General features: G+C 43.6%; 6 protein-coding genes and 1 long non-coding RNA gene across 8 annotated transcripts; 5 read left to right on the top strand and 2 right to left on the bottom strand.

The window, feature by feature from the left end:
• Nucleotides 3,240–5,061, top strand: LOC110435315. Its single transcript, XM_021460759.1, has 2 exons — nt 3,240–3,488; nt 4,768–5,061. The coding sequence occupies exons 1-2, from the start codon at nt 3,294–3,296 to the stop codon at nt 4,963–4,965; spliced, it is 393 nt and encodes a 130-aa protein (XP_021316434.1). The 5' UTR covers nt 3,240–3,293; the 3' UTR covers nt 4,966–5,061.
• On the bottom strand, nt 9,719–11,122 carry LOC110435689. The gene is made up of 2 exons (XR_002453525.1): nt 10,547–11,122; nt 9,719–10,164 (listed from the first exon to the last, which is right to left on the bottom strand). It is a non-coding gene; the product is annotated as an uncharacterized LOC110435689 (long non-coding RNA).
• On the bottom strand, nt 14,913–18,923 carry LOC110435688. 2 transcript variants are annotated; one of them, XM_021461609.1, is made up of 5 exons: nt 18,654–18,923; nt 17,210–17,320; nt 16,693–17,103; nt 16,399–16,607; nt 14,913–15,500 (listed from the first exon to the last, which is right to left on the bottom strand). In XM_021461609.1, the coding sequence occupies exons 1-5, from the start codon at nt 18,717–18,719 to the stop codon at nt 15,374–15,376; spliced, it is 924 nt and encodes a 307-aa protein (XP_021317284.1). In that variant the 5' UTR covers nt 18,720–18,923; the 3' UTR covers nt 14,913–15,373. The 2 variants fall into 2 exon arrangements, with proteins under 2 accessions (XP_021317284.1, XP_021317283.1); XM_021461608.1 differs by having other exon boundaries at nt 16,693–17,106; nt 18,654–18,921.
• Nucleotides 33,225–33,722, top strand: LOC8073981 (proline-rich receptor-like protein kinase PERK4). Its single transcript, XM_002450412.2, has one exon. The coding sequence runs from the start codon at nt 33,225–33,227 to the stop codon at nt 33,720–33,722; it is 498 nt and encodes a 165-aa protein (XP_002450457.2).
• LOC110435854 (translation initiation factor IF-2-like) lies at nt 48,240–49,328 on the top strand. Its single transcript, XM_021461934.1, has 2 exons — nt 48,240–48,254; nt 48,969–49,328. Exons 1-2 carry the CDS (start codon nt 48,240–48,242, stop codon nt 49,326–49,328), a joined length of 375 nt encoding a protein of 124 aa, XP_021317609.1.
• On the top strand, nt 49,546–51,366 carry LOC110435462. The gene is made up of 2 exons (XM_021461015.1): nt 49,546–49,908; nt 50,361–51,366. The coding sequence occupies exon 2, from the start codon at nt 50,364–50,366 to the stop codon at nt 51,117–51,119; it is 756 nt and encodes a 251-aa protein (XP_021316690.1). The 5' UTR covers nt 49,546–49,908; nt 50,361–50,363; the 3' UTR covers nt 51,120–51,366.
• On the top strand, nt 51,427–52,713 carry LOC110435463 (proline-rich protein 2-like). The gene is made up of 2 exons (XM_021461016.1): nt 51,427–52,019; nt 52,103–52,713. Exons 1-2 carry the CDS (start codon nt 51,816–51,818, stop codon nt 52,370–52,372), a joined length of 474 nt encoding a protein of 157 aa, XP_021316691.1. The 5' UTR covers nt 51,427–51,815; the 3' UTR covers nt 52,373–52,713.

The following is a 71,684-nucleotide window of genomic DNA, read 5'->3' as shown; positions in this document are numbered from 1 at the left end:
GTAGGGTATTCCGATCCCTGTTTCCGCGTCCGATGTGGTCTGTCTTCAGTGGAGGTTTTCTGACAAGGCACCGGATGCACCAGAGTGAGTCCGGTGCTCAGCGTCTGATGTTAGTGCGTTTTGCAAACCTCCCTGCGCATGAGTCCGGTGCTCCGAGTCCGGTGAGGTCGCATGTTTGCAGAACTCTCTGCGCATGTGACCAGTGAGTACGAGACGCGTCCGGTGCTCACTCGTCGCATCTGGTGGTTTGCATGTAGCCGTTAGAGATCGATGCGTGAAGTTTCAAAAGACGACATATGTGGCCGTCATCTAGGCACCGGACGCAGGGTTGGTGCGTCCGGTGGTACCCTGCTGAGCGTCCGGTGCTCCCGATATCAGTCCAGTGAAAGTGGCCAACGACTCTTTTGTTGAGGGGGCTTATAAATATAAGGTGGCCGGCTTTGGGAGGTTAACCTATTGCACATTTGATTACTTGATGCATACACTGAGCTATAGAACACTCCCTCCACTCATCTCCTTACATGATTGCTAATCCTAGTGAGATTGAGTGAGATTCAAGTGCATTGCATTGAGAGTTGCATCTAGTGGCACTTGATTCTTGAGTTTGCTGTGGATTTCTTGTTACTCTTGGGTGTTTCCCGACGCCCTAGACAACTTGGAGCAGCGTTGGTGTTGAGCTCGTGATTGGAGATTGTTTCGAGCCTCACCAAGTGATTTATGAGGGGTTCTTGAGCCGTCCCCGCAGGAGATCGCAATTGGCTAGTCTAGTGGATTGCTCGTGGCTTGGAGGATCCCCATCTTGTGAGTGGATGTGCGGCACCCGCTAAGGGTTTGGCGTTGGATTGCCAATTAGCTCGTGATCCATCAAGTGGGTATATCTCCACAACGAGGACTAGCTTGCCGGGAAGTAATTAAACCTCGGTAAAAATCTTATGTCATCTCTTGTTGAGTATTCTCTTGTGATTGATTGATTGCTTATATATATCTACTCTACAACGTCGGTATAACAATCACTCTCCACTTCTTTACATACATGCTTATCTTGCTAGTTGTTTAGCTTATATAGCTTAGTTCTTGTTTAGAGTAGAATTGTTGTGTAGCCTTCTCTTGTTGTTGTGGTTTAGTGTTTAGCCTTATACTAGCTTGTATAGGTGGCTTGCATAGCTTAGTTGAGCTAGTGCTAGAATTGCTTCGCCATTTGTTTTACTAACACACTTGTTTAGTAAAGTTTGTAGAAAATTTAAATAGGCTATTCACCCCCCTCTAGCCATTTGGACCTTTCAAGTGGTATCGGAGCCGAGGCACCGTTTATTTGAGGCTTAACAACCTTTGGTGAAGAAATGACTCTTAGTTTGCATATCAACAACACCAAGAAGGCACCTTACTTTGATGGCACAAATTATGCATATTGGAAGGTCAAGATGACCGCCCATCTCAAGTCAATCAATAGAGAGGTTTAGAAGATGATCGAAACTAAGTTTGAGGTTGCAAATGAGACTGCACCAACACCGGTAGAAGAGAAGAAGCTACAATGCAATGATATTGCCATTAGTGCTCTTCATGAAGCTCTTGATGACAAGACCTTTGAGCAAATCAAGAACATTGAGATTGCTCATGATGCATGGGCAAAGCTAGAAGAAACATTTGAGGGCACCAAGGGAACCAAGACCGCTAAAGCATACATCCTCCAAGAAAAGTTTTCAAGCTTCAAGATACAGGAGGATGAAAGTGTGCCAGAGATGTTTCACCGGTTGCAAGTCATTGTGAATGAGCTCAAGGCGCTTGGGGAAGAAGTGAAGGATAGCCAATTCTCTATGAAGTTCTTGAGAAGCTTGCCCAAGAGATTTGACACACTGATCACTGTGCTAGTCAAGACAACACTTAGTGAATTAACTCCCCAACAAGTGTTCCAAGAAGTGATGACCGATGATGCTTATAGAGAAGATGATGAGAAGGATGAGTTGATTAAGAAAAAGAAGGATGGTGAGAAGAAGGATGGAAAAGTGTGGCATTCAAGGCCTCCTCATCCAAGGGCAAAGTTAAGATAGAATCATCAAGTGAAGAAGAAGCAAGCTCTTGTGATAGTGATGAAGATGAGGAGATGGCTCTTCTTGTCAATAGATTTGGCAAGTTTATGAAGAAGAAGGGCTATCAGGCAAGAAGGAAGAAGATCTTCTCCAAGAAGAATGACCACTCCATGAGGTGCTTTAGATGCCATAGTAAGGATCATCTCATCGCCAAGTGTCCCTATGATAGTGATGATGAAGATGCTATCAAGAAGGAAAGAAAGAAGCAAAAGAAGAAGCAAGAGAAGAAGGAAGGCTCAAACAAGAAGAAGGGTGATGCCCATGTTGCAACTTGGGATAGTGATGACTCCTCAAGTGATGATGAGAGCACCAAGAAGAAGGGGCATGCTAGCATTGCAATTCAAGAAAAGGGCTCCATCTTCGACACTCCATCATGCTTCATGGCTAAGGCCACTAAGGTATCATCTGATGATGAGAGTGACCATGCTAGTGATAGTGATGATGATGAACCAACTAAAGATGAACTAATCACTATGCTAGAAGATTGCACTCATCACTATAAAGAAACTAGAAAGAAGTGCAAGGCCTTGCTCAAGGATAAGAAAACCCCTATGCAAGAACTTGATGAGCTTAGAGCATCTTATGAGAGTCTAAAGGAAGACCATAAGAAGCTTTAAAAGGCTCACACTAAGCTTGAAGAAGCTCATTCCTCTCTAGTTAACAAATATGAAAATGAGCCAACTAAAATTGAGAAAGCTAAAACTTGCAACATAGGCCTAACATGTGATATCTTAAGTAAGCCTATTATTGTTGCTTCTACTAAGCCTTCATGTAGCACATCTATATCATCCTCGTGCAAAGAAAAATTACCTACCCCAGATTATGGCTAAACTAGATTTTGTAGTCATGCTTATTTTTTTTTTGTCTCTTAAGCTCTTTTTTTCTGTCCTCTGCAGCTTGTAACTCGAATTTGTTGAACTTTCTGTTGTGCCTGTTTTTTTTCCTAAAAAATTTGAAAGTAGGGGCGTAAGCCTCTCCTGATCGTTTAAAAAAAAAAAAGAAAAAACTACATGTATTATATGTAATAAAAATAGAAGGAGTATATCCGATTGGATTCTTCGACTCAAACACGGAAGGGTTAAATAGTTCGGGATTTATTAGGGCGGCCGCGCGGCACGGGCCGTATACCTACGTGTTTTCTAATCTCGATTGCCACCACCGCGCCGACCACGTCCGTGTCTTCTTCCCCATCGGAACAGGTCACCTATGCCGCCGCCGCCGCCGCCTTCGGGAGGCTGCGGCTGCCATTGCAGTTGTTGCAGTAGCGCTAGCGACGGCGCGGCCCCATGGGAGGCGCCGCTGGGCGCGTTGGCAGACCTCGACGAGAACGGACGGCCCGCGGAACCCCTGCAGCGGCTCGGCGAAAATACCGCCAACAGGCTGGTCAAGTTGATCATCCGGGTACGTACTGTACACTGCGATGATCCAGCATATACACATACACAAGCATGTGCGTAGTTCATTGAATCGAACGTGTACGTCCAAATCATACCTACACACAGTCAGTAATTATTATACTTGCAGAAAATTATTACGTGTTTCATCTGTACATTATACATGAGTTAGCATTTGTACTGCTGTTCTGTTTATATTTTTTTTTCTTGTCTTGGTAAATGCTTCTTCTGTTGATATTGTGGTGAAACAACTGAAAAATTGGTTACAGTATCCGTGGCACTCTTTATATGTTTTGAATGACTTTGCATTGGTAATTTGTTGTTGGCTAGCCTGATGAAGACACAATCTGCGCTGCTTCACACAAATTGGTTCCTTTATTTTGTTTGATCGTTTATTCTTTTTCTTATATATGATATGATTATTACTTAGAATCAGTACAGAAGCATGCATGCCAATGGCCAGACCATATATCTATGTGCCTTTTACTTTTGTGTTAGGTCTTTTGTGAAGAAAGAATTCTAGCCAAATTTTAAACAATAAAAATTAGATGAATTAGACAATAATTTATTCGTTATTTCTAATCGTTCATGCATGTTTCTATTTTTGTTCTTTTATTTGCGCTGTATATTCTTCAAGTTGTAGGTATATATGTTGTATAGCTAAGCTTTTATTGGTATTTTTGAGTGTCCAATAGTTTGCAAAAAAAAATATAGTGATTGAGTGATTCATCAGTGGAGATTGATTATTCTTTGGCTTTGTATTGCTATCTTATTAAGGAAAAGGTGAGTCTAGCACAATTAGGTGGGAGGGGAAGGTGCGATCATGCATGCCAATTATATCTAGATTCAAGTTATCTCTGACTTGAATGGTGGATCTTGTGTTACTACCTTATACATATCATGAAGAAGAGATATTATCCTTAGTAACTTTCAATCCCACTCACTACACTACTAGGGTGCTCCACTGATTACTCCAACGGTCTATTTTTCCTTTTCTTTAGAAAAGAGAAAATGATATTTTGATTTTTGAACGGTTTTAGTGGCAACAAAAATATGTTTGTACGAATTGTTGGGAGGCCAATGGAAATTCTATGCCAATGATCTTAATTTTGAAGGAAAACGAAGTATGAACATGTTTCCTGTAATGCGTAACTCCTTTTGTTTCTATGCTATTTTGTCCAAATTATTCATTCCTCCATTATTTTTTTCCTTGACATGTTCTTTTATGTGGTTTATTATGATCATGTAGTGTATTCACGCTAACTGAAAGTTTGTGCATCTTGTAGGGACTGTTGATCTTACTATGGGTTCATGTGTATGATTCCATGAGAAGATACGCAATCAATCACATTGGTGAAGATACATGGTTTGGTACGTTTGCTGTGATCGTTGTTGCCGTACCAATAACCGAATTCTTTTGCATTGTCGACAAGATCGTGATCCCACCGCGGTCTTTTGCATTGTGGGGCTTTCCCCCAGAATAATCTCATGGTGGTGGGCTTGTGACGCTCTCAAAATTATACTATATTATTTATATGCTCATTATATAGGCATATTATAAACACGTGTATTTATATTGATGATGATTTTTTGCCCCTACTTTTGTGGCATTGAGTATAAATAATCAGTTTTAAGTTCAGTGTAATAATACACTAGTTGAACTTCCACTACCACATAACCCTCATTTCTGCTGGTACCTAACTCATAATCACCATCAATTTCACACTTTGGTGGTAAAAGTGAGTAACGTTATCACCGTAGGTGAAAATCGAGTAAAAGTAAAATAAAGATCTAAGGCTCCCGCCGGCTGCCTTGTCGTTGACCCCTAGAGATGGCCATCGGGCTGGGCTGGCCCGGCCCGGCACGGGCCAGGCACGGGCCACTGCGTGCCGTGCCGACTCGGCCTGCGTGCTTGGCCTTCGGCCCAAGCACGGGTCCATGGGCTGACTTCGTGCAGTGCCAGCCCACGTAGCTCGGCGGGCCAGGCCGGCTCATAGTCCGGTTTTGTAAAAAAAATCAAAATGACCATATAATGATAATGATCACTTCACCAGCATAATGCCACAGTCAATTTTCTACAACTCTCAACTTCTCAGATTCACAATCTCAGTCTTAGATCATAAAAAATGACATCAAAAGACATGTAACATAAAAATAAGTTGTTTGTGCAATGCCCGCGGAGGTGGAACCGGACCGTTTCCGGGCCGACCCCTAAAAGTCGGGCCGATCCGTGCCAGCCCGCGGGCTCACAGGTCGGCCCAAGCACGGCTGCACCACCGAGCCGTGCTGGCCCAGGCCCACGAGTTATCGGGCCAGGCCATGGTCGGACCAGGCCAAAAAGTCGTGTCGTGTCGTGGGCCGGGCCATCGGGCCTCAGGCTGCATGGCTTTCTATATTGATCCCCACACTTTATTAGCTACCTGCGCTCGGAGAGAGGCAGTCCACCACCATGCCGACCATTGCCGCCCCTATCGGCTGCCTACCATCGTAGAGAGGAGGAGCAGGCCTTGGCTAAGGGCATCCTCAATGAGCAGGGCAAATCACTACCTTGCGTGGCATGGTGTAGAAATAAAGAAAGGGCAAAAAAACCAGCAATAGAGGTGGGTCGGTCAGAGGCAATACAAAGGTGTGTGCGAGCCTTGCTAGTTGAACTCACTAGCGACAAGATTTCGTGCGCGCTCTCTCTTCTCCACATAGGTCTCCTAGCTAGCTCGGAGTCCCTTGTTGGGGATGCCATAACATTAGGAGATGAGGGCCCTACCATTGCACCACGATCTCGATGCCCTTGGCCATCACATCTTTGGTTCCCGCTCGCAGATTCAAGCACTGTGGGATTCGCTCTATTTGTTGGGTCCAACATCACTCCATGGGGCTACCCATGTTGACTACACTGTTACCCTAGGTTTATGCCACTTGCGCCACTAGAGGAAGAGAGACACACGTGGGAGGGCAGGGCAAAAATGAGAGAGAGAGAGAGAATGGGAGCGATGAGAGGCGAGGGGACAAGTGTGACAGAAAGTGGAGATTGCGGTTAGAGTTTCTTCTATGTGTTTATTATGTAGCTCTGGTATATTTTTACCACTTACTTGTATAATGAACTAGTGGTAAAATTTATTTTTCACTATCGGTTTGTAACACATGTTACAATGTGGTAGTGAAAACCTCTCCAATTTGTAATCTCCGCTTACGTCATAAGCCGTGGTGTGCCTCAGCCTGGGCACAGAAAACCGAAAACCGAAACCGAAATAACCGAAACCGAAAAAATCGGTTCCTGTTCGGTTCCTGGTTCTGAGGAACCGAATTTAGCTAGTTAATTCGGTTCCTGGGCTCGGTCAACCGAGAGAACCGAAAATTTCAGCCCATGACACAATAACAGCTCAAATAGAAAGTAGCCCAACCCAAAAACCTGAAACCCTAGTCACTTTACTTACTTACCAGTTACCTTCGACTCCCATCCAGTCCTCCATGAGTCCACGACACCATCCGCCGCCCAGGTGCCCACTCCAGTCTCCAGGCACCAGGCGCCGCCCACCAACGCTCCTCCACTCAAGGCAGCAGCCCCCGCCGCCCGCCGCCCCCACCCGGCCAGGCGGCCACCCCGGGAGTCCATGACCACCGTGGCACCGGCCGTGCCTTGAGGCTTGAGCCACGCACGGCCAGGCGCACCGCGCACATCTGCCAGGCGCCTGCGCTAGCCGTCAGCCAAGCGACCTCGTCTGCTAGGCGCCACTGCGCCAGCCCCAATGCGCCAGTCTCCAGCCACGCGAGCCCGTGTCCGTGGCTCCATGCAGCACTCGTCCTCGCTCCTCGGTCCTCGTCCAGTCGTCCTCAATATGTGTATGTGTGTGTTGTGCTCACGTGCTGCTGCCCATGGAGGCAGGGAGGCAGGGAGTGTTGGACCTGGACGTTTGGCCCCTGTACTCCTAGAGGGTGGAGTTAGTGTTGGTTGTTGACTGTTGTTGAATTGTTGGCGAATTGTTGCTTGTTTTCCTTTCATTTTGAGAGAACAATAACATATATGTGTTGTGCTGTTGTTTATGCTGTATTGCTCTTTAAATTGCCCTTGTTGACTGCATGAAAATCAGGCAAAATACTGTCAAAATTTGCAATTGTGAATGAGATGTTTATTGCATTTTGAATTTTTTCGGTTCCTTCGGTTACAACCGAAACCGAATTGAATTACCCGAAACCGATTTTCTTCGGTTTCAAGGAATGATCGGTTCCTGTTGAAACCAAATTTGTTGGATAACCCCGATCAATTTCGGTTAACGGAACACCCTAAGGTGTGCCTCAGCGATTCTTCGGTCCGAACGTTGGGACCTGAACGTTCTGCCGATGAATTCCCGCGTGATTGCGAGGATGGCCCACAACGCAGCGAGCCCACAACTAACCACCCGCTGATGCTTTTTGGTTTCGTATGTAGGCTGCATTCGTTTCGTACGTAGGCTGGACAGTTTGTGTCCATGTTTCATTTTTTTTCTTTTCTTTTCTTGTTTCATTTCTTTTTCCTTTTTTCATTTCTTTTTTGTTTTCTTTTTCTGTTATTTTTTCTGTTATTTTTTCTTTTCTTTTCTTCTTTCGTTTCTTTTTCTTCTTATTTCATTTTTTATGTCTTATTCTTCTCTTTATTTTATTTTTATATTTTATCTTCCATTTATTTATTTTTATTTTAGTCTATAATTTTTTTGTTTTCCTTCTATTTCTAGTTATTTTTATTTTTCTACTATTTTATTTTTATCTACTATATGAATTAATTTACTAGTTTTTTGTTTTTTATGTTTTCCATTTTATATGTTACGTGACTACATGAGATACATGTCATGTTATTCATGCTTTTTATGTGATTTCTTCTTTGTTATTTATTCTAATGAATAACTTTAATATTTTATTTTTTATATTATTCTAGACATATGTGTATGTTCACGTAGTGTGTGTATATATATGTATACATAGATGATGTTCTATGTATATACACGTGATGTTCATATAGTATATATGTAATGTTCTTTTACGTATTTTTTGATGTTCACATTGTGTTATTTTTTGTGATATTCACATAATATAGATATGATGTTTTAGATGTATTTTTATGATGTTCACATAGTATATATGTGATTTTTTTATTTTTTTTTATAATATCCATACTTTATACATGTGATGTTTTGTGATGTTTTTGTGTTCACGTGTTATACATATGATGTTCTATGAATTATTTATAATGTTCGCGTAGTATATATGTTATGTTCTCGTAGTATACATGTGATGTTCTGTGTTATATTTTGTGATATTCACATAGTATTTATGCAATGTTCTAGATATTTTTTTTAATATTCACATGGTATACATGTGATATTCCAATGTATTTTTGTGATGTTTATGTGGTATACATGTATGTTGTATGATATATTTTTGGAAGCATGTATAGTATAATTTCAATATTCCATAATTATTTTTAGTATTCATATGTACTTTATGAAAATAGTGTGCGTTATATTTCTCTGATTTGATCTGGTTTAATAACAAAAATATTTTTATTTTTATCACAAATATTAATATGTTGTTGTGGTAGGAGATTTACATCTTAATTCATGGGCCTCGGTTCAAACCCTTGCACCCCCTCACTATTTTATGAATTTATTTTTCTTTATTAGTTGGAGAAAGAAAATCACGTGGGAAAAAGTGGTGTGTGGTTACGAGCGTGCCCGAAAGCTACGAGTGCGGCGCATGATTACAGTCCGACGTGAACAGCTCTGCATGTTTCTGTCTACGTGTGATTCGAGTTAGGCCTTGTTAACGAGCCCACGAGGGAGGGAGAAAATAGCAGAGAAATGAACATGCGTGTGTTCTGCGGGGTTTGATACTGTGACCTCTTGGTTTCGTCCTCTTCGTGTTGCGCATGGGTCTCCGATCCTTGTGATAAGTCTCAATGCATAGTTTAGTTTTATACTACATGACCGAGCCATATGAGTTTCATGAGGATAATTTCATGGGGATGAAACTCCTCTCTCATCTAATGAAACTTCTTCATTTAATGACTCTGACACTCCCATGAAACATGCATCGAGACTGGCCTAAGAACCCGCCTTTTAACAAATAACTAAGCATAGTTAAATAAACAATAAGTTCCTCCTAATTACTTCTAGCCGGTAATTTAATGAACCTTGACATGAACATACATAAATCATATGTTAGTTCTTGGAGCTGATTATATGTATATAATATAGGCCCAGATCAATATGGCTTCACAAAATATCTCCCACTTCTAGTTGCATGGTAGTAGTATTTTTCACTGCTGCTACTATTCCACCAAGTTGGTACTTGTTTTATAAAACTGAGTACTTACCATACCCTTCTAGAAGAAGGCCAGCCAATCCAGTAGTAACAGCTGGGCAAGCACACTATGCAAACTGCAGAACCTTGACCAAGACTAGGAAGTTGAGGTAAATATCTACCGCAGCCTGCAGCGAGGGATGGAGAAGAGTAGTAGTAGCAGTAGTATAACAGGAGGACCCAGCAAGAACAAAAGAGCACCCCTTCTAATCCTAGCCTGTGAAAATTTATCAACCATTCACACCAGCACACCATGATGACCTGAGCAATAAGAGACCATGGAGAGAGTCAAGACAAGTAGCCAGGTGGGGATCAACCACATCTTGAAGAAGGAACCTTTCAGTAGTTAAGACCTGCAAGGAGAAAGAGTACTTGTTGAGGAAGCGTAGGAGACTGAAGCTAAACATCACCAGGATTAAGGTGAGGTTTATTTTCACGTGCACATCTATAGAAACTTTTTCCTCCTCCACTAAGAGCACAATACACCTACCATGAAGATAGATATTTTGACTGTACTAGTAGAGCATAGCTAACAAATACTAGGTGATATGTTCTGGCCAAGGCAAATTGTGTGCTAGCTGTAATCAGAACATGAACTAGTATTCTCTCTTTTTATGCAAATATACACATAAATAGTTGAATCTGGGCTAAAATTTTTATAAAAGAAACTTTCACATCTAGATGTAGACTGACCAGATGAACTGAGTTTGAGGATGCAAGAGTAGGAGCACTCACTGTCAGGTTGTGGAGGTTGTCGCCGGACTTTGGAGTCATTGTGCTGCACACACGGGTCTTCTTGGCCCTGTCCTGGGCATCACGGCCGCCAAGCACGGCACCGTGATGGAGCAGGTCGCCGCCGGCCCCCCAACCTACACACATTAGAGAGAAAAAATCGAAGGGGAGAAATAGATAGATAGCAACTACAACTTTTGGGGACTTGATTTGGGGTATTAGCCATGGGTCACCACCAGGCGATGCTTATTCCCACAGCGAGCAGCAGAGCTAGATCCCAAAATAGAGGACTCAAAGAGTCCGAAATGAAGGGGGAAATGACAGGTATAGCACCATGGCAATGGAGAGAATAGATGGAAGTGATTAGAGGTGAGATTCTTCTTCCATGGTACTGGTAGTGGATTTGGGCAGCGGGGTTGCTGCAGCGTGAAGAACAGAGGAGAGCCATGGATGAGAGGCAGAGAGAGAGAGAGGAGGCTGTGCGTGTGTTGCTGTGTTGGTCTGTTGACTTGCTACTATTTCAGTGTTCCAATCGTGCTAGGCCTTGTTTAGTTCCGAAAAGTGAAAAGTTTTCGGTACTGTAGCACTTTCCTTTGTTTGTGACAAATATTATCCAATCATGGACTAACTAGGATCAAAAGATTTGTCTTATGATTTACAGCTAAACTGTGTAATTTGTTTTTGTTTTCGTCTATATTTAATGTTTCATGCATATGCCACAAGATTCGATGTGACGGGAAATCTTGAAAACTTTTTGGTTTTCAGGATGAACTAAACAAGGCCTTTTTATCTTTTTTGTTTCTAATGGTTAGCTCACGTTAGATAAGCAAAGGAAAAAAAATTAAGAATATTAATTAACTTAGTGACCGACTAAATTCATAGGAACCAGTATATTTCCTACCAATCGTAGTAAAGCTGAAATTTGAGACTAATGAAATATCTTGACTGTAGAAGGAGACACACTGCTACGTACACACAATTTATAAATTTGTGTGTATTCTCTCATTTTGTTAATTTCCAATTTATTAAAAATAGGTATTATAATTACAGGAAGCCAGCTGAAACGTTGAAGGACATTCAAAGTTTATTGACGATGTGGAGTGACATTTTAAAGGACAGGCAAGTCATGTAGATGATACATTGATTTTCTTTTATAAAAACGAACTTATTTTCAAGATACTTGCATAAAAAATATATATTTTCTAAATTAAACTAGACATGATGATTATGATGTATAATGATTACTGGATGATAAATAAGTATTCGGTATAGAGAGAGCTCATGGAATGTGATGATGAATTAGGGTCGGTCAAGCTCTCTCTATATCGACTATAAATATATAAGGACTCACCCTTCTCATTATGTGGGCCGTATGGAGTCGTGTCGGCAAGTGAACTCGTTTGGGACGGGCCGAGTCCGGTACCCATGAATGTTGTTATATACTCTCTATGGTAAGTGAGGAGAGGGTTGGGTGATGAAATCCCCAATCAGGTGTCGATAAAGTACACCCAAGCGTATATATTAGCGCACATGAATAGATATAGATGTATATAATATACGGAAGTGGAGAAAGTCACGGTATCTTGACCATGAGTCATACCTAAGGAAGTGTGATGGAAAATTGGTCAAGATAATCATGGGTAAAGCGAAACAAACCTGCGCAGGGTTAAAACCGTGAATTCACGTTATGTCTCTTGAGTAGAGGCTAGGGGGCTATAGGAGGTCCTGTCTCACTATATAGGTGATAATAGATTTCTTAACTTATTTTCCTAAAATATGCAACTTTTTCACAAATGATCCTATAAATGAGAATGGATATGACAAATGGATAGGAATGCATCTCATTTGATTTATTGTATGCTCGCTGAGTACTTTGTACTCACTCTTGCTATTAACCCTCCCCCTTAAGATGAAAAGAGACAACTTGTGATGATACGATGTACCAAGCGCCGGTCTACAAAAGTCACATGAGAAATACAACTTACATAATTTCTAGTATAACATGATGGAGTTGTCATTATATTGTTTTAGGTAATGTTAGTAATTGTTATTTTATTAATTGTGACAATTTTTGTAAGGTTCTAACTATCATTCTGTTGCATCACTTTAACTAGGGTTATTATTCGAGGGGGTATTGCTTTATCAGGTAATAATCCTTAAAGCCGGTATTTTTACCTTGGCAGTGAATATGCGGGGTGTTACACCTTGCCCTTCCGTCGGCCTCGCCTGTGCCCTGCATTTGACCCGGTTTGTCTCGATGCAGAATTAACTAAGGTCTTGTTTAGATTTTTTTAGATTTTGATACTGTAGCATTTTTGTTTTTATTTGACAAACATTGTTCAACTATGGAGTAATTAGGATTAAAAGATTCGTCTCGCGATTTACAGACAAACTGTACAATTAGTTTTTATTTTTATCTATATTTAATGTTCCGTGTATGTGCCGCAAGATGCATGTAGCATTAAATATAGATAAAAAAGATCACGTTGAATCTTGCGGCATATGCATGTAGCATTAAATATAGATAAAAAAAGATAACTAATTGCACAGTTTACCTGTAATTTAAGAGACAAATCTTTTGAATCTAGTTAGTCTATGATTAGATAATAATTGTCAAATAAAAATGAAAGTGCTACAGTAGCCAAACCCAAAAATTTTCGCCAACTAAACAAGGCCTAAACTTGCAACGTCTGTAAATATACACCAATGAAATAAATACTGTACTTGGGATGGGGCCATGGGTGGCGCTAGGGGTATGCCCCTGTATTCCATGAAATACCCATGATTTTTGTGACAAACACAAATATATATATATATACACACATGTATAATCAACGTATATGTTAGTTTGTTGAATGTTGTAAATATGTAGCCCATAAGAGCAACTCTAATAGTCTGGTTAAAATTAATTGTCAAATTCTATTGTTTAGCTATTTTGTTGAATAGAAAATTTCTAAAAAAAGAAGAGATCTACAACAATCTTGTTATTTTACAAAGTCTTACAGTTAGGGCCTGCAATAAGCTATATATAGCCACCAAAAATCAAGAGGAAGCCAACTTCCTATTTTACAAAATTAGATAGCATACTAGTTGGGGTCTAGTTTTTCTATACAAATTCTAAAATAGCATAAACAGCAATAGTAGTTAAACTCTTGAAGTTGCTCTAAGCCTAGAACAACTAGTAGCGGCAGCCCATGAACTCATCAGAAAAAACCCCATCGACGACATTCCTCTAGTGGTGGTGGCGGTGGCAGTTCAGTGGTCTTTGTAGACTTTCTCATATACGGCTTTCCCTTAACGCCTTTCTCATATACGGCTTGAAGCAACAACAAGGTGAACACAAAAGATCTCACATCTATTTTTTATTCGTCAAAGTAAGAATTGAAGGTTTTATTTTTTTTCTTTTTTTTGTTGTGTTCTGATTTTTTTAAAGAAATGTTGCATTGTGTTCTTGTAACATAGATAAAGAATTTATATATACTTTGATTATTACTAGGGACGACATTAGGCTCACTTTGCTTGATGTCTTGTTTTTAGGATAAACAAATATTTTACCTAGCATATATTTTAAGAAAATTATATGTACTACTTGAGTTGTGCACCAGAATTAATTTTGTATTGATTTTGTCCCCTATTACTATTGCACATATACATTGAAAATTTTTTATACGTGGAATACCCAGCTTTGAAATCCTGCCTCTGCCACTGGGTGGGGCCAGCACCTTGAAACAAAGATCAATGGTTGAATTGAAACTAACCTCAGAAAAAATGGCTATCTGAAATTCTGAACTCGTATGCCTCAGATAATAAATATATATCTTCCTCTTAATGAGAAACAAGTTAAACACCCGATCTAGATTACCCAATTTATAATATAATAATAAGAAAAAACTGCAAAAGCATGAAAGGTCCAGATTCCACATCTATTATGATCAACTCCTATGATTTGGTTAGCTGCAACTCCTAACTCACAAGGGGTTGTCTGAAAGACTGAAACTATGTAGGTCATCACAGGCTGAATCAACAGCGTCACATTGCTCAACAAAATTTCCTCACTGATATCTTAGTTCCAAGAATTCAGAAACTCCTTACATCAAATATACTCAAATACATCAACATCACCTTCTATGTTTAGAGATAAAAACCACATTATACTTTCTGATATATGCATTATATAAGCTATTTTGATCCTGTTGTTTTCAGAACAAGAATGCTGCCTTCAAATTCTGGTCATATTTGCAGGACGGTGTATGCTGCAACGCAAACTAATATGGCACTAAAACTACAGGAAGCGTTGAAATAACTAGCCAGTTTTTAAAACAAGATTTTTCAAACACAACAAACAGCACACAGATGAGCAGCACACCTGTTCAGATAACAAAATTTTGTATTTCTTTCATGTTCATGAACATCCTCTCTGCATAAGACCACACATGGCAGCACAAGATACAGTTACCACAGTGGTGAGCATGCTTGAGCGCAAGAATCTTGGCTGCCACCTCATTGGGCAATTCTTTCGGATTCCATGACACTTAACAGTTTCAACAGGCCATTCTTAGACGAACAGGTTCCTTTCCCACAGTGAGAACTGCCAAGTTCAGACTGGCCCATGAAACCAGACAGTATACCTTTGATCTAAATCTAATCTAAGGGGGAAAAAAAAAAGAAACCAAACAATGGTATCTTTGAGCTCCTGCAGATTCTGTTTGGTGGAGCATGTTGAGAGCATTCACAGAGCAGATGATTCACAGAGTGGTAGATGATTCAGCTAGATTTGAGAGCCTTCGCAGAGATTCTGTTTGGTGGAGCATCTTGACTTCTTGAGAGCCTTCACAGAGCAGATGTCACAGATGATTCAGTTGGATTTGAGAGCCTCCACAAAGTACTGGATTTGATGAGAGCCTTCACAGAGATTCTGTTTGGTGGAGCACCTTGAGAACCTTCAGAGACTGCTACACTGGCAAGTGATGTCTATTTGTGAGAACACTGGAAAAAAATGCTGCAAATGGAACAACCAACTACAAACCAAAAGGCAAAGATATACTTCTATCATACATATAGCTTTGAGTTTAGCAAAATTTTACTTGGCCTGATTCAAATACTTATGAGTCACAACAGAGTGCTTCATCTTCTCTTATAACAATGTCATTGCTATCATGCCATGGGAAAAATAATATTATGTTTATTTGTTCAATATGTACAAAATACAGAGAGAGGGTACAAAAGGATAATTTGAAAGCTGAGAGGAATGTAAGTTCAACAAATTATTGCTAAGCTGTTCTTGCAAATTGGGCTACCTAAAGCCCTGTATTTCAGTTCAACTTTATGAACCAGTCAATAATATATTGTTGTGTCAGCTGTTTTTTCGATGCTCCAGGTTGGTATTTGTTGCTAAGCTGCTAGACAAATAAGGTTAGGAACCAGTACATTGCCAACAGTCTTAAAATCTACACGTCCTATATATTTTGGTGTTCATGCTTACTGCTCAATATGTACATACATACGTATCCTACATTCGAGTACATTTGTATCCCAAATATCATTTGACTTTTCAATGACAAATTAAATTATTACACTGTCCTGTATTGCTACTCTTAACTTTTTTTTTTATGGTCACCGGGGAAGGTGCTCCCCACCTGAAGTTTACAAGGACTTCACATCACCTAGTTGGTGATGCAAACAAGCAGATACTGTTAACTCTAAGTATTGCAACCGACAAATCCACTAATGATTCTTAAGGCAGTAGCAGTGGAGGGCCACTATAACATCCTAGTTAGTATGACATATGCAAAGAAGGAAATATCATGATAACGATATCATTTTCAAAAAAGATGAACAGCAGCTGAACGAATTACCTTTGGGAACTGACTGTTTGAGGCAGATGTTGATAGTCGTTTGTTGAATGGTTCCAAGCCATCAAAGTGCTTTTCAGAGAGAGCACATTTGTCCTAATTTTTGTCCAAGCGCATTTGCCAAACTGCCAAACCATGCGGCCACCCATGTACACTACATAGGCTATTAAGCTGACTAGCCAGAAAAATAGTTTCACCACAAAATGAAGGATCTGAAATTGAAAGCGTGTCAGTATTTAGTAGGATTTTTGGAAATAGTTGTTGCCCTGTCCAAGTAATGCGGTGCAGGAAGCTTACTATAGGATCTTGAACGCTCAGGCCCCAGTAGATTATGATAAGGATAGTGGACCCAATCATGGAGTATTTGGTCTCTTTACCATAGGAATGGTATTTGAGGGATGCCACATGGAAGCCCCCCAAGACTAAAATTAGAGCCTGTAAACTTCCAAAACCAGCGACAGATGGGGCGAACCAGGATGAGTTTGGAAAGCTAGATGCAGCAACACCTAGAAGCATGAACAAAAGTGCAAAAGCTGAATATAGAAAGCAGAAATCCATCCATGCAGAACGATCTGGAGCCTTGTCGGCTTTCTCATCTTTCTCTTTTAGTTGCCCAAGAAAGCCCGTGGCGCTCCCCCAGAACAAAGAGCCCAATCCAAAGAGGCAAATACTCTTATAACCAGCAAACCGATCAGCCTTTAACTTCACCTGCTGTAATTCAACTTATTCAGGTACATAGAGTATCTCAAATTGGTATTTTTTGAAGAAAATGTCCTACCTATGAACAAAAATGTATTCCTGCTTATGAATTTACCTCATCCTCTTTCTCCTTCAGTTGATCTTTCTCATATTCTTTCTGGAACAGTGCAAAGAAACCCTTATGCACGAATCGCAGCCACTCTTTGTAAGCGTACCCCGGCAACTTCTGCAAACAGAAAACAATTTATATTTGGTAAAATATGCCGTGAAAACTGCATAGTAGGTGCAAACATGTAAACTACAGTCATGCGCCATCAGATCTCAGATGTGTGACATAGGATGGACCCAATAATCCTGTTGTATATTATTGTGATTTGCCTCCCCCCCACTGGCTCAGGACAGTTTGCTATTAACCCCCTACATTCACTTCCACATGTCCCGCCAGCCCCATTCAAATGGATCCCAAAAATTCCATGATGCAGCACCTACAGCAATCTTGAACTCAATCCCCAGCGACTACCAGCTCGGGTGCCCAGATATAACATTGAAAACTTGAATCATCAATGACGGTGCAAACCAAATGTCTATTTTTAGGCATAAACAATAAACCAAAGTTTCTGAAATCCACATCATGTGTTTCAATGTTTGAACCACTATGTACTGCTGAAAACTAAACTGAATATAAACATTGCTCCCTAACTTTATTACAAGACAGTTTCTAAGTGCAAGTAATGGTGCATGTTACTGCTTTCTGAGTAGGAGCCGTTAAACTTAACTATACTTGTGGAATGGAAACAAAAATACACTTATGCAGGGAATTACACGAGGCACCCAACACATCACAAAACATAGCAGTCAATGAACCTTCATCTACAACATCATTCCAAAGTACAGAGTTCAGCCTACAAATCTCCACCAGCATTTCTTCACTACACTTTAAACTGAATGCTTCCCCTTAGTTCAGGATGGCTGTTTCCAGGTTTCCATGTACCGTTGAGTTTCCATGCCCCTTAGTCCCCTCCCCATGTGCCAGCTGACCATCCTCCCCTGATGCTGGCAACATACTCGGGACCCAGGACTCGAGGAGCAACCAACCTTATCAGCACCCCCGGGCTCCCAGCCAGAAATGGTGAACACCCACCATCCGGTCCCTGGCACATTCAGCAGCACGTCATGGCGAACACACCGTCGCTCCTCACGACCGCATCCACGGGAGCATGGCAATCACAAAACCGACCAATCGCAACTTCCTATTCATATCAGTATCAGTGTATCACGGGACACGCCATCTCAATCCCTCCCTCTCCGCTCACCTACGCCATCTCAATCCCCCCCCCCCCCCCCCCCCCCCCTCTCCGCTCACCTACGCCATCTCAATCCCCCTAGCTGCAATGCTGCAGCAAACAAATTCTCCCTCTCCCGCTTACCTACGCCATCTCAACCCCCTAGCCAGAACGCTGCAGCGAACAGATTCTCCATCTCCGCTTATCTACACCTAAGCAAAGCCGAAGACGACCGAGTCAGCTGTAGGAGGCCTAGGTGGTGGGAAGGAGCCGTACCAACAGAGACGAGAAGGACCAGCGCCGGAGACGGCGCTGGCGGTGGCAACGGCCGCGGCGAGCCATCAGGTGGAGGCGTGGAGCGGCCCCCCAAAACGACGCCGCCGCCGACGCCGACACCCGTGAAGCCGCGCAATGCGAGTACCCCCTCCACGCCTTCTGCTTCTGCCTTCAGCAGCGGCGAGCCCGAGGAGTGCTTGGCGTTGGCGCAGGGGAGATTGTTGACAAGTGGGGCCGAAAAGTTTAAGGCCCCACCCCCCATCACCTCCTTCCTCAAGGCGGATGCGGCCGTGGTCTCTCTCTCCGGCCTGCGGGCCCCGGCTCCGAGTCACTGGCAGGAGGCCAAGATATTTTGGTCCCACTAGTCATTGACCACGTTAACGTCTGTACAGTTAACGTAAACATTATAAGGGAGGTGTATTACTGTATCTCCGCCTCTCCCATATTAAAACCCCCCCCCCCCACACATCCTCAGCAGCCAGCAATCGCCAAAACCCCTATTTCGACGTAACTTACCTTCCCCCCATCCATTCCTCCAAGGCCTTCTTGGATCCAAAAAAGATTTATAAAATTTTAAAACTTTTAGATTTATTGTCACATCTGGCACATATATAAAATATTAAATATAGATAAAAAATAATTAATTACACAGTTTATCTACAGTTTGCGAGACAAATCTTTTGAGCCTAATTAATCTATTAACTTATGTTTTATTGTGCTTTGATAAGCTGCTATGTACATGTTCATCTGAATTATAGACATGAATTATTGTCTTTTTTTTGAAACTGTGAATTATGCTGCTATCTGCTATCAATGTTCGAAAAAACAATCAAGTCTCATGTGTTGAAGGATTGGATCTGTTTTGAGCGATTGGATCTTATTTGGGCCTTGTTTAGACACTGTAGCACTTTCATTTGTATTTGACAAATAATATCCAATCATGGATTAACTAGGCTCAAATGATTCGTCTCGCAAATTACAGACAAATTGTGCAATTAGTTATTTTTATCTATATTTAATGTTTCATATATGTGCCGTAAGATTCGCTTGACAGAAAATTTGAAAATTTAAAATTTTACAAAATCTTTTGGGAGTTAAACAAGGCCTCGGAGGAATGGATGAAGGAGGTAAGTTACGTTGTGACCAGAAAAATAATAGTGGGCTATAGCAGCGCTAGCTGCTGGACAAGCTTGCCGATAAGCTATTTGTATTTTTTCCGTTATCACAACTTTCATCGTTATTACACGTTATAGCGCCACTAAGGTGCATTTGTTACAATAAATTTTAGCGCTGTTACGCGTTATAACACCGCTATAATAATTTTTTTCAGCAGCTATGTAGCTATAGTGGCGCTATGACGTGTTTTCATGTATTTTTATAAAAAAAGCTATATGTCATAGCGCCACTATAGCTACATAGCTGCTGAAAAAATGTTGCCGCTATTTTTTAATAATCCGCTATTTTAAACTTTGGTTGTGACTTACTAAAGGCAAGTCACTGAATCTCTGTCGCACAGGGATCTAGTGACTTGCCTTCAGCAAATCACGCCCCGTCTTTTCCAACTTAGTATATCTCTCTATGTGAGCATCTCCAACAGTTTGCCATCCGGCTTTCCCATCCTTAATTTTTTTGGCAAAATAAAAAGAATATTTCCAATAGTTTGGCATCTTCCCTCACTATTTTTGCCAACCTCAAAAAATTTCTCACGAGCACGCATATATGTGCGCGACCTAAGAGCGTGCATCTGGACTTATGCGGCTCATCTAGTAAGCAGGAACAAAGACAGGGTTTAAGGTGAAAAAAACGCAAGAGAGAAAGATCTGGTGGAAGGACTTAAATGCGTGTAGAAACAAATTTAGGGTTCTTAATACAAAACATAAGACCGGATCGTAGGAAAATATGTCGAGAAAAAAAAATTTAGATAAAAATATAGGAAACTCTTGGAGATGACTTTTTTTTTCCTCATACTAATTTTGGAGTTGACAAATATCATATTTTAGAAATAAAATATGAGGATCTCTTAGAGATGTACATGGGCTCTGTGCTTCACATGGGTCTTTTCTCCTCATGTGCGGCGCTCTTCGTTGCTTAGCGGGCCTCTTCATTTCGTTAGCGAGTTTTTGGATTTTTAGAAACAAATTTTGCCAAATTATTGGAGATGAGATCTTTTTTTCCTCTCTATATTATTTTGAGAGTTGGCAAACAACAAGATTTAAAAAATAAAATTTGTCAAACGGTTGAAGATGCTTTAAAGACCCCGGAAAGATTTTATAACAATCTTTTGGGATAAAACTGGGATAATTTGGGAGATGGAGATGTGTTTATGCTACGAGACAGACAGAGCAAAAATGTTTTTTTTTTATAAAGCCATCTGGCAAGCTTCATTAATCAAACCGACTGATAACATCGTTACATCACGTTTGATAAGGCATGGAAAATAAAGCTAGGACGTGAATCCACCCAAGTACAAAAATCTTTAGAAATTAAGTTTATCGTGCTAGCTCATGTGCTTGATTTGTTTTCTCTGTCACAATGCTCAGCTATGGCCATCGGGAATTCCTTTAACGTGCTGTAGCATTCTTAAGTATTGGAGCTGTCGCTAAAAGCATCTCCAACAATTTTGTAAATGGTTTTTTCATCTTTATTTTTTTTTAAAAAAAAAATCTCAAAAATTTATCTCCAACAATTTAACATATAGCTTTTTCATCTTTTGCAAATTTCTAAACATTGATTAATCCGCGCATATATGCACGCGTCGGGGGAGCCGCACATCGCAGTTGCTCAATATGGCTGGCTAAATCACAGGTTAGATTGGTTGAGAGTATCTCTCGTTTCCTACGACTTCTCCTTGTTAAACTATATGTTTAGTTCAGGCTTAACTCTCCTTGTATTTGGGTGGTTTCGGTTGTAGACGTGCAGGTTGTTGTATTGGATAAAGATAGAGTAGATAGCCTTGTACTCCAAGAGACTTGTATAGCAAGTTGATCATGTAATCTCTATCTGTTGTATATGCCACGCTGGGGGCTGTTCCCAGCTATTTAACACGCAACCGAGGCGCCCAGGAAGGGTAACTCGTTCCCTGCACTTTCACATGGTATCTAGAGCCTTACTCCTCACGGATAAGATCCATGGCGTTTCCTCATCTAGCTTCATCCTCCAATGCGCATGTTGCTCCGTCCTTCGGCTTCTCCGTGACCGAGAAGCTTGCAAGGAACAACTACCCGCTCTGGAAGCTTCAAGTCTCCTCGGCGCTCAAGGGCGCTCAGGTGGCCTCCTTCATCCAACCAGATGCGGAGCCGCCAACACCGTTCCTGAAGACAGAAGAAGGTGTCGACAAGAAGGAGGTGGACAAGACAAACCCTGAGTATGAAACTTGGGTGGCGAAGGATCAATCTGTCCTTTGTTTTGTGCTTGGGTCTCTCTCCAAGGAGATCTCAGCCCAGATTCCAACGACATTGGCAACCGCGAAGGAGGCGTGGGCTGCCATCGAGTCTATGTTTGCGTCGCAGTCTCGTGCACGCGTCATTAGCACTCGGATGGCACTTGCCACAGCGACGAAGGGCACTTCGTCGATTGTGGAGTACTACCAGAAGATCAAGACCCTGGCTGACCAGATGGCGTCGGCCGGGAAGAAACTAGAAGACGAGGAGTTGATCTCCAACATCCTCACTGGACTTGGCGAGGAATATGACTCGGTGGTGTCGGCGGTGGCATCACGTGTTGAACCAATCTCACTTGGTGAGCTCTATACTCAGTTGACCAGTTTTGAGTCCAGGATGGAGATGCGCAACGGCGGTGGGCAGCAATCTGCTGCGAACATGGTGGCCAAGGGAGGCCGCAACAGCCATCCTCGTGGAGGAGGACGTGGTGGAGACAGCGGCCGTGGTGGCTTTGGCCGCGGCTTCAAGAGTGGGCGCGGTGGTGGCCGTCCACAAGGATCTACCTTCCTTACTGGAGTCTTCTGCCAGCTGTGCCAGAAGGAGGGACACACCGTCGTGAAGTGCTTTAAGCGCTTCAATGTAAACTTCAATGGACCACCGCCGAAATCAGCATCGACTGCAACTACGAACTCCTACGGTGTCGACTCCAACTGGTACATGGACACCGGTGCAACCGATCACATCACGAGTGATCTGGAGAGGCTGACGGTACGAGATAAGTACCATGGAGGAGACCAAGTTCATGCTGCAAATGGTTCAGGTATGAAGATCACATATATTGGTGATAGTATTTTGCACTCTCCTTCCACAGATATTCATCTGAAAAACATTCTTCATGTTCCTAAAGCCAATAAAAATCTTGCATCCGTTCATCGTCTTACTCGTGATAATGGTGTTTTTCTTGAATTTCATCCCAACTACTTCGATATCAAGGAGGAGGAGACGAGGAGAATCCTCCTCAGAGGCAAATGTGAGGGTGGCCTGTACCCTCTGCGATCATCAGCTTCGAATAAGTCGTCCCCAAATAAGAGAGCACTCAGCGCTGCTCGTCCATCTGTCTCCTTGTGGCACAATAGGCTCGGTCATGCTTCTACCCCCGTAGTTAGGCATATCCTGAGTCGTCACAAACTTTCTTTTGTCAAAAGTCAGAATAAAGATCACGTATGTAATGCGTGTCAGCAAGGCAAAGCTCATCAGTTGCCTTATGCTAGGTCTAGCAGTGTTTCATCTAGGCCTCTAGATTTAATTTTTTCTGATGTTTGGGGTCCCGCACCTGCATCTGTTGGACGACACAAATTTTATGTCAGCTTTATTGATGATCACAGCAAATTCGTTTGGATTTACATGTTGCGCCATAAATCTGAAGTTTTCCAATGCTTTCATGATTTTTAATCTCTCGTTGAGAGACAATTTGAACGCAAAATTCTAGCTGTCCAAACCGATTGGGGTGGAGAGTACCAAGCTCTCAACTCCTTCTTTAAGCGTATCGGGATAAGTCATCATGTGTCCTGTCCTCACGCTCATCAACAAAATGGATCCGCAGAAAGAAAGCACAGACATATAGTCGAAATAGGCCTCACACTCCTTTCTCATTCCTCTATGCCGTTAAAATTCTGGGATGAAGCCTTTTCCACAGCCGTTTACCTAATTAATCGTCTGCCATCCAAAGTCATAAACAATGATACTCCTTTCCTTCGACTCTTTGGTAAACACCCTGACTACTCTTCTCTCAGAACATTCGGATGTGCTTGTTGGCCTAATCTTCGTCCCTACAACACAAGAAAACTAGAGTTTAGATCTAAACCATGTGTTTTTCTTGGATATAGCACCTTACACAAAGGGTTTAAATGTCTGGATCCTGCTGAAGGCCGGGTTTATGTGTCTCGGGACGTAGTCTTTGATGAACAAGTCTTTCCGTTTGCTTCCATGCATCCTAATGCCGGTGCTCAGCTCAGAGCAGAGCTTCAACTTTTGCCCGATATTCTCTTAAATCCAACCTATGGGAGTGGCAATTTACTTGATCCAAATGTGCGTTCTTCTGTACCAACTAATGCTTCACAAGGTTTGTCTGGAGATGTGCTCAATGCAGGAGAAAATTTGGAAGGAAATAATGCAGGTACGGGAGCACCCGACGGTGATCAAGGTGAAATTGGAACCTCATATCACATGTGCTCCCCGGTCGGGGGCACGACGACTGGCGGGCGATCCCAGGTGGACCTGCCTGGCTAGGAGACCGCGGCTGTCAGCGGATCGACCTCGACTGCTGGGGCGCAGAGTACAGCTACGGGATCTTCTGCACCAATCTCGCCTGCAGCAACACAAGCACATGAGTCTGCTGGGCCACATTCAGATCCGCGCATGGGCGATGTTTCCTCAGTAGGGGATCAAGCAGGATCAGCTGTGACTGCTCAGTCATCCGGTGTGTCTGTGACTGCCCAGTCATCCGGTGAGTCATTGGACAGTGAGGTTCCAGCTGTGTCGCGCCCTGTCACAAGATTACAGCATGGGATCTCCAAGCCAAAGATCTACACCGATGGTACAGTGAGGTGGTGCAATCAGGTGGTCATTAATCCAGAGGAACCGGTGTCAATTGTAGAAGCTATGAATGATCCAAAATGGGCAGCTGCGATGGACTCTGAACACCAAGCGCTACTAAGAAACAAGACATGGAGACTTGTTCCTCGGCCTTAGGGTAAAAATGTGATCGGCTGCAAATGGGTATACAAGGTGAAGAGAAAGTCAGATGGTACAGTCGAACGCTATAAAGCTCGCTTGGTTGCAAAGGGTTTTAAACAACGGTATGGGATTGACTATGAAGATACGTTCAGTCCTGTAGTTAAGGCAGCAACAATCAGACTCATCTTGTCAATTGCAGCCACTCATGGGTGGACATTGAGGCAACTGGATGTACAAAATGCGTTCTTGCATGGTCTTCTTGATGAAGAGGTTTATATGGATCAACCACCTGGCTATGCTGATAACTCTCATCCTACCTATGTGTGTAAGCTGGACAAGGCTATTTATGGCTTGAAACAGGCACCACGTGCTTGGTATGCACGGCTATGTGGAAAACTGGTCTCCCTGGGCTTTGTCCCTTCAAAAGCCGATACTTCTTTGTTCTATCTGAACAAGGGAGGGTACACTGTGTTTGTTCTTGTGTATGTAGACGACATCATCGTGGCGAGTTCATCTGATGAAGTCGCAAAGACTCTGCTTTCTGACCTGCAGAAAGATTTTGCCTTGAAGGATCTTGGGGATCTTCATTATTTCTTAGGCATGGAAGTGAAGAGGGATAAGGATGGACTGACTCTGTCACAAACAAGGTATGCTAAAGATATACTTGCTCGGTCAGGAATGAGTAAGTGTAAACCCGTAGATACTCCACTTCCAAGCACGCAAAAGTTAAATATAGAGGATGGAACAAAACTGGGAGCCGAAGACAGTACTCGGTATAGAAGTGTTGTTGGTGCACTTCAATATCTTACATTGACAAGGCCTGATATCTCATTCTCAGTTAACAAGGCATGCCAGTTTCTGCATGAGCCGACAACTGTCCATTTCAGTATGGTTAAAAGGATACTGAGATATATAAGCGGGACAATCCATCTTGGGCTCAGAATTCGCAAGTCACGAACAATGATTGTAAGTGCATTCTCTGATGCTGATTGGGCAGGTTGTGTTGATGATAGAAGATCAACTGGTGGCTTTGCGGTGTTCCTTGGTGATAATCTGGTGTCTTGGACAGCTAGGAAGCAAGCCACAGTATCTCGTTCAAGTACTGAAGCTGAATATAAGGCATTGGCTAATGCTACATCTGAGATGATGTGGATACAAAAGCTGTTGACTGAGCTACAAGTCCCACATCCGAAGGCAGCAAGACTTTGGTGTGATAATCTCGGTGCAAAGTATCTCTCTGCTAACCCGATCTTTCATGCAAGAACAAAACACATAGAAATTGATTTTCATTTTGTTAGAGAAAGGGTCGCGCAGAAGTTGTTGGATATACGCTTCATCTCCACAAATGATCAAGTCGCTGATGGTTTCACCAAAGCATTGCCAGTTCAGAAATTAGTAATGTTCAGAAGCAATCTCAACCTTGTGGGTGGTTGAGATTGAGGGAGGGTGTTAAACTATATGTTTAGTTCAGGCTTAACTCTACTTGTATTTGGGTGGTTTCGGTTGTAGACGTGCAGGTTGTTGTATTGGATAAAGATAGAGTAGATAGCCTTGTACTCCAAGAGACTTGTATAGCAAGTTGATCATGTAATCTCTATCTGTTGTATATGCCACGCTGGGGGGCTGTTCCTAGCTATTTAACACGCAACCGAGGCGCCCAGGAAGGGTAACTCGTTCCCTGCACTTTCACACTCCTCCCGCGTTGTCGTCGGCTTCCTCATGGTGGTTGGGGTCCTCGAGCATGAGGAACCATGGGTCCCGTGCCGTGACACGCACGCAGGCAGTGCGGCAGGTGCGGGACTCTGCGGCGGCGCGCCGCCATAGAGGCGGAAGTAGCTGGCCGGCCGGCGGGAGGCGTGCAAGCACGCGATCCAGCATGTCGTGCGCTTGCATTTCTTGCCTCCGGCAGCTCCCTGCAGCGTGGCCGCCATGCCCGACGCAAGCATCGATCGGCGTCGACTGCAGCGGCATCATCGGCACGCCCTGATGGAGTTATCCCCAATATGGTGATTGAAAAACGCACCCTTGCATGGGATGAAGCCCATTAGAATTCCCCAGCCATGTATTTCAATTTTAATTTCACTGGGATAGATAATTTCCAGACACTTCCAATATTGCTATTAACCACATCGATGTCCACTGGCAATGATAAGCCGATCGTATAGAGAACAAACCTGACCGGGTAAAATGCCAAGCAACCGGATCCTCCCACCCCAGTAACAGGGGAATTTGGAGAATACTTTGCACATCAATCGACCAGAAAATAGACCTAGTTTACAATAGTTGAACCGAATCAAGACAAGAACTTGAGACAAGTTTATTTTAGAGTTAAATGCATGACTAAACTTGTTAGGAGTGTCAGAGAGAGCATCTCTAATAATTCTCAAAATTATTAGTTTACAATAGTTAAACCGATCAATGAGTTTTCCAAGTGGCTAAAAAATGTTTGTTAGTGTTGGAATATAAGTGAATTGCCCACCTCTCCCCATCAGCTTAAGCTTTTGGGTTGAACTGGTCGGTGCATGCAACTCAATATGGCATCAGAGCCAGAGGTCTCGAGTTCGAATCCTGGTTAGCGCAATTAAATAAAATAATTGTTGCTCGCTCCTATTCCACGTCTGAGGCCTGAGGGAGCCTCTACGTGAGGGGGAGTGTTGGAATATAAGTGAATTGCCCACCTCTCCCCATCAGCTTAAGCTTTTGGGTTGAACTGATCGGTGCATGCAACTCAATAGTTAGGTTCCTCAAACAGTTTCCAAAATCTCACTCACTCCTAAAATATGAGAATTTTGCATTATTCCGAACTATTTATAAATCATCCCAACCAACTTTATACTTACATTTGCATTGGGAATCATATCCTATTTCTTATTATTCCCACATTTTTCCATCTCTAAATCATACACACACGTATATTTCCGCGCAACTAGATCATTTTTCCTAAGTGTGGAAAATTTAAGAGTTGAGATAGGGAGTTTGTTGGATAGCTGTTTTTTTTTCAATCTTGCCAAAGAAAAATCTAGATTGTGAATGTGTTTTAGAAACTCATGGAGATGCTATCACTAAGAGCATCTCCACCAGATTTATGTCTTCCCCCTCTATAACTAGTTATAGGAGATCTCTCAGAAGCGAAGTTAGAATTTGAGCAATGGCAGATCTAAAATTTTGGATCAGGGTATGCTACTCAAAAAGATTCATATATAATCTGGTAAAATTATTTGACAATTCAAAAATATTTAAATATTTTTAATATAATTTGGTATATGTGCACTAAATTACAAAATAAGTCTTAAGTTCAATGTTAAGTTAAACACGTCCACCTATACAATATAAATAATTCAGAGGATTCAATCTCACTTAAACCAATCTAAGGGCCTCGATGGTTTACGGTTAAAATTTGTCATATGTCAAAGATCTCGCAAGCCATGATTTTGATTTTTGTTTGCTTTGTTACTAAAACTTAGCTTGCCAAATTTATAGAAATTTTTTTACCTAACTTTGGCTTGCTAATAAATCCATGACATGGTAAATTTTGGTTGCAAACTAATAAGAGCGCGGCGATTGCCGAGTTGACTAGGTTGCGTGCCAGCGTGTGGCCCATTGGCCATGTCCATGCGGCATGTGCTGCCACAATCTATCTCTTGTGCGAGGACGTGGCTAGGCGTGAACGTTAATGTGGCTGCATGGCTTCGTGGGCCGGGCCGCCTGGGCCTCCCATCACGTGGTCATCGTCTTCCACTCGAGGCGTGCGGAGCGTTGCGAGTGTGTGTGAGAAAGAGCTTCCATTGATTATACTAGAACATCAGGCGTGCTTTGCCTACCCTATAATGAATATTATGTAGCGTGCATCATATCTTCTAGAGCAAGTATTATAGCAGGCTGTAAGCCAGCTAAATGCTGAGGTGGAGGAGAGAGACAGGAGAGAGAGTAAAAGCGGGTTGTAAGTCAGACACAAAAACCAAAAAATTCTGTGAGACAGACGAGTGGGTCATGTATTAATAGTGATGAGCTAACCATTATATGAGTGGGCTACAAGAAGGCTGTAAAGAAATCTTACAGCCAGCAGCTGTATTATAATACTTGCTCTAAGCATGCTTAAGACTGTAGCCCTCAACTCTGCCCTATCTGATTTCCAGCTATATTAAACCATGCAATGTAATTGTATTTAGTTAATCTTGCTTTGCGCTTATTGTTTTCTTGTCAAATAGCAACATATTGGAATACAAAATAGTATTTAGGATGGATCTTGTCTATATGCACAACATTAAATAGCTTGCAGATATGAAAAAAACAGTTCATTGTATGATCTGTCTTTTTAGCTATGTCAAATTTCATATTCTTGTAGACGGCCCCTGCCCGGGGCTGTACATACCTTTATAAAGCTTCAGCTAAGAGACAACGAAAGGTCATTTTAAGATGTTTATTGGATTGATCCATGTACAGCGTGAAAACAATTGTAAAATGATATCAACACTCGTGTTGATTCAGGGATGCAAATAGTTGCAGATGAAAGATAGGAAATTGCCAAAAAAATTTGTAAATTATATCCTATATGTGAATAGTACAATCAACTAAATCAGATTAAATAACATGCTCGGTAAACCATAATGATAGTCCATAATAATGGCACTTAACGTATTCCAACCATAATGAAAGTCCACAACTAAAACATACATACACGCCTAGGTAGTCCGATTTATCATCTGCCTGCTTGAACAAATATATGTAAGGGCCTGTTTAGATGCAGCCAAACAGCTAAAACTTTTGGAGAAATGAGCACTTTTTGGAAGAATGAATCTAAACAGGGGCTTATAAAACTTGTCTGTAAAGATTTGGAATTTGGGACCTTGGAGCCCCAAAATTGTGTAAACTTGCTTAGGGACCCGTGTCATGTGTCTTGTTGACCAAAAAATTTGGAAAACATCTAAACACCTATTTGAATGTAAAATTTACAGCTAAAAGTTTTGGGATGTAAAGATTTGGGATCTAAACACGCCCTAAATATGTGCAAGATAATAAGACAATAAAATACTTCTTCACGTAAGCATGAGGAGAAAAGTTGGGGAAGCCAATAAGTCACCCAAAATATTTTTTTAACGCTAGATGACACATTTTTTTTTGACGAAAACACAACATATATATTAAAGCAAACGAAGTACAAGAAGGTTCCCAAAGGGATACCTTGATACAACGAGTTCCAAATACCAGAAAAAAAGACAGCAGCGTCGACTTAGGCGACGAGATAGACTTGCATGCCAGTGAGGGGAATACGCAGAGGCGTCCACGACGCGTGCACCCAGATGGTTTGACCGCGTAAAGCGACGGTTGAAGGGGGATCGGGTAAGCCATGAAGGAAACCAAATTCCGGGAACCGAAAGATGAAGTTGTTGACGTTGCCGGAGGTAGAAGAAGCTTGAACCGGTATCCCAGATGGAGGCAGCATTGTCGATCCAACGCCGAAGAAGTAGCTGTCTAACTGGAACAAAGATAACAAGGATCACAGACACTATGCATGCACTAACCAGGAGGGGATGAGAGAGCCGAGCGTCTCTATCCGGATGAGGATCTATGGCCATGCAAGCGAGATACGAAAGAAAAAAATAAAGAAAAAAATAAAGAAAAATAAAAACAAAAACTAAGAAAGAGAATAGATGGAGATGAGGACTTCGCCGGGAAGAAGGACGACGGCGCAGACGGGGGTGTCGCAGGAGCCGGGGTCGACGGAGTCGAGGTCCTCGTTGGGCAGCTGATACTTGAGCGTGAAGGGGCTGCCGCCGAGCAGCGACCGCGAGAGGCGCGCGTGGACGTCGGCGAGCGACGCGTGCCGGTCGACGGCCACGATCCGGGTCTCCCCGCCGAGGTAGCAGAGCGACTTGTCGGTGGGGCGCGGGACGATCCGGCCCCCGAAGCTGCACATCAGGCGGAGCCGGCCCCCACCGCCGCCGGCAGCCGCGGCCGCCGCCGCCACGGAGGACGGGAACGGCCCGTCCCACGAATCCCCACCCCGGCTGCGCGGAGAAGACTCCGTGGACTCCGGGTACCCAGGCCCAGGGCCGGGCCCCCCCACGCCGGCGGCCGTCGCCGACGGCAGCGGCTCCATGAGGGGACGCGAGCGGGCGGAGGAGGGGGAGGGTGGCTTGCTGCTCTGGCTGCGCTTGTTGCAGCTGCTGCTTGATGCCTCCATCCTGCTGCTGCTGATGGAGCCCGGAGCTGGTGAAGATGGTGGATTTGCCAAAGCGACTGGATCTCGGGATCCTGCAGCTTGGGATCTTCTTCTCCATCTTTCTCCTAAACTTTATTTGGCTTGAGGATTTTACAAGGAAGAGGAAAGAGGGGAGCAGGAGATGAAGGGAGCCGGCCCTCCTGTCCTGCCGCCGGCGAGGGCGCCGAGGAGGACAGGGGACCGGCGTCGGTGCAGGGAGGAGGGGGTCGCTGGGAGAGGATAAGGATGACCACACACTCAGCGTTATCCGCACATCGGCAGCTGGAGGGGACCGAGCTAGATGACACATACAGGTCGATCATACATAAACTGGCTGCAACTGATAGAACACTTAGTATACACCCTCTAGTTTCCAAAAGATTTTGCAAAATTTTTCAGATTCCCCGTCACATCGAATCTTTAGACGTACGCATGGAGCATTAAATATATGCAAAAATAAAAACTAATTGCACAGTTTGATCGAAATTGACGAGACGAATCTTTTGAGCCTAGTTAATCTATGATTGGACAATATTTGTTAAAACAAACGAAAGTGCTACAGTGTTGATTTCTCAAATTTTTCTGAACTAAACAAGACCGCGTCAGTACCGTTACTGCAGTCTACTACTGACGGTTGGATAGATGCAGAAACCTCAGAGCATGCATCTTTGCCCATAGCTCCCATGTATGCCTTGGTGTAATGGTGTATACGGAGTACCTCCCACTCCAATGAATCATCTATGTAGTACGTACAAATCAACCTTAGGCCTTGTTTAGTTCACCCAAAAATCAAAAAGTTTTCAAGCACATCGAATTTTATTACGGCATATGTATGAAGCATTAAATATAGACAAAAACAAAAACTAATTATGCCTGTAAATCGCGAGACGAATCTTTTGACCCTAGTAAAAATGGATTTCATTACTTTGGTAGAACAATGCGTGTCATGGATTACTACTTCCCTACATCATAACCAACCCAATAGGATTCGAACCAATATCAGAAGGCTCGACCCCTCTCATGGAGGCGATCAAGACCCTCAATCTTTACCATTACACAACGAGAATTTACTTGTCAATATCTAGTTTACTAATCATGTGCATGCCTGTTGATTGCCTAATTACATACTTCCATAGTTCAGATATTCTACTTTAGAAACCTAGATAGCATGAGACTGATTGGTAGGATGCTGTATTTTGGGGAATAAGCCATTGGCCTAGCACACCCAACACACAAATTATACCTATATAACCAAGATTATAATTCATAAAGAAAAAAATGAAAGAAAAAGCTAGATAGTGAATGGTCTGAGAATTACAACATATACATGAATTTGTTCATATTTTTTCTCTATGAATTTGTTCATATTTGTTCATGCCAAGCACCTCTTTAGAAGGGAGAGGAACAATAATTTGGTAAATATTGATCTTTAATATTAATATAACATGAATTTGTTCATATTTTTTCTATAGAATAGATTATACTCACTTAAGGCTTTATGGCACCCCGACAAGTAACAATTTGGATTAGCACATATACATAATCTAACTAAATGGCAGAGAGCTGCAAACTAATAGTTGACCAAGCAGATACTTGTGGGATCACCTCTTCCCTCAGTAGCTAAAAGCACACTATATGGTTCTCCCAATTTATCATGCCAAAATTACTAAAAAAAAATCCAATTCTTGAGAACTCACGTCCATCAGGCATGCAAATCCACTGAAGAATGGGCAGGCTAACACATTGTGTTGCTTGCCACCATGAAAATTCATTGCTAGCTAAGTCAAGAAGCCTGAGATATGAAATATGGAAAACAACTATCACTACTACAGAAACGAACTTCCGTGATGTTGCTACTGTTCACTCTATGGCGGACGTTTTTTTTGCCCGCTGCGGTAAATCGTGCGATTTACCGCGGCGGACACTTTTAATTAACCGTGACGGACACTTTTGCCCGCTGCGGTAAATCGATTTACCGCAGCGGGCAACCTATCATGGCCGTCACAGTAAATTTCGAAACCCAAATAGCCCACTAGAGGCCCGATAGCAAGGGTGATATAAATAGCCGACAACCACACCTTCTCTCGCCGCCGCCACTCCTCCTCTCCACGCTCGCCACCACCGCTCCTCCTCCTCCTCCCGCAACCGCGGCTCCCGCTCCAGGGCACAGCTCACCCATGTCGCCGTCCTCGGCGCCGTCTTCTGCGAGGCTACTGCGCCGGCACGGACCAACGGGACATCAAGGCCAGCAACATGCTGCTGGACTTGGACTTCGCGCCGCTCGTCGCCGACTTCAGCTTCGCCAAGCTCGTCCCCGAGGGGGTCTCACACATGACCACATGTGTCAAGGGCACGCTGGGCTACCTGGCGCCTGAGTACGCCATGTGGGGGAAGGTCTTGGGAGCTTGCGACATCTACAGCTTCGGCATCCTGCTCCTCGAGCTCGTCTCCGAGAGGAAGCCCATCGAGCGGTTGCCGTCGGGGGCGAAGCGCACCATCACCGAGTGGGCAGAGCCGCTCATCACGCGCGGCCGGCTCGGGGACCTCATCGACCCGCGTCTCCGGGGCGCGTTTGACGCTACGCAGCTCGCGCACGTCGTTGAGTGCGCCGCGCTCTGCGTGCAGGGCGAGCCTGACCGTCGCTCGGATATGCGCACCATCGTCCGCATCCTGCGCGGTGAAAACGTGGCCGCCGCCGCCGCCACGGTGGGGGCGCGTGGTGGTGGCAAAGGGGAGCAAAAGGTGCCGTGAGGATCGAGAGCGTCTAGTACGCGGACCGCTTAATGGAGATGGACAAGAGCAGCTCGTACTACGACGAGCCTCAGGACAGGGACCATGGACCGGCGGCGCTAGGGTTTCCCTGACGGCGGCGGCAATAACCTAGATGGGCTCGTCGGGCCCCTGGATGGGCTCGGCGGGCCTGTCTAGGGTTTTTTTCTTGTTTTTATAAAATCATTAACCGCGACGGACAACATAAGGTGCCCGCTGTGGAAAATGGGATTAATCGCAATGGGCACCTTATGTTGCCCGCTGCGGTAATTCCATTTTCCGTAGCGGGCAAAGGCGCCCGCCACGGTGAGGCCACGATTAACTGTGACCTTTCATTCGTGGCAGACGCCAATGCCCGCTGCGGTAAATGTAAATTACCCGTCATGGTTAACAATTGTGTAGTAGTGTATTAGAACAAATGAAAACTTAGACTTCAGTGTGAATGCTGAATTAAGCCCCAGTAGAAACAACGGAGGCAGTTCTACCTTGTCGAGAAGGCACATGTCTCTTCTGAATGCAGTGCAGCAAAGCATGTAAACAGGTATTGTTATGAATGAAATACAACAAAATGCAACGATGATTGTACAAATATTTACCTTTCTTGAAGGAAGCAACGCATTGTGACACTAAATAAATTACCAAGGCAAATATTCATGCTAATCTTGTTATCATGAACTGCACTAACCTTTGTTCAAGTCATGGATGCGGTAATAGAGGCAGAACCAGAACTAAAGCAATCGAATCTAAAAAAATGGATGAGAGAAATTAGAAATACATAAGAAATGACTTGCACAAAGAACTTGTATCACCTAGCCAGGGACAAAGCCAGGAAAAAATTTTGGAGGGGCTGAACAAAAGCTCTACATCAACTTAGCTCTACTATTACTCCTCGTAAATATAGATTAATGATGAAATTCACAAAATATATCTAAAAAATAAAGTGTTCAGCCCACCCTACCTTATAAATTTGTGTCTAAAATTAGAAGGAGAGCACTAAAAATTCCACTGGGCCAGCAGCGGTAGGGGGGGCTGGAGCCCCCCTAGCCCCACTGCTGGCTTCGTCGCTGCACCTAGCAAAGGCTGAGATCCAGCTTACCGTCCTTCTCCTGGACACTACCAGCAGAGATGAACGTCACCCGTTCAACTCCACGCACATCCGCGGCACTTGAATCGGGAAACCTCTTTGCGTGATGGAAAGCAACTGTCATCCCCATCGCGCTAGATCTGGAGGAGGAGGTGTCGGCTGGATCTAAAGGAGGACGAAGCTACTGATTCTCCTCAAAAGTCTCCACCGGACCATGGGATCTCGAGCGACGTGGAGAGCTGCGATGGTGCTCCATGCACCCCTCCCTCTACCATAAATGTCTCACAGCTTCCATTCTTGAGCGATGGCGGTGTAGGGGCTCAGAAGGAAGGAGAGCAGGGGCGGCGGGGAGATGAGAGGAGAGAAAAGAGAGGAATGATGCGGTTGTGTGAGGGGCCAAGGGCTGAGAGGTGAGAGTTTTTTTTTTGAAAAATTGCGAGGATTTTTTTGAAACACTCACCTGATTCCATAAGTAGGGTTCCATACATAAATCTTAGAACGTGTTTCCTGCTCTTGGTGGATAACTGGACTGTGGGTTAGTTTCTAAAAAGCCAGAGGGTATTTTTACAAAAAAAATGCGAAGACGTGTGTCTACACACCAAAGAGCCACCAATGCTCCAAATTCTCTTGTGCCTGCAAAGTGGAGTAGGTTTTAAACAACCCTGATAGCACCAGGGTTACAATCTCTGGCCAACAGGGCTATTTGCTACTCACCCCTCTTATTAACATTTGAGATCTGCTTAGCCAAGATGAGCTACTTGATTACAAGACTGATTGGTGTACACCAAAGAAAAATTATGAAAAATAGCACTCAACTCTTCTAATTTATCTGATGGTTGATGAAATGCATGATCTTTGAAAGTTCAGCATCCCCCCAAGCCTTCACCAATTCTTGGCTATCCGTTTCAACTAGTAGTAGACTCCGAATATTTTTATCCTTCGCAATATTCACTCCATCTTTGCAAGCCAGAGCCTCCATCGTGAGCGCATTAAGGCCATGGTCGTACCATCTTGCTCTACCTCCCTCAAAAATTCCGGCTGGCCCAGAAGAACTGCACTGATGGCCCCCCTATCCAGATTTCAGGTAGAAAGCGCCATCTCTGTTACATTTGACCTAGCCCTCGTGTGGCACGCACCAACTCTGGATGGTTTTTATGACTGATGCTGATTTACTGTGAGAGAAAAATACTACTAGTTGTTAATTCTAGATGATAAACTCAAACAATTAGGGTGAATTGTGATCTACCAGAGGTCATTCGCTAGCCCAGCGCACAACTTGTCGCAATGGTACCTGGTCTTCACCGTGTCGATGATTATTTCGTTTGCGTCCATAGCGAGTACATTCCTATTGGATCTTCAGAAAGATGTGGTGGATTTGTATGCTTTGACCTATATTTAAGAATGACTTAGGAATTCTCTATCTAATTTTTCTTAGCCATGCTAATGCCATAGAAAGGAGTACTCTGAGTGATTTACTATTCATTATTGATGATCAATTAACATATGCACATCTATTATATCCTATGACTTACCCTAGTTATGAGTAGGATATTGGTTGTGGTTTACTTCTCCATCAATGGTATAAGTTATCATTTTAATTTCTTTGCCCATCCTTCCCCGTGGTAAAAGTATAAATAATGAAATCTGATATACTCCCGAGTGAAATGCTACAATGGTATAAAATCTGTGCACTTGCGGATTATTTTACTCTTTGACAATTACAAGTGAACATGAATAAATACTGACAGGACATTTCTAGCATCATTGCTAGGGATGACAACTTATTAAATAAGGTGATGTTAAGAAATATTAACACTCGCAGCTGAGTATGAGTTGTAGTTGGGGCACAATTAGTTGTAGTCAGCTGTTGGGTCCTTCTAGTCAAAACCAAATAGCTGAGGGACCATAGTTGGGGTATATCATAAGTTAGGGACTCCCATTTTAGTGTTTTGGGCCAAAAGCTAGAGGGCTTATTTGAGAGTATTTATGGCCCATTTACAACTTCTAGGGACTCTTTTGTAAACATAAACTCTAGCATGGTAAGGAAGACAAACCTCCACTCCCACCTCCCCTATAAAATGGGAGTTGAGTGGACTTTGTCATGTCACTCGTTTGCTCTAATCTTCTACCTCTCTTCTCCTTTCATGTTCGGTGTTGAACACCAAATCACCATATTATTGCAACATAGCATTCTTTTTAATTAGTAATAATCAACTCTTCAACTATCAAAGCATAGTAATCTATGTTTCTCTAAGGGACTAGTTGAGTTTTTGTTTAAGAGAAGAAATATGCACCAAGATTCACCTCGACAAAAGGTTCAACTTGGATGGTCTAGGCATACATTTATGCAATCAGTTCCTAAACACAAAGTTTATAATAGCATAACGATGTTGTATAAAGAGATTTTTCCATTATTATATATTGCTGCAAGGGGGACCATCATAACTAATTAAAGCATTGCAATCATCTATTTAGTTTGGGGGCACACATTGATCATTAAGAATTTGATTTATCCTTTGCTCTTGACTATGTAAAGGAGCCTAATAATGCTATGAGCTAATAATGCAAATAAACTCATCAGTAAATTTAAATGCAAGAAGTACTGTTATGATGCAGATAAAAATGTTTTCTGGAAAATAATAAGTTGAATGGCTCAATGATTGTGAGAGCTTGGGAAACTGCCTCAGTAGTGTCACTTAAAGACCGTGGGGGCGGTCCCAATCGAATTATGGGCTAATAGCTCAAGGAAACGCGCGCCTAATCCAACACGGCATTGCCATCCGCTGAATAACTAATCTTTAGTTTTAACTACATTCAGTACTGAAACTTATCTTTAGTTTGCCTTGATGCATCAGTCCAATGTAGGAGTAGCAACCAATAGTGTGATTGAGCATGGCACCTTGCACAGTGCCATAACCCTTTGCTAAAACTAGTTTTCATTTTTATTTGCTGCATCGTTGTAATTTTAATGTACTAGCAAGAAATAGCCATTGTTTCATTCTTGCTAACACAATTTCTTGGTTTTAGATTTGCACATTTGGCAATGAAGACCGATAGTCATGAGATAAACATGGGACATGAGATAAATAAAGAAACTATTACTGCATTGTTTGGATAATAAGTTAGTGTCTAATCTGACATTATTGTTTGGATAATAGGTTAGTGTCTTGTGTAGGTTAAGGCCATTGCCAATCAAACGATGAAGCACCAAAACAAGGTCTTTTGTTTTCTTGGTGTAGCTTTGATTACATGGATTGACAAGGCAGTACTTCTCAACCAACTGAATGAGTATAACAATGTAGCTGCCCAAGTCTGCACTATCTACTTCACTATAGCTCTAGTTTGTGCTAAGACAGTTTCGAGCAATGGAGCTATACAGACCTTTTTGTTTTTAAATGCAGTTGTGCACAATATATAGCTCTATCCTGAAGTTTTTCACCTAGGAGTCTCATGGATGCTCACATCCTTGCTCTTTTGCATCTATTGGGCAATGTAAGCTTTAAAGTTATCTTAGCTTTATGCCATTTGGTCACAAAACTGTATAGAGCTAAAGAGTTGTGTGGAATGGTTTGTTTTTGCAATTTAAGTTTTAAAGGCATCTTAGCTTTATGTCATTTGGTCAGAAAACTGTATATATGGAGCTAAAGAGTTTAGTGGAATGCTTTGCTGTTGTGATGCCTCAGTAAATCGCAATTGTAGAAGAAATTAAATGACTCATGATGATCAGTTATGCATTGTATGATTAATGCATTTCCCAAGTGCTGCACTACGACTGAACCTTTGCCCCATTTGGTGCTTGTGCAATATAGTGGCACAAGGCCTTGTTTTGGTGCTTTATCCTCTGATTGGCAAAGGTGCGGATCAATAATCTATTAAGTGAATTTGAGAATTTAACAAAGTTTGCAGATCAAAATAGACATCAACTTGAACCTACTCTTTCTGAAAGTTGAACATGTATGTACTCTATGATTTAGTCTCTTCCCTCGTCACTATAAGATTGCAAATCATACAGACAGAAACCAAAACTCTGGTTACAAATCCAACAAACACCTTTACTTGAACATTGTGTATCGATGATCATAATATTGATGAAGAGGAGCTAAATGCTCAGTAGGCTACACATTATAGCTCCTTAAGATTTATTGCAGTAGTACATATACATTGTCAACTGTGACCGGTGCATGGCTTCTAAAAGATTCTAATCTTGTGGCAATAGCTGGACAGCTGCAATTTTAGGGATCTCAATTCTCGCGGAGCTTCTGAGTCAATGCTACTCGGACAGTCATCACACCAGCACTGGGCCTATAAGCCTAACCTTAACAATATTTTCTGGAATACGCAGGAGAGCTGCGTATCATTGCATTAAGATAGGAGGAAAAAAGGCATAAATGCCACAGTACAAAACAGGTTCAACCCCACCCCACACCAACACACCCAAGAAGGAACACAACACACACACTCCAGCCTGCACAAAAACAACTGCGCCAGAGAAAAACCTGGACAAAGAAAAACACACTACAAAAGACCTCTAGCCACCATGGCGAGCAACAACCAGACTTCTAAGTCTTCTGAGGCCTTTGGCACCGGCCAAAATACAGAGATCAGCCTCCTCACAAGCAAGGAGAAGAGCACGACTGAGATTGGGTGAGCTGCCATTGAAGACCCTGTCGTTTCTACCTTTCCAAAGAATCCAAGCACCCAAAGAAACCAGCGAGTTGAAGCCCCGTTTAACTTGTTGAAAGAGCTGCCAGCCTAAAGCCACCACTCAAAGAAATTTGTCAAGTCAGGTTGAGGACCAATGTCAGGAAGCCCAAAACGACGGAGCAGCTGATGCCAGAACTATCGCAAGAAAACGCAAGAACATAAGAGATGCTGGATAGATTCTTCCTCCTAGTCACAAAGTGGGCAATGCTCAGGATGTGGGAGACCCCGTCTGGCCAGCCTATCTGCCATCCAACACCGGTTATGAGCCACTAACCAAAGGAAGAATTTACACTTCCTAGGGGCTCAGCTGTCCCAAATCAGCCTGCAGGGTTCGAACAAGATAGCACCATTGAAAAAGGTCCTATATGCTGATTTAGTAGAAAAATCTCCAGAGGCTTCAAATTTACACTTGTGTTTATCGGTCACATCAGGTTGCAGAACCACTTCCTGAGCCACCTCCCAAATTTCCAAATATTCAGCCAGAACTGCAACAGTGTGGTGCCCTTGGGTATCACTAACCCAAGTGTTGTCTTGAAGCGCTTCAACGACCAAACGAGTTCTCACACGCCTTTTGGGAACACAAGCAAAAAGGTGGGGGACCAGCAGCTCAATGGACATCCCATTGAGCCACCTGTCCGTCCAGAACTTCGTCTGAGACCCGCTACCAACGGTGGTGGTCATAGCCATGGAAAAGAGTGCTTGGGTGTTTTTATTTATTCAGATAGGGAAGGCAGCCCAAGGCTTGTTGGGTTCAGTTTTCCCCAACCACAACCAGCGGACCCTGAGGGCCCATCCAAAATATTGCAAGTCCAAAATGCCCAAACCTCCTAGCTCTTTTGGGTGACACACCTTGGGCCAAGTGATCAAACAGTGACCACCATTTTAGCTCCTTCCGGCCTCTCCAAAGGAACTTACGTCGAATCTTATCTAGGGCCTTCAAACACCAAGAACGAAGCTCCAAGGCCATAGAGTAATAGATCAAAGTAGAAGTAATTACTGATTGCACATATGTTGCCAGTCCAGCCCTGCTAATCAAATCAGCCTTCCAACCTGGAAGATGATCCGCCACCTTTTCAATCAGAGGCTGTAACTGTGCTCTATTCAGTTTCTTGAGAGAAAGAGGAAGGCCAAGGTATTTGCAAGGAAAATGAGTCATCACCACAGCCAAGTCCTCCTCTTAACATTGGATAGGAGAGATACTACTTTTCTGAATATTAGTTTGGAGCCCCGAAGCAGTTCCAAACAGCTGTAGCAAGTCATCAACCAATAGTAAATCTGAGGCAACTGGGCGAAGCAAAAGAACTACATCATCAGCATATAGGGAGATGCGATGATGAATACACCGCAAAGAGAGGGGCTGTAGAAGACCTTCATTACTAGCTTTGACAATTAAGCAATCCAGGACATCCATAACCATAATATAAACAGCATAGGGGACAGCGGGTCACCTTGCCGGAGACCCCGCCTGTGGTGAATAATCTCCTTGGGCACCCCGTTAAGCAACACCCTCGAAGAAGACGAGCCCCAGCAAACCACTGATCATGTTCCGCCAAGAAGGTCCAAAACCCCTCCTCTGAAGGACCTCCAAAAGAAAAGGCCAAGAAACGGAGTCGAACAGGTTCACCGTTTAGTCGAACAGGCCAAGAAACCCCTCCTCTGAAGCTTCACCATTTAGTCGAACAGGCTCACCGAGCTTGAGTTTTTTCCTGGAAAATCACAAAACCTATATCAACAGACAGATTTTCCAATTAACGATAGCATGATTAACATCGCTCCCTGTATCAGTTGAACAGGGTTGCATGGTGCACGGTGCGCTGCTATAGCACAGCTGACAGCTGAAAGGATGTTACCTCACATACTGAACAGTTTATAAGGATGCAAAAGCTAAATTTGTTAGCCATTAACATAAATATATCAGTGTGTGCATTGGCAGGGGCACAACAAAAGCTAGTTGTTATGATACAAGGACAAGCTCTAAGTTTATACAATGGAAATCAGCCAAAGAACCAGAGCTTCCAGCAGACAAGAAAAATGACGCTGCATGACAACATGAGTGCAAAGTTGAAGCCATGAGGGTTACAGACTTTAGACCCATCAGCCTCATTCACAGTATTGCCAAAATTTTCTCCAAATTTCTGGCTAACAGACTTGGCCCTCGCCTGAATTCCCTAGTCTCCAATTGTCAAAGCGCTTTCATAAAGAAAAGAAGCATTCAAGATAACTTTCTTTATGTCTAGGGCGCAGTACGCAAGCTACATAAGCAAAAGACGCCAGCCTTGTTCATGAAGTTGGATATCCATAAAGCTTTTGACACTGTAAATTGGGGATATTTGTTGGAGACCTTACAAGCTTTGGGCTTTGGATCCCGCTGGCGTGAATGGATTTCCATCCTTTTTCGTACAGCTTCATCGTCTGCACTACTTAACGGAAGACAAGGCCACAACTTCACCCATGCTAGAGGCGTTCGTCAGGGAGATCCACTTTCTCCAATGCTCTTCATTTTGGCTATGGACCCGCTCCAGCGGCTGCTCGATCTAGCAACTCAGCAAGGGATCCTCAGCCCCTTACCACACGTAGCAGCAAAATGGAGAACATCCATGTATGCCGATGATGCGGCCATATTCATCAACCCGATCAAAGAGGACGTAGTAGCTGTGAAAACAATCCTTGAAGCTTTTGGTAACTTCTCTGGACTCCACATAAATTTGCAAAAGAGCTCTGTACACCCAATCAGATGTGAAAATGTGGATCTAGACCAAGTCTTATCACCCTTCACTGGTAGCAGAGGTGTCTTCCCTTGTAAATATTTGGGACTGCAGCTTCACACTAGATCGCTTCAGAAAGTCCATGTTGTGCCCCTCATTGAGCGCATTGGACAACGACTACCGAAATGGAAAGGGAAATGGTTAAACAAAGCAGGGCGCCTCACGTTAGTCACTTCTGTCCTGTCTTCCGTGCCAACCTACCACCTCACCATTTTTCCTTTGGCTGCATGGGCAAGGAGGACAATTGACAAAATCAGGAGATCTTTCTTGTGGAAGGGGGAGGAGAATGCTAACGGAGGTCATTGCAATTGGCCAACATGTACCAGACTTAAGGAGCTCGGGGGCTTAGGGGTGCCGGACCTAGAGAGATTTGGGAGAGCTCTACGCCTTCGTTGGCTATGGCAAGAATGGGTGGAAGATTCAAAACCGTGGCTCGGATCTGAGCTCCCGTGCAATGACGCTGACCGCCTCCTTTTCAACTCATCAGTCACAATAACATTGGGTGATGGTGCAAAGGCCCGCTTCTGGCACCACAATTGGCTTGACAGAGAGGCTCCTAGGTATATGGCCCCAAACTTGTTTCAACTTGCTCCAAGAAAGAACAGAACAGTACAAGGCTACAGAATAACAATTGGATACGCTCACTAAGGAGAAGAATCACCTCGGCTGTCCACATTGAAGAATTTGTATCCCTTTGGATTAGGATTCAGGGTGTGCACCTCCAACAGGGCATTAGAGATTCGATCGCCTGGAGATGGACACCGGACAGGGTTTATTCCACCTGTTCAGCGTATCAAATCCAATTTAAAGGCTCCTTTGGTTTATTTTGAAGTGAGCTAATTTGGAGAGCCAAAGTGGAGAACAAATGCAAGATCTTTGCTTGGATTCTAGTGCAAGACAAAATTCTAACGGCTGATAACCTACAGAAAAGAGGATGGCCACATCAAGAACATTGTGTACTTTGCAATGGTCCTTTAGAAACTGGCCTGCACCTATGCTTGTGTTGCCCTTTTGCAAAGGCAGTTTGGGATTAGATCATCTCGTGGGAGAACCTCTCTAAACTGCGGGCATAGTTTCAGGCCAATCCTATACATATCAAAGCATGGTGGGAAGACACAGCAAGAAAGGTACCAATTTCAGAACGAAGACGACTCAATGGGATGGTGATTTACACCTTTTGGAACATCTGGAAGGAACGAAACAGGAGAATATTCAATAACACCTCAGAGACGGTGGTGCAGGTGGCTGCAAGAATCAAGGACGACATCGAACAAAGAAAGAGAGCTTTCAATCAAGCCTAGCTTTCTCAGGGTGTTGCTCTTTGTTTGTCTGCAACTGTGGCTTCGAACCCACACTTTTTTTCTTTTTTCTTTATTTGCTTGTACATAAACTCTTTTGCTCTCCTACTTAATTGAAAGGCAGAGCTCCTGCCATTGCGTTCAAAAAAAAAGACAGCATGAGTGCAACTACGCTGAAAAGTCCTGACATGATCCTACGAACAGAAAACTGAAGTAAAGCATGCTACCTATGCAATACACTTTCCACAATATGCTAATAGGTAAAGATGAATAATTCAAGCCTACAAACTGGCGTAGAAGATGGACTTAAATGTAAAATAACTCATAATAACATCATTATACAGTCACAGCACTGTAGAAATAAATAAGCACAACTCATCAGAAAACTCTGAATTTTATTTACAAAAAAAGTATACTTCATATTTCAGAAGAATTTGATCTTATTCAAGGAAAATTCATTTTAATTAGCCAACTTCTAACAAAATAAATCCTGGTTATTAATTCAGTATTCCTTAAGAATCAAGTGATCCTTACTAGTAATGGAAATATTTGGCCAACAATAGAACATATACAATGTTCTCTTCAACTCAAGGCCAGTCTCCTCATCATCAGCGATGGGCTCAACTGCAACAATCTCTGGTATTTTCTCCTTCAAGCGCCGTTCAATACCCATCTTCATCGTTGTTACTGAAGCCGGGCACGACCCACATGCTTCTTGCAGCTTTAACCTTACCACGTTCCCATCAATCCTTTCTCAAAAAAAAGTTCCCATCAATCTCATGCAACGCAACATTGCCATACTTCATCCAACACCATCTCAACATTTTCAGCAGTCAATGGCAGCTCGATCGTAGGGTCGTCTAGATTGGCAATAGCTTGAACCACTGCCAGAGCAGGACACAGTTAGAGTTGCAGTTACTTAAACAGTTACGTCTTCAAAAAAATACATGCAAATAGTCTGAATTTGGGAATGCCCCAATCCCTAACCTTACTCACTGTGGGAGATGCTCCAGCTTGTACCAAAATAGTTAACTTTCTACTCCTTATATGCTTAGATGATAATCACAACAAAGCGCGGACAATACGGAACTACGCTCCAAAGACAGAAGGTATCATATAGTCCTACAGAACATACTTTAGCATTTTGTTAATGTCGCCAGCTAGTCTATATCTTTGTTGTAACGCCCCGCATTTTCACTACCAAGGTAAAAATGCTGGCTTAGGGTTTATTATTCAACAAAGCGATGCCTTCTCGAATAATGACTCTAATCAAAGTGATGCAACAGAACGATAGTTAAGATCTTATAAAATTTATTACAGTAAAAATAAATACAGTTAATAAACATTACCCAAAACAATTATAATAGCAACATCTTTACATCATAATTGAAATTTATTTCTATCATGTATTTTTCCTGTGGCTGTCTTTAGATCAAGTGCTTGGCCTATCTCTTCATCATAGGTTGTCCCTTTTCATCTGAAGGGGGAGGGTTAATAGCAAGAGTGAGTACAAAACACTCAGCAAGCATATAATAAATCAAATGAAATGCATTCCTATCTTTTTGTCATATCTATTCTCATTCATAGATCATTTACCAAAAAATTGCATATTTTAGAAAATAAATTAAGAAATCTATTATCACCCATAAGTGAGACAGAGCCTCCTGTAGGCTCCCGTAGCCTCCGATCCAAGAGACATAACGTGAATTCACGGTTTAACCCTGTGCAGGTTTGTATCGCTTTACCCATGATTACCTTGACCAATTTTCCATCACACTTCCTTAGGTATGACTCATGGTCAAGATACCGTGACTTTCCCCACTACCGTATATTATATACATCCACATCTATCCACGTGCGCTAATATATACGCCTGAGTGTACTTCATCGACACCTGATTGGGGATTTCATCACCCAACCCTCTCCTCACTTACCATAGGGAGTATATAACAACATTCATGGGTACCAGACTCGGCCCGTCACAAACGAGTTCACTTGCCGACACGATTTCATACGGCCCACATAATGAGTGAGAAGGGTGAGTCCTTATGTATTCATAGTCGATATAGAGAGAGCTTGACCGACCCTAATTCATCATCACATTCCATAAGCTCTCTGTATACCGAATCTTCATTTATCATCCAATAATCATTATCCTCATCATGTTCAGTTTAATTTAGAAAATATATTTTCATGCAAGCATTTTGAAAATAGGTTCGTCTTTATAAAAAAATCAATGTATCATCTACATGACTTGCCTGTATCAGAAAATGTTGATCGATACGTTTGTATTCTTCGGACGTCCTCCCACTATTTTAGTTTGCCTCCTGTCATCGTAATATTTATATATAGGTACTTAGCAAAATAAGACAACAATAATCATATGTATATATAATAATCTACATGGTAGCTGTGTCCGAGCTAGTATCTCTTATTGTCAAAGATTGCTCATAAATCATTAGTCCTTAATCTTAATCATGGCATGATTTATAGGAAATATATATAGACATATTTAAAAATTAGTCAGTCACTGGATAAACTAATAACTCCTAACCTCGCCTTTCCCTGCTAATAACATGTGAGCTCATCCAATGAAAAAAAAGAGAAAGGTACCCTACTTCATACTACTTAGTGTAGTAGTACTAGTACATGTAGACACCCAATGCACTTGCAAGTCAACAGAGCAACACACGCACTGCCCACTCTCCATCTCCTCTCTCTGCTAGCTCTGCTTCCTTTTTCCCTCTTCTGCAGCCATGGCGCCCAAGGTGGCTGTACCAAATCCACCCCCATGGCTGGAGTATTTCAGCGATTTGTACCCCAAATCAAGTCCCCAAAAGTTGTAGTTGCTATCTATCTATTTCTCCCCTTCGATTTTTCCTCTCTAATGTGTGCAGGTTGGGGGGTGGCGGCCGGCGGCGACCTGCTCCATCACGGTGCCGTGCTTGGCGGCCGTGATGCCCAGGACAGGGCCAAGAAGACCCGTGTGTGCAGCACCATGACTCCAAAGTCCGGCGACAACCTCCACAACCTGACAGTGAGTGCTCCTACTCTTGCATCCTCAAACTCAGTTCATCTAGTCAGTTTACATGTAGATGTGAAAGTTTCTTTTGTAAATGTTTTAGCCCTGATTCAACTATTTATGTGTATATTTGCACACAAAAAAAAGGAGAATACTAGTTCATGTTCTGATTACAGCTAGCACACAATTTTCCTTGGCCAAAACATATCACCTAGTATTTGTTAGCTATGCTCTACTAGTACAGTCAAAATATCTATCTTCATGGTAGGTGTATCGTGCTCTTAGTGGAGAAGGAAAAAGTTTCTATAGATGTGCATGTGAAAATAAACCTCACCTTAATTCCGGTGATGTTTAGCTTCACTCTCTCCCTCAACAAGCACGCTTTCTCCTTGCAGGTCTTGACTACTGAAAAGTTTCTTCTTTTCGATGTGGTTAATCCTCACCTGGCTACTTCTCTTGACTTCTTCCATGGTCAGCTGCCTTACTCTCACCCACTTGCCACTCTCCATGGATGATCAGGTCTCCATGTTCGATGGTGTGAAAGGTTAGTGACTTTTGTTTTTGGCTAGGATTTGAACCATGTATTTCTTAGCAGGCCTCAGCCTCGAGCAGGAGGCAGGAACTGGTTACTAGTTACTACTAGGAAGCCATGGAGGTGGTGCTCCTTGCACTTGTACTAGGTCCTTATTATACTACTAGTCTTTCCTCTCTCTCCAGGCAGATATTTTCTTCAACTCAGCTTGGTCAAGGCTCTGCATAGTGTGCTTGCCTAGTTGCTGGCACTGGATTGGTTGGCCTCCTTCTAGAAGGGTATGGCAACAGTAGCTGCAGTGAAATATACTACTATATTGCAACTAGATGTGAGAGAATGGTTGTGTGCTATTTTGTGAAGCTATATTGATCTGCATAGCTCCAAGAATTTACATACGATTTATATATGTCCATGCCAAGGTGTATTAAATTAACAAGTTAATGTAATTAAGAGAAACTTATTGTTTATTTTACTATGGTTAATTGTTTGCTAAAAAGCAGGTTCTTACATTTGTCACAAAAAAAAAGTTAGTCTATATCTATACCTAATAATGAAGAGGTAAAATTTCAGACTATTTTTTTTCGTCCTTCCAATTTTTTTTGAACCACCTCCCTCTAATTACCGGACAATTATGAGTTTTTCCGTCCAGACTTATATATATCTAACCTGTGCTCATGCCTATATAAACATACAAGGCCTTTTGTAGTAATCTGAATAGGAATCCTACATGTGCAAGATTAGGTATAGTTGATAGAGGTGCAGTGTCCCTCCGGTGTATGGTTCCACTGCTTACCCGGCGGACAATCGCCTGCGGATGCCTAAATGTGCAGGACTATGTATAGCTGATAGAGGTGCATATGTATACATGATGAAACTAAGATCAGCTCTATTAAAATGGACATCCCGAAGCTCACATATGTTCACGAAGATTCTATGTATTATCAAGGGCTGAAGACAAAGATGCAGTGGGATGCCTTCCAAGGTAATCCTGAATGGTTCGTTATTTCCTGGTGATAGTGGGTGTCTAGCTGCTGTCCGGAAGCTGGATGTGGTGCTATCGATGGGGTAAGCAGTGAAACCATACTCGGGCATCCATGGATACACTGCAAGTATGTGGCCACTAATTCGTAATGATGGTATTCTCAGGATGCGATTGGCATCTGCGACTGATGGCGCTACGACCAGGTAACGAGGCTTCGCCAAGTGCCCCAGAGTTTGCCGAGTGCCAAAAATCGGGCACTTGGCGAAGCCAGCACTTGGCGAAGAAGGCTTCGCCAAGTGCCAAGCACTCGGCGAAGAAACGCACTTGGCAAAATGGCCTCTTCGCCAAGTGCCAAGCACTCGGCGAAGAAAGGCACTTGGCGAAGCCTGACGGCATCCATCCCCATCCCTTGCCGTCGGCTTCGCCAAGTGCCTCCGTCTGTCACTTGGCGAAGACGAGGCTTCGCCGAGTGCCATACACGTGGCACTTGGCGAAGAGAGAACCCTGGGAAATTGCTTGGAAGCCCTCTTCGCCAAGTGCCAGCAACGTGGCACTTGGCGAAGAGGGGTGGCATGCAAAAGGCCACGGCCGGCCATAGACACCCTCTTCGCCAAGTGCCTCGTGGTTGGCACTTGGCGAAGGCCTCTTCGCTAAGTGCCAGCCACGTGGCACTTGGCGAAGTCTCCGTTCGTTTAAATCGAACGCCGGCCCCACGCGCTCCCTTCGCCGAGTGCCGCCGATCTGGCACTCGGCGAAGACTTGTTTTCCGGCCCCACCCCCCTTCTTCGCCAAGTGCCGCCGATCTGGCACTTGGCGAAGCTGCATTTCACTTAAAAAAAAGGAAAACACAACACACCCGCACTCACGCGCCCAGCCCCGCACACACACGCCACACACGCGCCCAGCCCCGCCCGCCCCCACGCACGCGCCCAGCCCCGCTCCCCGCCGGCGGCCGCGCGCCTCCGCCCGCCCCGCCCGCCCCCCGCCGGTGGCCGCGCGCCTCCCCGCGCCCCGCGCGCCCCGCCCCACCGCCCGCCGCGCCGCGCCCCGCCCGCCCCACCCCGCGCCCCGGCCCGGCCAGCACGCCGCGCCCCCGTGGCCCAAGACCCCGGCCCTCCCCCGCGCGCTGCAGCCAGAGAAGGCAGCGGGGGGCAGCAGAGGTAGGCCGGGAGGAGAAGGGAGAAGGGAGGCAGGCCAGTAGGAGAAGGGAGAAGGGAGAGGCCGGGAGGAGAAGGGAAGAAGGGAAGGAGGGAAGGAGGAAGGAGAGGAGGAGGAGGAAGAAGAGGGAGAGGAAGGAGAGGAGAGGAAGAGGAAGATGGGAGGTTGAGGAGCTAACTCAAAACGTAGCTTTCGACGACCTCACCGCCACCGTGCCGCCGTCTCCCTAGCACCGCCGCTCCATCGTCCGACACGTGCAACCTCCTTGGAGACGAAACTTGGTAAAGAACTAAGTTTTTGGTCATTGGGCCGTTGATGTGATTGACGTATATGGTTAACGGCCTTCGTGCCGGGATTGGGGATGTGTGGGCCATCGTGCCCCGACTATGGACGCCGGCCATCGAGCCGGCTAGCTATTTTCTTGCAGGTTTTGAAACATCCCCGTACAGGGGAGGTTCTGTCGAATTTATTTACTTATGGTGTTGTGTTTGTTCTATTGCTTAGCAGGACCTGTCCGAGCGGAGTCGGAGCACCTAGGCGTTGCGGCTCTACCTGCACCGCACCGACTCGCCACTGCGTCAACTCACCACTGCGCCGCTATCCTTTCAACTCCGACACCTTAGGTATAAATAACCCCTCGACCTTTACCGTTGTATTATGTAGACCGGTTTAGCCCAGTTAGGCGTCTCCCGTCCGAAAGAGATATGGTTGGTGGTATGTTGATCAGTGCATATCCTCCTTGACCGTATCTGTTTCGGATTGTCCACATACTTTGGACAGCCCACGGATGCGTAGATGAGTTAGCTTCCATGCTCAGTTCCGGTCCGAGTCGGAGTTTCGGCAGCACCTCCGCGTTGTTCTCCGGATACACACTCTCCTTTCTAGGACGTGTATCGAGAGAACAGCGGGGAGGTGCTGCCGAAACTCTGACTCGGACGGGAGTAGAGCATGGAAGCTAACCTCATCTACGCATCCTCGGGTGGGATTAGGACCTATCCTTCACCTATTACATTGTAGTGACGCCTTGTAGATGCATTTCGTACTTGTATTACTGTCTCACACATGTGTATGTCAGAGGATGGAAAACCGTGAGTGGATGTACACGGGCTTCGCATGTAGGACCACAGAGTGGGTTCAAAAGTCCATGGCGTTCTTGGAGCATGCATTTGGCGAGGCCGCTAAAGGGTCGAGAAGGATGCCTTGTCCGTGCAGCAAGTGCAAGAACATGTCTAGATTCGAGAAGAGCGAGATGTGGAAACATATCTTCAAGTACGGGTTTGTTGAGAACTATACCCGCTGGATCTACCATGGTGAAGCCAGTCGAATTAGAGAGGAGGTGGTGAGAGAACGTCTAGAGGAGTATGATTGTGATGGCGGGGTGCCAGACATGATGGAAGACGCGCATGACGCATATTTTGGGGAAGGAATGGAGGACGAGCCAGAGGAATCCGCAAAAGCGTTCTATGAGATGCTCAAATTGGCACAAAAGCCCCTGCATGATCACACAAGGGTTTCGCAGCTGGATGCCTTGGGATGCTTGATGGGGATGAAGTCGCAGTTTAGCATGAGTCGAGAGCACTTTGATTTCACGTTGACAATTATTGGCACCCTTCTTCCGGAGGGTCACATTCTGCCTAAAAACACGTATGAGTCAAAGAAGCTTCTTCGTGCACTTAAGATGCCGTATGAGCAGATTCATGCATGTAAGGAAGGGTGCGTCCTGTTCAGGGGACATCTTAAGGAAGCAACACACTGTCCGAAATGCAATTCCTCTAGGTATGTTGAGGTAAACAGTAGTGGTGGCAGCTTACAACAGAGCCATATCCCCCAGTAGTGGTGGACAAGTGGCTCTCAGAGGAGGCCTATGCGAAGCACATGGAGCGTCGGGAGTGCCGCTTGCAGATGCCTGGGTTGCCACACCACCAGGGCCCACAGCCCCTCGCCCAGAACGCCGAGAGATGGGTATATTACTTGTGTTATTCATTTTTTAATTCTAACGCTCAATTTTCATTACTTGTGATCGTCTTTGTGTTTTCCTCGCAGTCACGGTCGCACGAGAACCGAGAGTGCAACGAGTACTTGGCGTACACCTTGGCACACAGGGGCAAGGCGACAGCTCCGGACAACGTGTACGACCTAGCTCACGGGCCCGAGGCGTACACCAACGAGAACGCCTACACCAAGCTCACGGAGTACACGGCGGCGGCTCGCGAGCGCCATGGGGCCGACTTCGACCCGACCGCCCAGCCCCTCGACACAGACCTCGTGATGAGGCTGGGAGGAGGGAAGCAGCACGGCCGGTACTGGATGGCCAACAGTGCCATCTCCTCGTCCTCCGTGGACAACCTCGCCACGATTCGGTCGAGGAGCACGAGCAGCTCTGTGCCCATACGACCTCGGCAGCAGAGCTCGGCGCAGATGGTGGCGGCCTTTCAGGTGACTTCACTTTCTTTCGTTGTCCATTGCTTTATGTATTCGATCATTTCCTTTGCATTGTTTAAACCTTGTGTGTCGGATATTGCAGGCTCAGATGAATCAGATGCAAAGTGACATGCAGGAACAGATCCAGGCCCAGGTACAAGCTGCCACTGCAAAGGTCTTGGAGGAGATGGTTGGCTACTTTGGGGCGATTCAGATACCAGGTGCGGTAATACCTCCCATCCCTCCCTCGTTACTACAGCAACTAGAGGCAGCGCAGGCAGGTGGTGGGCCAGTGATGTATTTCGGGACCCCGGTGAGTACCTTCAAAGTCATTGATTTCTTTAGCTTTTGCGATCATCTCACAGTTACTAACGGATTCCCTACTTCGTTGTGCAGCCACAGTCAGCGGGTTCGAACCCGACTCCACCAGAGGGGCCTTCTCCACAGGGGCCTTCTCCACAGGGAGGGTTGCACGGTGCCCCTCCTCCACAGTACGTGTACCCTGGCGCTGCTCCGCAGTACACGTGGCCCCCTCGGTGCCCTCCGCAGTTCACTTGGCCAGGGTACTCGACTCGCCCTCCTCCACAGGCCGGGGTCTACGGTGGTCCTCTTCCGCAGGCCGGGTGGCCGCCTCTCCCTCGTCCACCGCCGGGTGGCTCTACTTAGCCGCAGCAGGGTGACCCTGTGTGGGACCAGTGGGCTGATTCACACTCTGCTCACCAGGTGGAGCCGTAGGTACCTCGCACGTTCCTTTACTTGTTTATGTGTTGGACTTAGTTGATGGATTGTGATGGACTATGTGTTTATGGATTGTGATGGACTATGTGATGGACTATGTGTTGGACGTGGTGTTCGTCGAGGATGGACGATGTGTTTATGTGATTGTGATGGATGATATGTGGTTGTGGACATGTCGATGGTTGTATTGCGATATATGTGATATATGTGCTATATTGTGATATATTGTGATATATGTGATGAGTAATTGTCGATGGATACGCTGTCCTAATAGCGGATTGTGCGGAAATAGCCCAGACATTTTAAAAAAAAAATAAAATTTCCAAGCTTCGCCAAGTGTAAAAGTCACGGGCTGAGGGGCTTCGCCAAGTGCCACGTGGCTGGCACTTGGCGAAGGCAGAGGCTTCGCCAAGTGCCGAAATTTGGCACTCGGCGAAGAGCTCTTCACCGACAAGATCTTCGCCAAGTGCTCTTCGCCGAGTGCGGCACTTGGCGAAGCCTTCGCCAAGTGTAAAGTGGCCTTCGCCAAGTGCCCCAGGCACTTGGCGAAGTCCTGTTTTCCTGTAGTGTAATCAAAATGCTAACGTGAGATATTGTATAGTGGAACAAATACCTCAGTAGACTGATGCAGTGCTTCAAGTATCACTACGCGATGGATTTCATGGGGCTGATCTGTAGGCTGCAAAGTGTATGTTGATGTTGGAATCCTAACAAGTACTACTAGGCCTACATAAGAGTGATTACTGAAATTGACCTCTTTCTCATAAAAATTTATGAGGTACTGACGGTTAAAATGTGTCATCAGTAAACCTACAATATAAAGAACGAAAATCTGTCAGTTACAAATTTCAGCAAACTATCTTGCTTTGCAACTAACTAAAGAGTATTGTTAGGTGATATTTTTGCTAAGTAACTACATAAGTATCTTAATCTATAAATATCCAACTACATAAAGCTATTAGCTAACTACAACAATTAAATGTCTAAGTCTTTAAATCAAGAACTAACACTCCATTAAATTAACTATTCAAAACAAGCAAAACAAACATCTAACTAATCTTACTTTCACTACTGAGACGAACAATGCCGCTTCAGGGGACAGCGCTGCAGTAGGCTGGCCTAGGCCGGAATGAGAGCCGGGCCGGCCGAGGCGGGGCAGCCAAGGCAGGGCCGGGGCAAGGCCGGGCAGGCGGCCGCGGAGCGAAGGCCGGTCGAGGCGGGGCAGCATGCGCGCCAAGCACGAGAGAAGGCCGACATGCGGGAGGAAGAAGAGTGAGGAAGAATGAGGAAGAAGAAAGGGAGGGCCTAGTTTTATTTGCATGCTTGACGCCGTGCATGGTGGCGTCAATCATGACGCCATGATCGGAGGCGCCATGCATGACACCGTGATGTGTGGCACCAACGCCGCATCCACGTCGCCGCCACGTTTGCGACCATTGACGCCACCAGTGATGGCTACAAGGTGTACACTATTGACGACGTGTGAATGGCCCCAAGGCTAGGGTCCATGTTTGGAATTTAAACCATATAAAGGGCATATTTGTGAGAATCTTTCAAAAAATGGGCTAAAAAACAAAAATGACAGCACTGCCGTCGATGACCCGGGGCCGGAGATGGCAACAAGCCTGGGCACGGAAGAAGCCCGAATAGCCATAGATGCAACCCCTACCTACACATTGAATCGAGAAACATCAGCCGGACCGAGCCAAGCAAAACAAAGCATCCCTAGAGAAGGGCCACGACGGGAAACAAAACTCTAATATGGTCTCCAACAGGTGATCCATAAGGCATATAAACCCAAAATGGGTACCAGGAGAACCAAAATCGACCTCTAACAGAGTACCTATATAGGAGACCCATTTTAGATGATAGGAGAGGCACAACCCAAATATGAGCATTCTCTCTTGGAAACCCATTTTGCAGAGAGGGTTCTCTTTTGGGTCCTGTTGCTGGACAAACAAAAATGGGTATTGAACCCTTTGTCTATAACGCTACCCAAACATCGAATGGGTCTTCTATTTTGATTGTCATTGTTGGAGATAGTCTTTCGCTGAAGGGGGGCGAGGAGGATGAGGAGGTGGACGTGGATGGGCCCCGTGCCCATGCCATAGCTACAACCGCCGTACTGATGAAATCTTGTGAAGAAATTTACTATAACAGTATCTCTTGGTCCAAATGAGGTTTGCACTTGATGAGTACCTGAGAAATAATCAGTTCAGCGGTAGTGTGTTGTTGCTGTGCCAAAACTGAACTAGCAACCTGCAATATTCAGAAGAGATTTTTTGTTCACCCTTTGTATTGAGCCCAACCAATATATTTCAGGGAAGTTTACTTAGCACAACATCCAAATCAGGTAGCTTATAGTATATGGAGTAATTGTTAGAGTAATAGGAATAGAACCACCCAATTGGGGTGCTAGTCCTATGTACTCTGTATATTCAACCCATAAGGCCCAATGCAACAACAACCAATATTCCCCTTGCTAAAAATATTTCCCCCCAATTCTACCTATGAGCTCACCTAGGTTTAGATCCTAACCCAAGCCAATGCCACTTCTGCACCGTGCACCCTCGAGGAGGGACTGACCTCCTGCCAGGTGTAGTGCCCCTGTTTAGGCGACCGATCATATTGACTTGGCTGCCATCGTTGTCATTACACAACAAAACAAGATCTCGGCTTCATCATCACCAGGCCGCAGCCCCCTTGTCATTGGGCTATCACCATCAACACCTTCCTAATCTACGTCGCATGGAGCCAGATGGATCTTGCCCCGTCCCATGTTGCCGTGGTGGCGGCAAGGCCCGACCACACACCCTGATCCTATGCTACCATGGAGGTAGCCAAATCTGGCGTGTCGCTGCTATCGAGCAGATCAGCCCATCTCTACCACATCGATCCATGTCCATGCCTTCGACCCTATGCGTCTATGACATGTTGTGCGCCTGGCGCCACCCAATCAGGTTGCATCATCGCTGTTGTGCCGCCTCGCTGGGTACACCCGATCCCCTGCTACTGCATCTTTTTTATTTGCCCGGTCATTGATTGGGATTGAGTCACCCACTGTCTATCGACCTCGTGCGTATTACTTCGGCATCAACATCGCCCCATCAATTGGGCCATTGATTTTGTCATTGCCATGTTCATTGATTCTTACATGCATCTTCTCTGAGCAACAGGGTTGTTGGTTGCTGCATGTCATCTCATCAGGTGAAACACCACCACCCATGTGTCCACTTCATCGTTGCAACTACATCGTCGTCCTTGCGTCATCATCTAGTTTGTAGCTTGCGCACCTATCTACCGACAATCTACTACCTTGGGCATACCTCTAGGTAGACTGCCGATCATATTTTGTCGATAGTGGCACCCTAGGTAGGAGGTGTGCATATAGCTTCCTAGGCGAACCAGATGGCCATTATCCCTGACTTCGTGGCCGTGGAGAATGGCCTCATGTTCACCATTGACCAGATCACCTGGACCACCGGCTTCGACAGCTTCACCGCCACGACCATGGAGGAGGTGCAGATCTAATCTGCGTCGATCACTTCTTCACTGGCATTGGCTACGGCTTCAACCACGCTGGCTACGGCTTCAACCACTCCAGCAACATCTCCAACCACGCCGACAACGCGTCGTCTGCTTTCCTGCTACAAAGGGAGGTAGATCGACAACACCGACTTGCTTAGGGCTATTGACCAAGTTGTTTAGCCTACTTGCTCTAACCACCTGCCATGTCGCAATAATGATCGCAACGAAGAACGGTGCTATGACAACCGCGACCACCGTCATGACAACACGTCAAAAAGCTCGAGGTCCAGACAATTTTGTCACCACTGATCAGATTCTCCGTCCAAAAATAAGTGCACTTCTAGTATTTTATTTATTTTTAGCATAATATTTTTTATAATGTCTTTGATATGATTATCCTTTAAACAACTTTTTAGTTAGCCGACTAGTTTTTTCTCCTACATGAGTTTTTTAGAGCCGGCATTGTCTCCGACTCCTCCCCACACGTTCACGAGATCTGTCCTATGCGTTCCGCGTGGTCGGCAGTAGCTCTCTGGCGAGGCTGGCATTCCTACGTGTGCCTAGGCTCCACGCCTCATGCTCCAGATTGTTGGTCAGACTAGAGCTGGTGCAAGCTCTAGGATGAATTAACTACTCGTGCTAACTTTAATATAACACCAAAGCTACAATCTTCTACCAGTACTGAATTTTTTTCTATAGAGTTTATTTGTACATCATATACTACCTATTCTCTATATTTATTTTTCAGGAGCTTAGTTCAGTCAACGAGCTATGCTCGGAGACTCGTTGACTATTCCCTACAGTGTGCTCGGGGACTCGTTGACTATTCCCTACACTGTGCTCGAGGACTGCTCTGACTACCGAGTGTGTTTACGTTCCCAACCACGCTCAGGGACTCATTGACCATTTCCTATGTTGTACTCGGGGACTGCCTGACCACCGACCATGTTTATATTCCTAACCACGCTCGAGGACTCGTCGATCACTCCCAATGCTATGCTCGGGGATTGCTCTGATCACAGGTTGGGAACTGCTCTTCTCGGTTACATATAAATTAGACTCATATACAACTAAGGGGCCATTTAATTTTTTATACCTTGCTACAAGGCTCATAATTTGCCTTCCAGCAAGCTTAGGGACTGCTTCGGTATGATGCATCGGGCGATGCATCTCAGTATCATAATTTCTACATGGACTTTTCTTTTTAGAACCTGGCACCACGTGCCTACGTCACCTACTAACAGGCTCGGGGACTAAGTGGGCACACTTCACCTTACGGTGAATATGATTGCTTTTTCAAACTCTACACTTTTCAGAAAAGTAAAGTGGGCACACTTTATTAGGAAAGAAATCTTTTTTCTCAAGAGCACAATGCATTATTTGGACAACCTTTTTCTTCGGTGTCAATGTTGGTCGACTGTCTTCTAAGCTGGCTGAAATACTATCACAACTGCTCGGGCAACTTTCCTGTTGGTCGAAGATATCAAGCCTCACTAGTCGAAGAAGCTCAAGATGGCGTGTCGCATCACAATACATGGAGCTCGGGGACTAACTGTGGGTGTATAAACCACCTATACCCTCATGGCCCGACATGGGCCGTATCATCAGAGGTGGCTGTTGACGGTAGATAAGTACTCTTTTTAACCATCAACATAGCATGAGAAAGGATTAAAATCAGAATACTATCTAGCTATAGGGGTTATCACTAACATAATTCCACAAGTTTTGGTGATTGTCTATTTCTGTAGGGGTTATCAGAATAAGAACAAAAGGAGGTCCACATGTCAAATTTACATAGAGAGAATACGTGAAACGTCAACTCAGGAATACTCTGGAAGGCTCGGGAAGACACCACCTAAAAGGTGGGGCCCACCTGCCATAGGGCAGGGGCGAGCGCCCCACCCTGTCAGGGGTGGCCACCTAGGGGGTTCAACCAATCAGGTTGAACCTCGCGGATCCTATCTTCACCGACTTTGAGGATTAATCTTAAGCGTTTAAGTCGGTTTGATCAAAGGGCCGTGGTGCTTCTTAGGGGGCTATAAATAAAGACCCTGACCCCCTGGAGGAGGAGTTCATAATTATTCTCTAAGAAGATCAAGAGAAGAATTAGACAGAGAGGGGTCCCTCGTATGGATCTGTCTCTATAGGATTCTTAGCCACCATCTCAATTAGATCTCTATAGTTCTTTAGCATAGCTTCATAAGAATAGATCTAGGAGTCCAGTCAATCTTGGAGTCTCGATCTATCTTCAGTTCTTGGTAAATCTTATTCTTTTTGTTATATTTATATTAGTTCTTGCTACTATGAATATGACTTTGATCTATTTGATTATATCAAAATTGACTTTATTCTATTTGCTTATGTCCTTAATTATATTGTTATTAGTTTACCTTGATTATATGCTTAGTGAAGTTAGATTAGAATTATGTGTATGCATAGGATCATATAGCGCTTACTCATTAGATCGATGGGTAAGTGGTAAATATTGTGTAGGCGTGGTGCCTAGACCATATTTATCTGTGATTACCCCTTATAGTCTGGAGCTTGAGGTAGATCGCGGGAGTGACAGTCCTATTGAGTCCTTTGTATTCCTTCTCCCGATTATAAGGATCGTAGAGCACCATTATTACAAGGAAGTTCTTGCTATGTTCATGATCTTTCTTGCTAATATCACTACGCATAGATATAACATTTTCTATTGATGATGCTAGGTGTACTTGCACTAATCAAAGTATGCTTTGATAGTATAGTTAGGATACTTAGGATTTATTCTTGTAGATTGTCCTAATACCATGCTAGTGTTATAGACTTAGAGTAATCTAATTGAGATGATTATCATGTTTATCTTATGGCTATGAATTCTTATTTATCCTTTGTCACTTATTATTCGTATTCATATATTTATCTTATGTGACACTTACCCTGCATGAGAGATAGATAAAGACATGGTTAAGGTCTCAATGATTACATGCAGTGCTCATTGCTCATTATCCATTGCAAGTCCCTTCCCAGTGGTGAAAATATAAATAACGATACCTGGAATACTCCTGGTTAAAATGCTACATCGGTATTATGTGTGCGCTTGGGGATCCTTTATTTATTTATTTATTTATTTATTTATTCCTAGAAAAGCATATAGATTTAATACCAGCACTTCTACATCATGTTAGGGATGAGAACCTAGCTTAAGTGATGTTAAGTAATTATGACGTCGTTGCTAGGGATAGGTTTAAGAGTCTATTTTTAGTAGTTGCATTAAGAAGTGTCAACAAGTATTTTTGGCGTCGTTGCTGGGAAGGTGAAAGCATCAAAGGATAATGAGCATCACTGCATCCACTCATGGATTGAGCACCATCCACCCTTGTCACTCATGCAGCTTTACCCTTGTCTTTTTGTCTATTTTTATCATATACAGGGTAATATATGAATGGGTTTGATGTCTTAGATAACTTCGTTGATAATCCAGAGACATTGATCAGGAAGATGAAGGCTAAGTTGAGAAGGAACCAATCAACATCATCAACATCTCAGCTTGCCAATCCTTCTGAGTCAGAAGATCAACCTACTCAAAGTTTGACACCAGAGATTGAGGTCATGGCTGACAAATCACTTCATGAGTTCTCAGCTCCCACTACGGCCAACATCCGTACTGGGCCAGCTGTGGATATTAATGGGTCATTTGAGCTCAAGCCGGTGCTGATCAACATGGTGTGAACAAGCCAGTTCTACGGGAAGGCACATGAAGATGCTAGTGTTCATCTCCAACACTTCCTAGAGATCTACAACACTTTCACTATCAAGGACGTCCTTAGAGATGCTATATTACTTCGCGTTTTCCCATTCTCACTCTTGGGTAAAGCAAAGCAGTGGTTCTATGCCAATAAGGAGAAGAAACCACGTGGGCACTATGTTCCATCAATTTTCTGGCAAAGTTCTTTCCCACAGGCAAGACCAATGCTCTGCGTGGGAAGGTATCGAGCTTTCAGCAACAACATGATAAGACAGTCCTAGAAACTTGGGAGCGTGTTCAAGACTACATACTCGAGTGTCCTCATCATGGGATGGAGAATTGGCTGCTCATGCTGACGTTCTATCATGGGCTCAGCAATAGCACTCGTGAAACCATGGATGCTGTTGCTGGAGGAGCATTCTTATCACTTACTATTTCTCAAGTCACTGCTCTTGTGGAAAAGATGGCCTCCAATCAAAGTTGGAGTGAAGAAAGAACTCAGACCCACAAGAGAGGTGGAGGAATGCACCAGCTCAAGGAGGTAGACATGCTAGCTGCCAAGATGGACCTATTGATGAAAAGACTTGATGAAAGAACCATTAAAAAGAAGAAAGTCATGCACATCCATGATTCTGGCATGACATGTGAAGAGTGTGGAGAAACTGGGCATATAGGTACCAACTGCCCAGAGCTGAGAGAGGACGTGAACTGCATCAACAACAACAACTACTACTACCATCCTCAGCAAAATCAAGTCTGGAACCAGCAACAGAGGCCTAACTACTCAGGTAATTACCAAGGTAATAATTCTTACAATAACACTAATCAACCACCTTTAAGAGAGTTAGTTCTTAATCAAGGTAAACTAATGGATAGCCTATCTAAGAAGCTAGCATCTAATGATAAAACTCTAGAATCATTAGTATTAGAATGGAAAGTTTTTCAAATGCTATCATCAGCTTAGCTTCAATAAGATGCTAGAATCTCAGTTACTGCCAATGATCAAGGTAAGATTCCTGGACAGCCGAGGGAATTAGAAACTATGAATCTTGTAGACATCTTTAATGCAGGAAGCTACTAGAGTGACCCTCCAAAGCGAACATGGCTAGACTCGTCTCTACCAACCAAGAAAGGTGATCTAGGGAAACCGGTTATTCCGATCTCCATTGGAAGTGCAAACTTCGACGAGATAATCTATGACTTCAGTGCAAGCATCAACATCATGCCTAAGGTGATATACGAGAAACTTTTCAATTATCCTTTATCATGCACAACCATGTGTTTGCAGCTTGCAGATCAGTCACTCTGCTACCCCATGGGAATCATGGAGGTGATCTACGTACGAGTAGGCAACTCATATGTTCCTACAGACTTCACAATGGTAAACACCGATACCGATGAGAGGTCGCCTATCATTCTAGGACGACCATTTTTTAACACTACCGGAGCTATCATCTACGCCAGCAATGTCAAGATCACTTTCAACATCAAGGGCAATAGGGAAACCTTTTCTTTCAAGAACAAAACATTGTCAATCCCTGCCCAGAAGGAGACAATCGGCGGTAGAAGCAAGAGCAACACCCAGAACAAGGCCAAGACCAAGAACAAGGGCAAACAGAAGACTAAGATAGCACAGATGGTCAGTGCAATCCGCATGGAGTATGACCACCTGCTCAAGTCTCCACATCTGATCAAGAAGGACGATCTAGGTGTCCCGACCATTCTTTGCTCCATCAACAGATGCTACTTCTACAACACTGTCTGTGACACCGGATCAGGCGTCAACATCATGGCCAAGGTAACATATGAATTCCTATATGGTACTATGCCTTTGGACCCTACCTATGCGTAGCTGCAGTTCGCAAACCAGTCCTTTCGCTTTGTGGATGGGATAGCCAAAAACGTCCCTGTCCTGATTGAAGACCACTACATCCCCACTGACTTCTTGGTCGTCGACATGGGAGATGAATATGATCCACCTATCATCCTAGGAAGACCGTTCCTCAATACTACCAAAGCATCCTATACATTGGAACAGGGGAGTTTCATTTCCAATTCCCCTCACAGAAAGTATGCCTGCATTGCAATAGCAATTATATAATTGAGGAAGATCCCAAGAAGAATATCGTCAAGGAAGAAGAACCAGTAGAAGAAGAGATAGCGATTCGAGACACTCTCTCCTCCAAGTCGTCATCACCTATAAGGCAGGTATGGAAACCCAAGGTAAATTCAGAAATAAATCCTACATAGGACCCAACACCTGTGGCGCCGTCCGATGCGCCCCTCGATCAGTGAGCAAACAAGAAGGTCCTGTTCAGAGGACTTAAAATCACTGAACGCCGCACCAAAAGGTAACTTGGTATGTATCTATATTTTCCTTTATGCATATTTACTTAATTGCATTAGTAGTTGCATCTTTGTTTTTATTGCTGCACTAGAAAAGAAAATAAATATGTTTTGCATTGCATCTAGAAAATTGCTAGGCCCCATGTATTTAATATGTGACGCAACAGGTCACATACTTATCTACTGTGGAGGCACAAAAATAATTTTTGGCATATTTATTTCCCCGTTTGCATGTCATATCATAAAAGCATAAAAATACTTTTATCCTGTTAAAAGATAAATGGCATAAAAAAGTTCTAGACTCCCAAGGCTTAGAGGTTTATTACTAACGCTTAATCAGTTCCACAAGCTTTGTTGTCTATTTGAGCTTCATAGGATCAAAAAGAATTAACAGGCAGAAGCACGTCCTGTCCCCTATCGGAGTACTGTCCACATCAGGCAAGTGTTGTTTCTGACAACAAGCACCCACGACACTCCAGGAGGATCAGTACGCCTTCACTGCCTGTCAGACTATGTCAACATCTGAGCTAAGTATCTCTTACTTACTCATCTGTCTATTCCTAGTATGTTATGACAAGATAAAAATATGAATAACCTTAGAAACCCAATAAATATTTTATCTTTCATAATTAATATTGCTAGCTATGGAGAGATCTTAAGGAATCTATTAAAATGAACCTCTAGAATAAACTCTTATATGTAGATGATGAATAGTTGCTTTGCCGTAATTCCTTGAAAGTATCTAGTTTTCAACCTTGTACTCTCCTGAGTTTTAGACACAACTGTTTAGACTTAAGATTTTGCTCTGAGCCTAAAACTCGTGGGTAGCAAATACTTGATCTAAGTCTAGGTAGTTGATGGATATGATATGGGAAGGTCTTGAGCTGCTATCACTCTTGCTCCTAGAGATACTACAGTTCTAGAGAATTTTATTTTGAAAATTTTAATTTGCTACATGATGAGTTCTTTTATGACGAGAGTTTAAATGCCTACCACAGCCAAATACTCATGTTTGATAGGTTAGGAAAACCTCCACTTATATTTCAACCTATAAGCATTGAGGGTAGTTAAGCTGTGTAGACCCTAAGGAACTAGTCATGCAGTTAAAGTCAATACTATGTGCTCTCCATCATTGATCTTAGCTACTTCTGTCCTCAGAAGTACACAACCACTCACATCCACCACATTTACTATGTGCTACTTCTGTTCCTGGAAGTACCACCCACATATACGCACTACACTATGTGTTGTTTCTATCCTAGAGACATGCACTTATGCTGCTCCTACCCTAGGACTACGCATTCCTTCATCCACCCACATACATTCCACATCCACTTAGAAAATGTTCTACTCCTACACTAGGAGGGAATACCCAAAAATATCCATTATATCTTATTCTACTTATCCAATAAAGCTCCAGTTATTTCAGTTGATACTCCCTTCGATTATCATTGCATTAAAAGGGTTGGCTGATCTCTAAAAAAAGAGAAAAGAAAGAAAGAGGACAAAAGTCCCAATGCAAAAGAAAGACACCCAAGTCCTTATTCTTAGATTAGGGAGGTATGTTTCCCCAAGGAGCAAATGTAGAATTAGATATTCACCATCAGTTATCACCCCTCATAACCACTTTTATTCTATCACTTTCATTCTTATCATTCACTTCATTCACTGCACTCACATGCACATATGACTTGACTATATAATTAGTTTCTCTAGATCCATGGTTTAACTATGCAATACATGCAAGTAGGTTTGAATTGTCTTTCCCACCTATGAGCTCCACACAAACCAATTAGAAGTAGGGTGAGAGAGAGAAGGCAACTATGTCTTAGTGATACAAATATCACATATTTTGAGAGCAGAGAGAAGGCATACTCGCCTTGGAGAGGATCCAAAAATAGCACATATGAGAGACTAGAAAGTGTCATACAAGGAAACTCTGAGTTTTATTTGAAAATCTTGCAAAACTCTAGCATAATAGTTGATCAAAGAGCGAGTAGCATAGTGCTCGACTTAACTGTTCTGCCTTTCAACTGCCCAAGAGCTAAGTGATAGCTATAAGTCCCATGGTGAAAGGTAAAATGGGTGAGTCTTGAGTTAGAATAGTTCACTCTAGTTTGGAGGGGAGTCCTTGTTTGAATACTTGTGTACTTGTGAGGCGTGAAAGCATTGTAGCAACTCCTAATCCATCACTGAGTCTATCTTTGCACAGGGATGAGCAAAAGGTAAGCTTAGGGGAGTTTGTTGACAATAGTTAACTCCTATTTTTAAATGTCAACATAACTTTTATAACTACAAAGAGATGCTCACCAACATAGGTTTAGAGGTTTGAACTAACAAATTCCACAAGTTTTGGTGCATCTATGCTTTGTAGGGGTTACATAGGAAAAGAGCTAAAGGCAAACTAATCATTCAATAAAAGTATCTCAAATGATGAATTAGACTGCACCATTGCGATGGGCTCATCGAGACAATTGAAATCCATATATCATTTGCCCTATTTGGAGTCTCGGATGAAGAAATATGAATTTCACAAGAAAATACACTTTTCTGGAGTCTAGAAGGTTCGAGAAGACACTAGAACGAACGAGAAGGCAAACGGCCACAGGGGATGGGCGCCCGCCCTACCCTTGGGTGGCTGCCCGGCTGCTGGAACCAATCAGGCTCTGGCTCGCGGATTCCCGATCCTCCGACTTTGAGGATTAATCTTAAGCGCACATTTAAGTTGGTTTGATCCAAGGGCTATGGTTTTCTCCTAGGGGGTGGAAAGATTAGTACCATATTGCTAGTTCAAGGTAGAGGAGGGGTCAGATGCCCCCTATAAATACAAGCTTGACCCCTCCTGGAGGAGAATCATTATGAGTTGTAGAGGCGTCCCTCGAATGGATGATCTCTCTTCTCTAGAGAATTAGGGCTAGACATTCCAATGTAGTATATTATTTTAGTCAGGAGTTAGGGAGAGCGGAGCTACGCTCGGGTTCTGGAGGAGTCTTCTTTAGAGTTTTGGTATGTCTTCATATCTCCTCTTTGTAAGACTTATGCTTTAATATATTATCTTCTGTATTTACTTCATGCCTATTTATGATTAGTGTAGTTGCTATATCTTGCCATGGGATCTCCGCTCATATTGAGTGCTCTAGTTATCTATAGTAATTAGAGTAGTAAACACTAGCGTAGACCTGGTGTCTAGGCTATAGTTTACCTGAGGTTGCGCTCAATCCCACAGATAGTTGTAGTAGCCCTAGGGGTGACAACCCTATGAGGCCTTTGTATTCCACCATGTTCGGATTGATGTTTCGTAGAGCTTTTGGCAGCCTTCCCCCGACTACTTTCTTCCCAGTCTTATTCAAGAGTCGAAAAGGACCTGCTGCTCCAAAGTGCCAATGTATGATTGCTATATCTTTTTCATCTTCTGTTGCCTTAGAACCTAAGTAATAGAGAAGTACAAAGGAATCTTGATCTTTCCCGTTGTCCTCCCACTATGACTATCTATACATTTATCATTGAATTCTCTTATATGTGATTAATTGATTTATTCTTATAGTATATCATTTACCCCTACTTTAGTTTAGTTGATACTCTAAGTTTATAGATGTATAATAGTGAATTATTAGATTCTTAACCCTAGCTTCCCTATGGTAAAATATAAATAACGATACCTGGAATACTCTTGGTAAAATGCTATGATGATGTTCTGTGCGCTTGCGGAATCTTTTATATTTCTTTTTGCACTAACGAACGTTAACAAGCATTTCTGGAGCTGTGCTAGGGATTAGGCTTTTTGTCTATCTTTGGTGATTGCGTTAAGAAATGCCAACAAACATATCGAATCCAACAGCAGACAGACCATACCTGGCTTTTGCCATCAATAGTTTTAGCACAGATCTCAGTGTTGTGAACTCTTTGGTACAACCCTTGGACTCATCATACAGAGGCTCTTCAGCTGCCTTCTTCAAGGCCTCCATCCCTTTCATTAATAACATTGATGGTTCAGTATGACGGTACAACATTGCCTCTAAGAATTTAAAATCTTCCACAGCTGTATCATTTGATAAGACATGAGTTCTGTCACCATCTTTTCCCCTAGCAAAACCACCGGCAGTAACATTTGGCATAACATGTTCACTTTGGTGTGTTTCGTGGAAAAACTGAAATCCTTCATCAGGCATGCCGGGACCATCGGCGTCGATGTTCGTAGGGTCCCCAATTGTATAAGGCGCTGAGCTACCCTCTCCATGCTTCGTCCAAATCAAGTAATCCTTCATAAATCCTCGACAGACCAGATGAGAAATTATTGCTTCAGTATCTTCATAAATGTTAATATTTCTGCAGCCGATGCATGGACAATATATGTGCTTCGTCTTTGTTCTCAAGCATGGTTCTTAGCAGCATCAACAAACCTATGGACCTCGGGTATATATGATGGATCTAGTCTTGATAAGTTATACATCCAGAAGGACCTCTCCATCATCACCTATGGAAAAATTAGTACATTAATTGATCCCAATGCAAAACAAGTTTGATATATTGTCTAGAAATATTTATTATCTAACCTTTGAAACAACAACCTCTTTCAAAGAAATAAAGATGAAAACCTCCCGCTTCTATATGTATCCAATTTATAGACCTCGGAGCTAATAAGAAAAAGGAAGACAAAACCCTAAGTAACATAATTCAAAAAAATCTAACAACTACATCAAATTGACAAGCTTACTAGAAAAAACAACATTGATGGAATCAACTAAATATATATCTCTATTTCAATAAAATAAATTTGAGAAGGAAACATGAACAAAGAAAAGGGGAGACATCATCTAACCATCTAAATTAAAGTAACCTCATCCATACAAAAATATAGTGCATAATTAAATAAAATTGGGAAATAGAATATAAAATCATAGGTGAAACATGAAAAGGGAGAGAGGAGAGGCATCATCTCACCATCTTATAAGCAACCTCATACATGAAAAATACATATTGCATAATTAAATCAAATTGATATAAACCTATCTTCAGTAATATAATAAGAAAACCTATCTTTCTCTCTCTTCCCAAGCATGGAAACACTATTTATGGAAACCACTACACATATATTTCTTGGATTCACTAATTAGAGAAGGAAACATGCATGGAAAAAGGAGACGAGAGACATCATCTAACCATCTTAAGCAACCTCATTTGAGCAAATATAGTCCATACCTAGCTACTCTACTCTCTCCCTCTCATGGTGAAAACCCTAGATCCAATAACTAGCTCAAATTGAGCAAGAGGGCAAAAATGAGGCATTAGAGGCATCAACTAACCTTTCTTAGCCACCTCCTTCCAAAAAATGAAGATCAAAACCTCCCCTTTGTATTTTGGAAAATCTGGACCTTCAAGATGGGCTCTAATGAAAGGTGGCTGCGAGCTACAGTTCAGCCCGAGGAGAAAGAAGAGGTCTGGGGGTATTTATAGAAAGAATAGCACAAGTGGTTTGTTTAAGAAACCGCCTGTGTTAATCGGTTAACATAGGCGGTTCACATAACTAAACCGCTGAAAGGTCCAAATGGCTAGAGGGGGTTGAGTATCCTATTTAAAATTCTCTACAAACTCAACTAGACAAGTTGGTTAGTAAAACAAATGGCCAAACAATTCTAGCACTAGCTCAACTAAGCTATGCAAGCCACCTATACAAAGTAGTATAAGGCTAAACACTAAATCACAATAACAAGAGAAGGCTAGCTACACTCCTAAACAAGAAGACTATACTAAACAAGCTAAACAACTAGCAAGGTATACATGTAAAGGAGTAGAGAGTGATTGTTATACCAATATTGTAGAGTAGAGATATATCCAATCAATGACTCACAATCACAATTGCAATAGATGATCCTCAACAAGAGATGACACAAGATTTTTTACCGAGGTCCACTTGCTTCTTGGCAAGCTAGTCCTCATTGTGGCGATACACCCACTTGATGGATCACGAGCTAATTGGCAATCCAAAGCTAAACCCTCAGCGGGTGCCGCACATCCACTCACAAGATGGGGATCCTCCAAGCCACGAGCAATCCACTAGAGTAGCCAATTGTGATCTCCCGCGGGGAAGGCTCAAGAACCCCTCACAAATCACTTGGTGAGGCTCGAAACAATCTCCAATCATGATCTCAACACCACCACTACTCCAAGCCGTCTAGGGCGTCGGGAAACACCCAAGAGTAACAAGAAATCCACAACAACCTCAACAATCAAGTGCCACTAGATGCAACTCACTAAGCAATGCACTTGAATCTCACTCAATCTCACTAGGATTAGCAATCAAGCAAGGAGATGAGTGGTGGGAGTGTTCTCTAGCTCAATGTATGCCCCAAGTAATCAAATGTGCAAGAGAGAACCCCCCAAAGCCAGGCACCTCCTATTTATAAGCCTGTCAAAGAGATAGAGCCGTTGGCTCTGTCACTGGGCAAAACTCAGGGGCACCGGACGTGCAGTAGCCACTGCGGACCACCGGACGCTCGACCCACTGCGGACCACCGGACGCGACCAAGTGAGCATGCACCAGACGCGTCCGGTACTCACCGGTCTCGTACGCAGAGAGTTTGTCAAACTCACAACCTCACCGGACTCGGTGCACCGGACGTGTCTGGTACTCACCGGACTCGTGCGCAGAGAGGGTTGCAAACTGCTCAAACACCGGACACACACCACTGGACGCGCCGGGAGCGTCCGGTGCGCTTAGTCAGAAACCCCTGCTGAGGACCGTTTGTGTTAACCGATTTACACAGGCGGTTTCTAATTCTCGCCGTATAATTTTTCAACACAGGCGCACGATAACTAAAACAACTTGTGGAAAGTTTTTGCCACTGCTGTGCACTAGTGTACTTTGATTACCATGCATTTTGTACGTGACTTACATGTGTGTAGCGTGTGTATACGTGTTAATGAGTGGCCGGTAACTGAGTACGTGTACGTGACTTACATGTGTGTTAGCATGTGTATACGTGTTACATGAGAGGCAAGTAATGTTACTTGTGTGTGTGTTACATGCATGCAATGAATTACTAGTTGCAACTTTTGAATCTACTAGTAAAAATACACGATTGAAAGGTTTTTTTATCCATCCATGTAACGTGTCATGTCACTCTTAAAAAAAATGTCATGTCATATATATTCTATTACTGGAGACCCATAACAATATCATGTGCACATAATCTATTTTATTAGCATTTTAAAACTAGTATAATGCCCGTGCTAACGCTACGGCTTAATTTGGGAATGCTTCTAAAAATAAAAATTATAGTTCAGAAATATTTTTCATGTAACAAGGCATAATAGAGCTATTTGTCGTATTATGAGCATCTATGTTACATTTTGTCTAACTCTTTAATGATGTATTGGACATCTTCAGGGATGTTGTCGAAACATTCGTTTGCTTTGATCGTCAAAATGTGCGCCAAAAATTCCATCCTCAACGAAGTTGAGTGCTGTGCATGGCAAATGATAATTAGTTATAATTATTTTTATAGTGTAAGATATATATTGTTATAGGCTATATATGCTTACACGGTTGATTTGTAGCAAATTTTCGCCGTCCCATAACTTTATGAAGTTGTATACAAGAAAGCCTCCCAATTTTCTGGACAAGAGTAGTTGTTATTGATGTGCACAATCAATGAAATAACCATTTTACTGACAAATGTCATCGCTGATCTCATATGAACCTAGTTATTTTTTGATGATTTTGTAAAAAAATCAAACATCTTAAGTAATTATACAACTAAATATTGTAAGTATTTGATAAATTATAATTTTTTATTTCAACTTACAGCAAATCAGATGCTGATAAATTATATTTTTTTATTTCAACTTACAGCAAATCTGAGCTCATGAAGTGGTATTTTAAATCCGAATTGCCATATTTAAGCATTCATGATCCATCTCTCGATCCTCATTTAAAATATTTTTAATCTTTCTAAGATCTAAAGAAATACGGTCGTACTCCGTACGGAGTAAATATATTTAAATGCTGATTACCTGCATTATATTTGTTACAGTAAATATTAAAATAGAGTGACATCTCGTATAAATAAAATTCATGTCATGTATCCGATATTTACCAATGGCCGCAGATAGTCTACTTCCGGACGTGGTTGCTGTGCCGATGCTAGTATCGTTATGATCCCTATGTGCAGGTGGTTGGATATTTTCCTTGTCCAAACAAAGTGTAGAGTTCTGGGATTCAGTCTTCTTCCTTTTCTGTACCCACGTTGTTTTCTTCTCATCTCCTCCTTTTATTTGTCGGACAAATACTATACATGTACCCTGTTTGGCATTATACTTGCGACGTTAGTGATATCACTTAGTGCATTGGGCATATTTCGCAGCGTCGACATTGAGTAGGTGAGGAGGCAACACCTTTTGATTTTTCAAAGGATCGCGGTTGTTCACAACAGAACAAACAATCAGAATGCACAGATTTAGAGAGAGAAATTTTCGTCTATATTTAATACTCCATGCATGTGTCTATAGATTCGATGTGATGGGGAATCTTGAAAAATTTTGCTTTTTTGGGTGGAAGTAAGGCCTTGTACCCAAAAATTTTCAAGATTCTTCGTCACATCGAAACTTGCGGCACATGCATGGAATATTAAATATAGATGAAAACAAAAACTAATTGCACAGTTTGCCTGTAAATCACAAGATGAATCTCTTAAGGCTAGTTAGTCCATGATTAGACAATGTTTGTCAAATAAAAACGAAAATGCTACAGTATCCGAAGGCAAAAAATTTTGCGAACTGAACAAGGCCTAAACAAGGCCCGAGCACATTTGACATTTCAACCCCCCTGCGTCCAACGGTGACATGGAATCGCACCACTCGAGCAAGACGAGCAACTGCAGAGCCATGGAGGAGGAGGACCGACTGAGCAGCCTCCCCGACGATCTCCTCCACGCCATCCTCCGCGGCCTCCCGCTGAAGCAGGCCATATGCACCAGCGCGCTCTTCCAGCGGTGGGGGCCCTAGTGGCTCCGCGCGCTCGCCGCCTCCCGGGTGCTCGACCTCACGGACCGAGACTTCGCCCGCGACCAGTCGCCAGCGCGGGCCGCGGCCATGGTGAGCCACCGCCTTCGGCTCCACACCGAGCACGGCGTGCCGCTTGACGTGCTCCGCGTGGCGTTGGCGTCCCCGCCGTCATCAAGGGCAGCAAAGCGACGGCTCGTTCGGGCGGGACGTCATCGGGTGGATCGCGGCCGCCGTGAGGAGGGGCGCCAGGGAGGTCGAGGTGGACGTCCTGCACCTGACGGCGTTCCTGGAGCTGGAGCTCCCCGGCGACCTGTTCCAGGCCAGGAACTCGCTGGAGTGGGTGGCGCTCGGCGGGCTCAGCCTCCGCGTCGTTCCTCTCCCCGCGGCGGGCCTTGCTGGCCTCCGCTCGCTCTCCCTCAGCCACGCCGACGTCACCAACGAGGCGGTCCGGGCATTCTCGCCAGCCGCGGCGAGCCTCGCTGGCATTCTCGCCACCGATGAGGCGGTTTTCTTTTATTTGTGTGATCGGAAGAATCGATCCCAAGACGCGGCTGACGGAGGTTTGATTTGACGCGAGACTGACGGTATGTAAAATCGTGATCATACTTCTAATCTGGGCCGTTAAATCTGTAG

The sequence above is a fragment of the Sorghum bicolor genome, chromosome 5, assembly GCF_000003195.3.
Source record: "Sorghum bicolor cultivar BTx623 chromosome 5, Sorghum_bicolor_NCBIv3, whole genome shotgun sequence".
NCBI lineage: Eukaryota > Viridiplantae > Streptophyta > Magnoliopsida > Poales > Poaceae > Sorghum > Sorghum bicolor.
Note: the sequence above shows the minus strand (reverse complement) of the source record. Positions and strands in the feature narration are given on the sequence as shown.

Excerpts from the sequence above, each read along its gene's own strand:
- LOC110435315 (XM_021460759.1), top strand. The coding sequence starts at position 3,294 with ATGCCGCCGCCGCCGCCGCCTTCGGGAGGCTGCGGCTGCCATTGCAGT. Across the intron at positions 3,489-4,767 it reads TGGTCAAGTTGATCATCCGG|GGACTGTTGATCTTACTATG; the intron begins GTACGTACTGTA and ends TGCATCTTGTAG.
- LOC110435688 (XM_021461608.1), bottom strand. The coding sequence starts at position 18,719 with ATGGCTCGCCGCGGCCGTTGCCACCGCCAGCGCCGTCTCCGGCGCTGG. Across the intron at positions 16,608-16,692 it reads TGAGCGTTCAAGATCCTATA|ATCCTTCATTTTGTGGTGAA; the intron begins GTAAGCTTCCTG and ends TTTCAATTTCAG. Across the intron at positions 15,501-16,398 it reads CAAACAGTCAGTTCCCAAAG|TGTAGCAGTCTCTGAAGGTT; the intron begins GTAATTCGTTCA and ends ATCACTTGCCAG.
- LOC8073981 (XM_002450412.2), top strand. The coding sequence starts at position 33,225 with ATGCTGCTGGACTTGGACTTCGCGCCGCTCGTCGCCGACTTCAGCTTC.
- LOC110435462 (XM_021461015.1), top strand. The coding sequence starts at position 50,364 with ATGGAAAACCGTGAGTGGATGTACACGGGCTTCGCATGTAGGACCACA.
- LOC110435463 (XM_021461016.1), top strand. The coding sequence starts at position 51,816 with ATGAATCAGATGCAAAGTGACATGCAGGAACAGATCCAGGCCCAGGTA. Across the intron at positions 52,020-52,102 it reads TGATGTATTTCGGGACCCCG|CCACAGTCAGCGGGTTCGAA; the intron begins GTGAGTACCTTC and ends TTCGTTGTGCAG.